Consider the following 57,586-nt stretch of genomic DNA (forward strand, 5'->3'; position numbering starts at 1 on the left):
CACTGCTATTAGTTATGTGGCTGTGTTAAATGATATTTGTAGGCCACCACACCTTCAGGCAGACACTTGAGGCGCACATACTTTTCTCAAGGAAACCATACACACAGTCCTCTCGATGCAATGTGTGCTGCTCTTTTCACCATGACCGATTTGGCCATAGGGTAGGATTTCCAGAAACAGAACCATCTCCTATGGATGTAGAGGTTTTCTTTCATGTAAATCTGTTTCCTTAGGTGGATCAGGATGACACCTGGCCATTTCTTATCACTGAGACTCACATGACTGCTTTCCAGTTCTCTCCACTTTATTAATTCCCTCCTGGCCTTGGTAAGGTACTATGGATATAGCACTAGCTGATACAATGTTAGCTGCCCCACATGGTAATTTCTCTCTACTCTTTTTGTTACAGCAATCATATTTCTGCTCCCAAAACCTGCTAAAGCCACTGTCCTACTTCCCCTCAGTAACTCAGCCCAACACTTCCCCTTCTCCTCACTAGGATCTGACCCACTAGTTTCTTATAATATAGAAAGCGTAGCTTCATGATCCATGTAAGTGAAGAATAAACATAAGGCAAGAATCTCAGCTTTAAATCATTACTGCGCTTATTCACATTCATTACCGTGTTCATTCATAAGTTTATGTACTGAGGATATAAGAAAATATGACTCATTCATGGATGCGTAGATACCTTGGAAGAAGTGAAGCTCAAGTTGAAAAACAAACCAATAAAAATAAAGGTCAGAATCTACTTTGTTAATACACAAACTGAGTTCAGCTTTACCAGAAATTATTAAATACAAGAAATAAAAATAATTACTAGGAAACTATTTTTACTTATTCCAGCTCTTAGAATGCTTGATTGTATTATATTGATTTTCCCACCTGAGACACTGAGCTCTCTGATGGAAAGAAATCCATTTCCTTCCAGCAAATTCCAACAGGATTCTATTCAATTGTTTTGAAAACCAACAGAAAGATTCCTGCTGGATGAAATATTAGATAGAGTGCTTACATGGAGGTAATTAGAGTAATAACATTTTGATAAACAAGATAAAGGATTTAAATAATTTGGATGGTCCATTCTGAGTGACAGGAAGATACAGGATGCAACAGAGAAAAAAGATGCAAATCAAATAATTTTGGACTACTACAAAAAAAAAAAAGTGGTGGGAGAGACCTCAGATACAGACTGAAGTACAACTGGAATCATCCAACTAGACTTAGGTACTGTTTGACATGTAGAGCTTGACTTAGTCCTACATTACATCTTGTCCTACACCTAAGTATTATAGTTTAACTTGGTAGAAAACTGGAGTAGCCTAGCAGCAAATGACATAAGCATAGCTGCCATACAGAAATGCAGTAAGGAGTATTTCCATGGTAAGGGAATTTTTAAATGAGAACCTTAATTCTCATTAAGGTAGGTTCTCAGACAACTGTTACAGAAAATGACAAATATCCACTGATGTGCAATTACACCACTCTGCCAGAGTTTCAAAGTCAGGCCTTTAGAAACGTTACAAAGCTGCAGGTTGTTTCACACAACTTTCACACACTGCTCTTTGTCATGGCAATTCTTTCGACCTGCATTATCTCTCTAAAAATCCATCACTTCTTATAGCTCCTCTGGGTTGGGAGCCTACCTCCCACAAAAACCAGCAGCAGTGTGTAGGTTATATATAGAACAGCTTGTAACACTGAGAGCCTGATCCAATTCCTGCAAAATGCCACAGGGGTCTTTTCATTTGTTTGAATAGAAAACAAGCTGGATCTCAGAAAAATGTCCTAAAGATGTCCCAAATCCCAGATTACAAAGCCCACTTTGCTCACCATGATGCCAATGGTAGATCTCTCTTTTGTGTCATTGTAGCAGAATCAGGTCTTGCTTTTTGCTAAAAGTAAAATTAGTATTTTCCTGATATTTCAGTTAAAATCTACTGGAAATACTTTTAAAACTAAAATGCACTGTGGTTTAGGTTGTGTTTTTTTGGGGTTTTTTTTTGTTAAATTTGTATGGTTCATGAAGTAGCTGGAAATGCAGTCACCTCACTATTGTTCTACAGGAAACCATTTGCTATCCAGAAGCACAGAGTTGTTATGCATGATAAATGAAATACATAAATAAACATATCAAAGCTTAAAAAAAACCCCTTAATTGTTTTCATTTTTATGATATAAGTTGCAGTTGTTCTCAAATGTAGAACAAGACATTCAAAATTAACATTAATAGAACTGTTGAGTATATTAAAGCTTGTTATGTTACCATGGTTGAATATTTTTTTTCTGGCAAACTAAAAGTGTAACTCATATTCTATTCTCCTCGATACTTATGAAAAAATGTTTTAGTCTCTAACCATTACATAATGATAGAACACAAATTACTTCTGAAGAAACAGAATCTTCTACCAAACACAAAGAACCATTTGGCTATATTTTTAAAATCAGACTTATCTGAAGTGCCACTTCTGGTCAATAACTTCTTTCTCACCTACATATTCCCTCCAGCATGCATTACTCCTTATATTCAAATGTATAACTCTACTATATATTCTTATTTTTGTGCATTACAAACTGCACTTAACAATGTGTGAAAGTGTCCTAAACACCTTCCAAAAGGGTGATTTTTGAAGATGAAAGATTTGAAAAACAGGCTTTGTCTTCCACTGCAGTAAAGGCACTGGTGTCATTTAGTTCTGAGAATTAGTTCTTGATTTATTGGCTAGATTTTGAGGAAGATCTATCTGTGGTCTGAGACTGACAAACCATTATTTGGTAACATATAAAGCCATAATTTTTGAAGTAGCTAGTTGTAAAGTGAGATCATCTTAAACTAATGTAGGATGGACTCTTGAACAGTAACTACAAGGTGAATGCATGAACAACATTCCATTTACACTGTGTGTACACTCAGGTATATTCAGGCATGTACCTGAAAAAATAATCTTTCCACACAAGTTTTTTTGTCTTGGTAAAATGATAGTAAGTTTTAAGAACAGAATCTAACTGTTGGCTAGGGAAAAGAGCAACAAAAGCTGTAAAGAGATAATCTTTAGAGAAAACCCATTCTACAAGGGCTTCTGGAGATGAAGGTGCTGTGAGAGAGACGGTGAAGAAGCGAAACAAAGGAAGGCACCAGATTTGGCTGCAAATTACTGCTGAATATTCCCTTTGTCTCATTTCCCATTTCATTATGTGAAATGTCTTTCCTGTAATCTTTCTCCTTCTGTACATTTTCAAATGCAACGCCCTTCCTTCCCTCTTTCCCCACCTTGCATCTGCTATCACCCATCATATTTAATCCAGTCATTTCCATTTACTGTTTCATCACTCATACTAACAGGAGCAAAATAAAACCTCCTATTCAATTAAGCTGTGATTTTGGTAAGGACAAGGAACCTCTTTAACAGGAGGCCTGAAACTCTATCATTTCTGTTATGAGAAAATGGTTTGTGAAACACCTGCTAATCATTGACAAAGAATGGAGAAATACTGCTCACATGAGACTTGATCTGAGTGTGCTGACTTAACCAAATATCCTAAAACTACAAACTTGCCTGTGGACTACAGTGGGACTATTGGTATGCTTAAATATTTTGGTGTCTCAGAGTACAGTTGCTTAGAGCCCTCAATTCTTTCTATTAACTTTTCTCACTTTTTTCCTCAACCACTAAATGGGATTAAAAAGACAAACTGTTACACGCTGTCATAATGGCATTCTGATCTCAGAGAAGTTACTGAAACTCTCCGGAGCAGACGTGTCCTAGTTGTGACTAAAATCATAGAATCATAGAATGGTAGGGGTTGGAAGGGACCTCCAGAGTCCAACCCCCCTGCAGAAGCAGGTTCATCTAGATCAGGTTGCATAGGAACATGTCCAGGCGGGTCTAGAAGACCTCCAAGGAAGGAGACTCCACAACCCCTCTGGGCAGCCTGTGCCACTGCTCCATCACCCTCACAGTAAATAGTTTTTTCTTATGTTTAAGTGGAACTTTTTGTGTTCCAGCTTCATCCCATTACCCCTTGTCCTGTTGATAGCTACTACAGAAAAGATGGATGTCCCAACCTCCTGACACCCACCATTCAGATATTTATACATGTTAATAAGATGAATGCTGCTGAATGGCAGCACAGCCTTCTGGGGAATCAGCCAGTTCTTCCAGTTTGGTGTCATCAGTGAACTTGCTGAGGGTACACTCTGTCCCCTCATCCAGGTCGTTGATGAAGATGTTGAACAAGACTGGCCCCAAAACCAATCCCTGTGGAACTCCACTGGCCACAGGCCTCCAACTCGATTCTGTGCCATTGATCACCACCCTCTGGGCTCTGTCATTCAGCCAGCTCTCGATCCACCTCACTGTTCACTCATCCAAGTCACACTGTCTGAGCTTTCTGAATGCAGACAGAGTTGCTCTTACTAGGGGTAAGATGTAAAAGACAGAGTCTAAACAATTAAAAAACAAAACAAAACAAGTTTAAGGATATCCTGACTGCTGTAATATAAGCAGGGATGACGGTGGAATAAATGACTGCTACAAGCAATGGTTGTATGCATATGAACAGGTAAAAATGACACAACAGTAATTCATCACTCATGTCAGCTTTTTTGCCTTATGTGGCCAAAAAAGCTTTTTTTCTTTTCTTAAGCTGCTGTAACAAGTAAGTAAAAGGTCACTTTTTATTTAATCTACAAATGTCAGCAACTTGTTGAGCACTCAGGCACCAGTGCAAGCAGGGACTGGTGCCCCTACGTCCACGGCTCACTACTACATGCAGAACCACAAATGTTCTGAGACTTCACTGGAGCCTTGCCTAGAACCCTATATCCTTCCAGACCTGTAGTTTATCCCCGGCACTCTGTATCCTAATCTGCTGGAGACTTTAAAAAAGGCATTTCTTGCCTAACTCTAAGCAGGCTGCCTCTCTCACACACAATTGCTGCTAGACATGATCTGTCAGCTGAAGAGCAGAGCGCCACTGATTTACATATGGCACTAGGTAACATGCTTTCAAATTAATTTCTCCCCACCAAAAACATTAACAAAATTAAGCAGCTGCTCTCATCATGCCCTCACCTGACCCTGATGGGAAAAATAATACTGACATTTGTGGTAAGAAGGCAAAATGAAAGTAAATGAGGTGGCAGGTTTCCTGTGGCCTGGAGGCCCTGGTTTAACTACCAGCAAGCTATGGTTCAAGGACCACACACAGAGACTGCACCACTACAGTGTGTAACCCCACACAGTCAGAACAGAAACAAATCTCACTGGGTACAGCTGTGGAAAGTGCAAGTCAATTTTACAGCTTGACTGTAATCTTCTTTGTGTAGAGTACAAAGGATTAGATAATATTAAAGGTAAACAGTGAGTCCCTTCTGATTGTGAGATGACAATGAAAAACGGAAACACAATGGAAAATGGTACCTAAAGGGAAAATTTTGTGTTTTTAAACAAGTGCTCTTTAATCAGAAGTACCTATTCTGGGTCTGAAATAGAAAAGCATTACTTATCAATTCATTTCCCCTTTTCAAGCAAAGATTTTTCTGCCACCTAAGAAGCCAGCCTTTTGGATAAGGCCTAATTTTATAACAGGATGTACAGTTTTTACGGTTTAAATAGTCTATTTAGTTTAAAATTAATATTTGATGACATATGATAGATTCAGTCTCCACCTCTTACTGCGACCAGGGCTGTCTGCTGTTGGAAACGAGAACCCCCTCAACTAAAAAAAATCTCTTGTTGTATGACCAGCAAAGATCACGGGAACACAAAAACATTCTGTTAGAGCAAATGCTGACATTACCCTCACAAACTAAGCAACTAAGATGCCAGATAAAGAACTCAGGAAAGCAGGGAAATGACCTATTAGCTGAAGTGCAGGCTATGTGTTTGTGACAGATGTTATGCTAATACAGCAAGGTAATTATTCTTACAACATTAGATGCAAATAGACGGCCTCTTCAGAAAACTGCTGCAGCTGAAACATGGTTGCACTGAAGGATGCCTGTTTCGCATCCATGTATTCTGAGTCCCGAAAAGTGTTCAAAAATTGATTCAGAATTTCTGACATGACAATAACATCATCAAAATGGGTAGGCATGAAATCTGACCCACCTTTCTTTCTTTTTACATATGTACAACATAGTTACAATACCCGCGTAATTCTGTGTTTGTGTCTTCCTCTGCGAGCTGCTTTCTTTAAAATCAATGTGTTATGCAGGGATAGATTTTTCTTACATGACAATTAGATAAAATCTAGGTGTGCAGCCAAAATGAAACTAATACCACGTGGAGCAAAGCCAGATTTTAACAAAAGTCTCACCAACAGATTGGCAGATGAAAAAGTAATTGGTAGACAAATAAAAGTACAGTAAAACAAAGAAATGATGTGGATAACAATAAATCAACTCACATTCATGAAACCTAAAACCGTATTTCCAGTGTAGTTCTCCCTTCTTTGCCCTTTTTCATTTTGCAAGTTGTTTTAAGGTGAGACTGTGACCCTGTTTTAGCACATACTATGCCTCAATGACATCTGGGACCTCTGGGCAATGGTGTGACTCAAGTAAATAATAATACATGATCAAGCCAACTTCAGTGAGCAGCAATATGAATCACAAGAGCATCAGGTGCTGAAGCTGCTGAACTGAAACACACACCCAGCCTGCTGGACACATTTTGGTTTTGCAATTCTCCACTTTCATTAAAAAGAAAAAAACAAAAGAAAAAACAGGCCTCCTCTGGGCAGGCTCATCATTTTGAATATTTAAGGGTGCGGCAACAGACGTATGAAGCGCAAAACACCCCGAACGTGGAGTTTCTTTTGCAACACTCCGGTCACGCGGTGTTAATGCCGAGGCAACCACTCAGACCACGGTTATGAACAGCTGCACGGCACTTTGCGGCCTGATAGTCACCGCGGCCCCGCGCCGGAGGCAGCGGGTGGGAGCCAAGCCACCACGGCAGGCAGCCGGGATGCGTCACCCCAGCCACGACCTCGCTGCGCTTGCGACAGGCTCTGTGGCGCTGGGCAAGGAGGGAGAGGAGGACGAGCCTGAAAAGCAAACGCGGGAGAGGCCACCCGCGCCCCGCCGCGGGTGACAGCCTCAGCAAGGCTGCGGCCCCTGATCCTCCGTCCCGCTCCGCCGCCGCCTCCAGCCCCGCAGGGCGCAGGTTCGGCGGGACGTGCTCCCGATGCCCATGAGGCGGCCCAGACCATTGCAGCGCTTACGTGCGCCCCGGCGCGGCCGCCCGGCTCGCGCACGCGCGGGGGCCACGCGCGTTCCCAAGGTCACGTGTGGCCCGCAGCGAGGCGGCACCGTGTCGGTGAGGCGGCGCGCCCCCGCAGCTCGCCGGCAGCCAGCGCGGACGAGCACGCGCTGCGCCAACCGCCGGCGCTTGGCGCAGCTCGCACCCAGCCGAGCGCGCCGTCCCTGGCTCTCCTTCCCTCCACCCGCCGCCGTCCCTGGCTCTCCTTCCCTCCACCCGCCGCCGTCCCTGGCTCTCCTTCCCTCCACCCGCCGCCGTCCCTGGCTCTCCTTCCCGCCACCCGCCGCCGTCCCTGGCTGCTCCTCGCCATCCATCTATCCATCCATCCATCCATCCGACCCTCCTCGCCTGACACTAGCCCCACTGGGCCTCGCTCGGGGTAAGCGAGAAGGGGCCGCTGCCGTCAAGTGGGCTCGGGGAGGGGGCGCGCACGGGGGCGCGGTGACTCAGTGTGTGGGAGAGAAGCGGGGGCGGCAGCGAGGGAGCTCGGACGGCTGCCGGGGAAGGTGGGTGGCCGAGGGCCTGTTCCTGCTGCCCGCCCGGCCTCGCTCCTCTCCCCGAAACGACCGTTGAGCTCCCCGCCTTCAGCGTCATTAGGAAGTGGGGCCGGTTGGCGTGCTCCCAGCTACTGCCCCGACTGCCCGCCGAGAGCCGGGCCGTCCTAGCATCGCCTTCTCTCCCTTCCCCTGGCTGCCAGGTGTGCCCGGCTAGCACAGGAGTGAGGGGCGGCCACTCAGCCTGCCCTGCTGGCCGCCGCTTGTGACCCTTGGAGCCGCCTCCTGCCCAGAGGTGACATGAGGGCGGCGAGGCGTTTTGAAACGTCGCGTTTACTGGCTTTTAAGCCTTAAAAATCGCGACTGGTGCTCCTTCCGTTTTACAGCTATGCGTTTCCTCAACTCGGGCTGTTAACTTGCGTACCTGCGGGGCACTCCTCCTTTGTATTCTCTGTTTATCCTCACTGGTGTAGAGAGTGTGGAGTGTTGATCACTGAAAGTACACTGTCTGCTTTTACTTTTTTTAATGTATTTATTTGAATTTTTGCCAAGTGCACGTCTAAATTTGTGTGAACTGCTGTTTTTCCTCTTCTTAAGTGATTACTGAGTACATGTACCAGACATCAATGATTTTTAGTAGAGTAAGACAATATGCTGTTTAAACATGTGCATTTCCATCCAACAAAATGCTGTCATAAATACACCTGTATTTTGCCTGCACGTCACCTAATTACCTTTTTTTCCCCCAAAAAACAAAATTCCATTGTCATGAGAGAATGTTAGTCATATCCCATAATGGTATATAGTGTTGCTTATGATTAGAGGAGAAGATACAGTCTCACAGAACTCAGTTGTTTGGGGTGTGGGTGTTTTTTGTTTGGTTTTGATTGTTTTGGTACTTTATAATAGCGTTTCTCAGGACCGTTTTGGATACTGATATCTTAATGTCTGCAAGAGATATTGGAAGGTGCAAAAAATGTGTAGTGTTATACATATTTTAAAAATGTACAGATACTCATTAGAGTGAAAAATCGTAAGTCACAAAATGCCTTTGCTTTGCACTATTAAAGGTGTGGGCATGTCACTTATTGTAGGCTTATTAGGCAGCTAGCTGCAGCCAGGGCTATCAGTTGTGCCTTCTCTCCTAGACCCTGCTATAGCTCTTTTGCATCCCAGAACAATACAGGCATGTAAGCAGTTTCACCCTCTCGTAGAAAAATCAAGGAAGACCTCATTACTTGAGTGAGGTGCTCTGTAAAAGCATGCTATTTAGTAGACTATTAAGCTGATAATCCACAGTTTAAAAGTTTCTAAATGAACTCAGGATGTCAGGAACTTCGAAATACTATATTATCTACTATTCTTCTTAATTATAGTAGGAATAACTAGGTAGTGCCGGAAGGCTCTCTTAAGCAATTACAGTATTAATTTTTAAGCTCATAGCCTAAGTTTTCAGTTAAGCATTTAAAAATGTTTAGGTTTTTAGTGGCCTGTAAAGAGGTGGTGTTTGAAGTTGTCTTATTAGTTGAGATTATTGGGTTTTTAAGTTTGCTAAACAAAATTAAGTTTAGCTGTTTGTTATTATTTGCTTGAAAGATATACATGTAACATGTTCCAGTTTTGTAGTGCAGAGAACTTTTTGTCCTTACTTCTAGCATTTCTTTCCACTAGTGTAAAGTCCTGATAATTATGGAGAAATACAAACTGCACTTACAGCACTCAACACCTCCTTATGTAACCTGAAGCCCAGGATAGTTGTTCTTTGCACTGCGTGCTTTATGACTTGGTCTCTGCCCCAGAGAACTTGCAATCTAGATGAGATAAAGCTGAAAGGATTTTGTTCAAAGCCACATTGGGAACCTCTGTCAAAGCTAGAGGTTAAAGCGGTTGGGTTTGTTTCTGTCATCTGGAGTACTAACCATGTGACCGACTTCCAGGAACACAGTATTGTTATTTTCCAATCTTACTTTACATCTGAAGTGCAAGATCCCAGTATATAAGAAAACAGATAGTTCTTCATGGTCTGTGTGTGATCATAGAATATCTGTGCTGAATTAGAATACTAGTTTAGGGGTTTTTTCTTAAATAGCTTTGGCTTACATATAAAATAATATCATTGTTGATATAAATTGCAAATATGCTGTAAATAACTGTCTGAAAAGAAATGAAAGGACACCTTCTGATGTGAGATGAAGCACTGTGTGTTACATATATATCCACAGTGAAAAAGTTTCAGACTTATACTAAATGGTAAGAGACTTGTCGATAATTCAGGTCTAAAACATATGCATTAGGTTTCTACATCACATAATAGGCAAATTCTGAGAACATAATGTGGTTGCATACTGTATCCTGATCATTTTTGAATCTGGCAGTGCTGATCAGGAGTACTTCATGAACCTCTGATGTCACTGAAGTTGAATGTTAAGGTTCTGCAGTAACACAAAGATATCATCTCTGTAAATACCTCACTGTTACATAGGTGAGCAGAGATGTCCAAAATTTGAAATAACAATGTCTGTAGTAAAAATGTTGCTGTTTTTGCAAAGAATATTTTACTTTAAAATGAGCTTTTATTCCACCTAGCTGTTTCTTCGTTTTGGCGGTGACGAACACTCTGGTGTGTAGTAACGTTAACGCTAACATTTCAGTTTGTCCAGGCAGATTGAATTAATATGAAACTGTCTTGCCAAGTTAAGCCAGATTGTCTTTGAGGATGGAGCTTAAGTACACTTTTGTGGGATTTTTAAAAAATTTCAATAGAATTTTTTTTTTTCTTCTGTTTATATTTTAGGGGAATTTCCAAGGAGAGGATACTAGCTTCCCCTTCCTAGTTAAATGTTTTGTTGTTATGAGTTCCTTTCAGTTTAGCAGTAAAGTGTTTTGCCATTAACCACCCCGAGTTGTCCTGAGTCAGTCTTTTTCCAAAACTAAGCGACACTTCCTCATTGCAGCTCTGTCTCCTGAGTGAATGGGTAAGATTTTTGACGGAGGAACTGGCTTGTTTCTTAATCCAAAGTGCTTAAGGTCAATACCAGAAAAGTAAATATGCAAAATAATAAAAGAAAAGTCTCCATTGTACTGTGTGACATATTTGTGTTGGTTGATGTGGCTGAAGCTAACATATGCTAAGCCAGTCTTAGGCCACGTCTTCAGGTTTACCAGTCTTTTTTTAGACTGCATAACTGTCTGCTCAGGAAATGTACTTCTTCTGGATTGATGGTTACGAAAGGCTTTTTGAAGGAAACGTGTAAAGGATTGTTTGCAAAACTCTTTCAAAGAAGTGCTTCCAATAATGAATTGTATCTGAGATTCTATTACAAATGGAAGTAGTCGTCTCTCGCTTGACTAAGAGTATCATTTAGTTTGTGATGTGAACTGAAATACAACAATTTTTTTTAAAAACTACTTAATGGTACCTTAAAGCCATTTGTTCCCCAAATGTATAGTGTGCGTGTTAACACAAACAGAAATGATCTTTACAGATTTGTCATATCCCTGTAGACAGTGCAGGCATGCAGTTGTGTTCCAAGGGTGAATAGATGTATCCTTCAGGCAGATGCCATCCTTGTGTTCATTAAACGTTAATAATTCAAATAGACTGTGTTTGGTGAATAAGTAAGCTTATGCTGCTTTGCTCAGCTGTATCTGTTTTTCTCCTTCCCAACATCTCATCCTGTGAATTCTTTTGTGGAGGAATTGTGTCTAATACTATCATTTTTACTCAATTTTCTGATAAAATAGAGAAGTCTTACATGCAAATTAAATTTATGGATGTTATGTTTTGGTACATGTTCATCAGTTCAACAATAAGGAAAGTTTATGAAATAAAATAACTTTCTTGTTTATATACACTATATTTAGAACTTTGGGGATATTCTGTCTATTACTCAGAATAAGTGTATTTCTCTTGTTTCTTGTCAGCTTGAAGATGGGTACTAGTCTTAGATCTTTACATTCATACATCAGTTCTAAAGATAACTATTGTTATTCACCACAGATAATTCAGGATGCATTTCATGGTGAAATACATTACTTTGTTCTTTAACTTTTAAAACCTGGAAGACTGTAAGAAAATACAGAGACCTGAGGCAGATCAGTGCCTGGAAAGAAGCTTTTTTTAAGTGGAGAAAATAGAAAGGCAAAGGATTGCTTATTAGGGAAGCTCTTAGTGCTTTCGAGAAATATACAGGAAAAGCTTAATCTGACTTCTCTCATCTCAGTGTGAAAATGAGATAGGTGGAATTTCTATTCAGAAACTTTGGTTTCTGTGGTAAGTGTCTAGGAGTAAGTTCAGCTAAGGGTGATGTGGCAGTGAAGAGTCTGTGCTCTCCTGGAAATAGATCCGTAGTGTGGCAGGCACTTGTGTGGGATACGCCTGTGCAGATTCCAAAGGGTTATATGCTTGGATTAGCCAGTTATTTCTTTTCAGTACCTTAAAAGAAATTCACAGAATCTCAAGGGCTGGAAGGGACCTCAGAAGATCATCTAGTCTCCTACCAGAGCAGGATCACCTAGGGTAGGTCACGCAGGAACTCATTAAGGTCTTTGCATACATAAGAACATTTTGTGTGCACATAAAAAGTTTTTGTTTGACAATTTTAAAAGTAAAGTTCACTGTGTGGACTCTAAGGTATTCTTTGTTCTCACTAAAGTTCCTTTATAAACAGAAAGGTAACATTATTTGAGCATTTTCTGTTTTTTTTTAAATACAAGGGAAGGTGCCATAATACTAGAATCAGATGATTCATAGTAGATCATACAGATACAGAATTGAAACACTCTACTAGAGGAAAGACTAACTATTTTCTCTTGGAAAAATTCTCATGTTCTTTTCAGAAGGGATCTGAGGCAGATGGCCTTCATTCTGTATGTTCTCTGTTACTCGTGTCTAAATTTATTTTATTTTGGCAAAGTAATTAGCCTTTGAATTAGTTTTTAAAGTATTGAGAATTGATAGACTTTAGCAGTTAAAAATGCTGTACAGAGATGCTGTGTTACAAGCTGGAATGAATGAGCAGATCTTCATTTCCAGTTTTAGTAAGAACTTGGTCACAGGAAAGTGTTTTCAGTCCCAGTCTCATTTTTGCAATCTCTGTAGGAGAGTTAGAAACTCTTCCACTTTCTTTGTGCCAAATAGACCAAATTTTAAAAGTGCCACACAGTAAGACTGGGCAGTGGAAATTAGAAATCGGAGTTGTGGCCTGGGTAGAAGGGATCTATTCCTGTTTCAAGATGGGATGTAAGGCCAAGAACTGTCATGCAAAGGTCTTAGTTGACAGTAAGTGAAATGACTTGGTGAAGAATGGGGTGAAGGAGACATACCAGACATGAATAAAGGTGGTCCTATACTTTCTGTATACATTAGGATACGTCAGTTGGAGAACTGTCTTATTAATTTATCTTAGCGTGGTTATCCTGATCTCTGAGTGAATTGTGATTGTGTACACGAAATTCACGTCGTTAGAATTCCTGCTTCCTTCCTTCCAGAAGTTAGAATGGCATGTAATGGTACTGATTAATACTGGGGAAACTTCCTGTAGCTGTATTCTGGCCGCACTTATTCTACAGTTCTTATAAAGTACAATCAAATCACTTAAATGTAATTTTCATAGACAATCAGGCTGGGTGTTTTTTTTGTAATAGCCATCTGGGATATAGAAATCTGATTAGCAGCTAGAAATGTAGCCTATGGGAGCAGTGCTTTGAATATACAAGAGGTAAAAAATGGAGGGGAAATTGCAAAGTCAAGTTTTATTTGTGCTAAATTTTTTATTCCAAATCTCCTAGCCTGAGTTTTGCATTGTATACATGAAAAAAATAATACTGTATCTCTGGGATTCTGTTAAATGAAACAAATGCAATCGAATATATTAAGAAAGTTACTATAGAAGAGTACCATTTAAAGATGGAATCATACTCTTCATCAGGGATTTTGACTACTAAGCGACGGGATAAAGTGTTTAGGTGCATAAAGAGCAGATGAAAAAACAATGTAGGATAATGACAGTAGTACTTTGGCAGTGGTATTATCGTGCATGAGGCTAGTGAAAAAACTCCTCTGTTTTCTGAGGCTAAACCATGGTAAAATCTACCCACGTCAGAGACCTGGGTTAGGGTTGTATGAAAAACATTGCTTCTAATACTTCCAAATTTGGGTATTTGCTTTTCAAAATTTTAAACTTTCTGTGTAAATTTTAAATAATAAAATAGAATTCCCTCTGAGTAGATTTAAGTACTATGTTATTCACCTTTTTAATATTGAGGAAAAGAAGACAAGGAAGCTTGCTAAATGTGTAAAGCTTATTGCTATTCTGAATCTTACCTTACTGCAGTGACTGCAAATTTATCTGTGTTCTAGAAAGGCTGTTTTCTAAAACACTTTTAGAAGCTTTGAAGAAAATGTCAGTCTGAAACACTAAACAATACTGAAATAGAATAGATATAACCAAAATATTGTACACACAAAACCCAACATAAAGCCAAGTCGAAAGTGTTTGGAAAGAAACACTGTCTTAAAAAGATGGCTTCCATTCTGCCTTTAACTATATTTTAGCCATATTTTAATGGAATACACACGGTAAAGGAATGATGAATAAGCAGAGTAAAATTGTATATTCTTAATATCCTGTGAAAATACTTGTAATGTATTTACTGTGAACTTGCTGCACGTGTAGCACTCCCAATATTCAGTTTAGGAGTTTGTCATTTTGCTGAGTTTTGGCTGGGGTAGATATTTTCTTCACAGTAGCTAGTATGAGGCCATACTTTAGATTTGCTGAAAACAAATGTTGATGACAGAGGGATGTTTTTGTTGCTACTGAGCAGTGCTTGCATGGAGTCAAGGCCTTTTCTGCTCCTCACCTCACCCCACCAGTGAGCAGACTGGAGGTGCACAGGGAGCTGGGAGGGAACACAGCTGGGACAGCTGACCCCAGCTGACCCAAGGGATATTCCATGCCGTATGATGGGTATATAATTTCCTGTGCTATACTCAGCATATAGAGATAGGTAAAGGAGGAGGAAGGGGAGGACATTTAGAGTGATGGCATTTGTCTTCCAAAGTAACTGTTACACATGAGAGAGCTCTGCTGTCCCGGAGATGGCTGAACACCTGCTGCTCGTGGGAAGTAGTGAATGAATGCAGTCTTCTGCTTTTTCTTGCACACATGACTTGATTTATCTATTAAACTATCGGCATCTCAACTCACAGGTTTCTTTTTTATTCCCTCCCCCATCCCAGCAGGGGAGAGATCGATGTAGTTCAGGCCTTGAGCATAGTTTGTTATTTTGGAAACATTCAAGCCGTTTGGCTGCATCCAGTAATGTGATTCGTTGTCCTTGCATCAGAGCCTGATGCATAAATTTACAAAACTTAGAAGACAGAGTGGAGATGGTAGTAGGATCACATCTTATCTTTTAGCTTGTAATTCAAGAAGTGGTCCACTGCAGTCTTCTGTGGCAGACAAAGTACATCATGGGGTGGGGAACAAATGCATGGGTTTAAGATAATGAAAACCTGTCTATGTTGTGGGAATATTAGTGGTTCTCGGAGAATGTCTGGGACAGAGTTGTTTCCTTATACTGCTGCATTTCCTCAAGTATTTTACTTAGCTATGATACTATTCAGAGAAATAATGACATTTCAGAATTCCTCAGATGAAAATTTTATTCTTACTCTCAGTCATGGAGCTAGGTATAGAAGAAACTTGTATGCATTGTCCACACACCCAAATTGCACTGCTTTAATACTTCAGTTCAAAGAAGGCAGGACTTTTCTACAGGGGAAAAAAAAAATGTTTACTTTGGCGTGCTTTGTTTTCATATGGTTCAATATAGACTTTACAGCAGATCTCTGTACAAATGTAATGCAATTTCAAAAAGGAGGGAAAGGACCTACAAATATCAGACCCTGAGATGTCATCAGATTTGTCCTGTACAATGGGACTAGCTAACCCAGTGAAACTGTCAACAGAAGGAGCAGGCACGTGGAATGGCAGCAGACATTCTTGACTTAGGTGTGCAAGAGGGTGAGTGAGGACTTTGAATGCTGCTATAAGTTATAAAGTTGCAACAGTAGGCAAAAAGTGTCCAAGTGAGCTAATGTAGACTTTGCTTAAGAATCATTAACTAAATCCCTGTTTCTTTTTGTGGGAGCTTCGGCCAAAGTCACGTGACCTGGTGTAAAACAAGATCATTGCCTATCAGTGCAAACATATGGCAAAGTCAGCCCATGTTATTACTTATCTCAAAGAGTGCAAGGAGGCTGTGACATTTCAAGCAAAGCCTATTGGTAAGGGAGTTTCTAGATGAGCTTTCTTAAAGAAGCACTTCCTTTTTAGACATAATACTGTGTAGGAAAGTATACCAAACATTTTTCTCTAAGCGACTAGAAGATTTACATAATTCTTCTGCTTCAATGGAAAGAGAAGAAATGTTAATACAACATTCTGTTACGGCTGTAAGCTTTGCATTTACCCGAACAGTGAAAAGTTAGTTTCCTGTTTTCTGAGATGCATTTCTCAGAAAAGGATGGCTTTGAAGATGTCTTCAGTAGAAGTGTTGTTGCTGCCCGTGAAAAGGTTCCTCCTGGAATCTTGGTAAGTTTGACAGATTTATTACTAGGTATGGGTGTATAATTTCCTATAGCATAGTTAAAATACATAAAAATTTACTGTCTCTATGTACTATTGTGTGTGAAAGACTTTAATTGGGCATTCAACGTACTTTGTTTACCATTTTTGGTAACAGCGATAGTTAATAATCATGCCTTGTAAAGCCATGTGTCTCTAGAGCAATCTGATAGCTTGCCTTTGAGTAGCTTACACTCATCTTTCTGTGTTGTTCAACTGGGCATTTGCAGTGCTCGTGTTCATACAGGTGCACGTATATAAAAGGTGTTGACTTTAGGAACACAAAAAATGCAGTTTACCTTTACTAAAGCAGTACTCCAAGCATAGATGGAGACAAAAAATTTTATTTTCAATTCTTGAACTTGCAAAGTAGATATTTTCTTATTTTGTATTTACTGTTTTCCCTCTTTAATAAAGGGGGGAAAAAACACGACAGTTTCAGCCTTCTGCAGTGTAATGGTTTCTTGCCAGAAACAGAATCTCTTTAATGATATAGAACAGAGATCTTTTTCCCCTTTCCAATACAGTCACACTTAGCTTAGTAGTGTTAATATATTCAGCTATAAGAATTTCTGAAAACTAGGATTGCCTAAATAATCAAAAATCAGTGTTTCTGGAACCTCAGAAATTAAAATACATGTGTTTCTGCTGTGAGACCTTAGGTATTGATAGCCTTTTAATTTGTTGTCCTAGAAAAATAATTAGTAGTGAGCTACATTAGCTTTTATGCAGAATTCTGGAATTTGACAGCTTCAAGTAATGTATATAGTTTGGATGTCAACATAAATAAAATTTTAAAGCTAAACAGTGTTGTGAAATATTGCTGCATTGCCCTTTCTTAGCTTGTCTCCTCCATCAGACTTTTGTCTTGAATCACAGAACTGGAAACTGGCATGACTTTTAGGCTCCTATGGCAGATTATGAAGGCATGCTGCTCACTGCTTTGCTGTGCTTTCAGAACAATGTTGTGTGTTTTCTAAACACAAAATAAGAGTATTATCAACTAAATACTTTGTCTTAACAGTTACTCTGGGATCAGGCTATTTCTATTGCATTTGCAAGAAGTAACTCTAACATTTACACTGTTCCTCTCTGTAGTCAGTTTCAGTAGTGCTCGCTGCAAGTTTTCCAACAAAAGACAATAATACTTGAAGGAAAAAAAAAACAAAAAAAAACCCCAACCAAACCACCCCCAGAATTTAACATCTCCCAGCTCAGGTTGTGTTGATATTTGAGATAAAGGTCCAATGTTTCCTAGGTATATAGGGACACTTGTATTGATTATTTGCTTTCTACAGTTTGAACCTTATTAAATAATATGTTTATCTTACAAAGTGAAGGGTTATGTTAAAAGCTGAAATACAACCTGATAAGCAATAATAAAAATTAGTTTCTAATCTACAGTTTTGTTTTCTTACAGTCTACAAAACAATGTTTAAGACTTGGATCATTAAAAAAAAAAATCTTGCTTTATAAAATGTTGCTTTTAATAATAGGTTCAAAGGTTTGTAAGTTTTCACAAGTAGGAGCTTTTTCTGTTTATATGTGATCATAAAAGTGACTGTGCTGTGAACTACAGAAATGTAACAGATCTAAGAAGATAACTTTCACTACAGGTAAACAAGTAAAATAGGTGAATGCTTGAATCTTGTGTGGGTTTTCTATGATTTTTTGTGGTTAGACAAGGTCAGTTAGCATGTAAATAAGGGGAAAGCTAGGTTGTTCATCAGCTGAACTCATTTCTTAGCAATTGGTGTGAAATGCTGATCTTTTAAACAGTCACTACCTAAGTAATAGAGACTTCTTTGCCGATGTCCACTTCTCATTCCTTTTCACTGAAATGAAATATATGGAATGGAATCTCTATCCTGATTGTGACAAACATTTCTTTTAACAAATTCATTCTCCTTGATGACACAAAATCAACTTTTCTTTTTAAGCTAATTCCATAGATTGTTCTGGGAACAGCCATGGTATAGCCACAAATGTTAATGGCTATGTGTTAAGAGAGTTTTTTCTGAGATAAAAGTAAGGAGTAAAGATTGTCTGTTATTGTAAGGGGAGACCAATTGCTTAAACAGGAAAGCAGATCTATTGCTACCTTTCTGTTTTGAATTGCAGTTCCATGCAATGCAGCAAATATCTCACTCTTCAAAAAGAAGATGCTCAGTTACCTGCCCTAAGTATTTTTTCCTGTCTCTGGTGCTCCTGTGCACCTCATGACTCTCTGACCTTTGTCATGTTCTTCATTAGCTATTCTAACTTACTAAGTCATTGAAACAAACAACGATAAAATGAGTAGACTTCTGCCAGTTGTCAGTGAGCTGAAGTTAGCTCATTAAGAGGGTCAGATGAGGAAGGGGTGAAGTGAGACCTCCCATTTTTAGCAAGAGTGAGCTAATATTTCATTAGCAAGCAGTCAGTTTTATAACTGTACATGAAACTACTTAGAGATTAAGCTGGTTTTTTTTAATCAGTAACGTTGATAGGGAGTTCATTCTGCTAATTTCATTAGTCACTGACTCAATGTTCTTTTTGTCCTCGTCAACTATGTTGTACAAAAGCTACAGAAAAAAATTATCTAGCCTGTTACCTGGCATAGAAATTCTGTGAATAACATCAAACCAGTTTTAAATCTAGGTTGGAAAACCCTCATCTTCCTTTTAAAGTCTTGTGGAATGGAAGGAACTTACTTTCAGAAAATCTAAATATGATTAGGTAATGTATGCTAAGCTTGAGAAGGCTGAGATGGAGGAAAGAATACTTCTGTAGCTGCTCTAAGTCTGTGAAGGTAGTTTTAGACTTCCTGCATGCTTACAATTGTATTGGTACTGTTAGATGCTACAAGTAGCTTGTTTTTGAATGAATTCAATATACCCTGTGTTACTCTAAGACTTCGAAGGCTCAAAACAGAAATAATTGGTTAATTACGTAGATACTGAAAGCAGTATCAAGTGGAACAACTCTGGCAGTACAATATGGTTTTGTTAGAGACATGAAGAATAATCCTAAACCACCTTCAGAGGCTGATAAAAATAGATTAGCAAGTAGACAAAGAAATGAACTGTAGAATTTTTGTAGAAATATCCCCAATTTGAATTTTTACAATTTAAACCCCATTAGGTGTTCAGTATTGTGTGTTTTGCTTGTTTGCATCTTTGGTCTCCCAAACACTACCCTTAACTTCAGAGGCATGCAATTGCTTGGATGTATTTGAAACACGCATGTGGTTGGTGGGAGAGGACAGAAGGAAGAAGGGTTGCACTTAGGCTTCCATTTAGAATACATTCAGTTTCCCTTCCTCTTTCAGTTAAAGTTCATATGTTCTGAGAGATCATTGGACTTGCACTCATTAAAAATGTATTTGTTCACTGAGTGTTTTTAATGGATTAGAATGTTTGGGAAGTGATTGTGCATCATCTTTATTTATCTATCTTTCTAGTTTCACTGTAGTGTAATCTTCCTACTGTGTGCATCTTCTTTGCCTTGTAATTGTCTTGAACTCCCCACTTTCATCTAATAAAATTCCTTCACCTTAGACCACATATTGTTCTTTTTCAATTTTCTGACATCAGGAGTATGAACAACCACAAAAAAAATTGTAAAAGATTTATTTTCTCATGACTGAAACTTGTGCAGGGCCACCAAGATGATCAGGGGACTGGAACATCTTTTGTACGAGGAAAGGCTGCAAGAACTGAGGCTGTTTAGTCTAGAAAAGAGGAGACTGAGGGGGGATCTTATTAACATTTACAAATATCTAAATGGTGGATGTCAGGAGGTTGGGGCATCCCTTTTTCCTATTGTAGTTAGCAACAGGACAAAGAGTAATGGGACGAAGCTGGAAGACAAAAAGTTCCACTTAAATATAAGAAAAAACTATTTCACTGTGGGGATGATAGAGCCCTGGCACAGGCTGCCCAGGGGGGTTGTGGAGTCTCCTTCCTTGGAGGTCTTCAAGACTCGCCTGGACATGTTCCTATGTGACCTGATCTAGGTGAACCTGCTTCTGCAAGGACATTTGACTATGTGATCTCTGGAGGTCCCTTCCAACCCCTACCATTCTATGATTCTATGAAAGCAGTTAGTGGGCAAGATCACTGTATGTACTCGATATGTTGCATGAGTCCATAAACTTTGTTTAATACTGTTTTTCACACGTGAAAATGTCGTATCTGGGATTTAGTGTTTATTCTTTAGGTGTAACTTCTGTGGAAATAATGGATATTAGCTGTTAAGTCATCTGCTTCTCATGGACAAGAAGTATGTTCCGGGCAAGGTCATGTTTCTAGGTTCACTGTATTTTTGCAGAGCAAACTTTATTTCAGAAGCTTTTCTAAATATAGATACTTACTTATAGCTATTTAGAGAAGTATACATTGTAACTGTAGGTAAGACTTATCTAATAAAAAGTTAATGGAAGATTCTTATAACTTTGAGTATCTGGCATCACCTACCACAGGTAAAAGTCTTGCTCAGATGAGCTTTACCTTCTGGAGGTTGATGACATTGCTTTTCAAGGGAGGTTTTTACAAGCTCACAATTTTTGTGTTGCAAGAAGCTTTAGTACTTGTTTCATGGCAAATAAATTCACTGGTTTTGTGCTTTCCTTATATAGGAAAAAAACTAGATTTTTTCCATATTTGTATTCTCTACATGTTCTCAAACTCCTCTGTCTCCCATTAAATCTTTTGATAATTCCTTTAAGGTGAACCAACCAGTTTCAAAATAAAGGATTGTAATTTTTCCTGACTTTAAAGATTTTTCTTTTAATCCTTGTGTACAGTTACCTCCATTTTCACTAGAGGATCAGATAATTTGTCTTTATAGCTTAACTGACTAATTGAGCATCACTTTAATTTAGGCTTTGGAATTTAAAGCTTCACAAAATATTTTAAAATATTTAAATAATCATAGATTCAAGTTGACAAACTATTAAGAATGGCTTTTACAACTCTGGAGATTCTTAGTGATATCAGAACTGGCCCAAAATTCTGTTGACTCTCGAAGGCCTTTTTGTAAAGCTTGTTACAATAATCAGAACAATTGATAAATGACACTACACATCTATTTAAGTGGGGTTTTTTTTCATTGGTTTAAAAAAACTTCTTATGTTTTTATGTCTCTTAGTCTCAGACTATGAACTACGTAGGACAACTTGCAGGACAAGTCCTGGTTACTGTGAAGGAGCTGTACAAAGGCATTAATCAAGCAACCCTTTCAGGATGCATCGATGTCATTGTGGTCCGGCAACAGGACGGTACATACCAATGCTCTCCTTTTCATGTCAGATTTGGGAAGCTTGGTGTGCTGCGCTCTAAAGAAAAAGTGGTAAGTTCAGAAAGTGGGCCAAAATGAGGTTTTGAATACTGATGCATTCCCTTTTTTCGCCTCTTCTTTCCTTCCCCAGCCCCCCACATACTCAATTAACCAGCTGATTCAGTACCAAGCAGTTTCTCATATATTCTGTACAGAGTGATAGTTTTGGAATGCAAAACAGAACTGCCCATGGTAATCTAAAGCCTCTGCAAAAATACACTGTAAAGGTAAAGCTTTGGCAGCTCTTGAGCTATGCAGAAGAATAATACAAACATACAGACTTAACAATCTTAAAATGTTTGTGTGGTTATTTATTCAGTATGATGGGAAAGAGATGATTAATACCATTTAACCAATCCTTGATGTTGCACACAACTATTTTTGGAATGTCTGGAGGACAAATGGAGCATGTCTTAAGGGTTGATGACCTATCATAAATATTACTCTGTACTAGCTCTGTTCAAGGCTGATATAAAGTTAGTAATAACCACAAGCAAACAAAAAAAGGAACTGAAGTTTCATTCCTGTGTGGGTGTGGTACGATTTGCTGTCCAATCAGTCTGAGCAGATTGTCCTTCCATCCACTTTTCATAGTCTTTTGCAATCATGACTATGGACTGAGTTGGGTTGGGTCGAAATTTGACTGAGAAATGAACCTATTGTGGGGGAAATTTTACACAGTGCTCCCTACTGACAGTGGTGTATGGTGCTTTTGCCTGTGAGTATGCTACCAAAGGATGGATGGTTTGAACAGATCATAAAATATATCTGCTTTTCTAAAAAGTTAAAGCACATTGCAGGTGACTACCATCCATCTTTATATTTTGGTTGTAAAAGGAGAAAGTTAAAGTGCAACTAAAAGAACAGTTCTGTTAGGGCATTCTTCTGTTAACAGTCCAGAAGTTAAATTAATCTAAGTTGTAAGTTTATCATAGTTACACAGGCTAGCGGCAGTTTTCCTGTTTCGTTTTTTGGTGTTTTAAACAAGTGAACTTTAAGCAAGATGAACATGAACAATCTCAGTTTTCCAGGAAATAAAAGACTAGATTAATTATTATTATTGTTATTATTTCTATCTCTAGCTCTCCAAATCAATTGAACAAGGTTCAGTCCTCAGATGTGTTTTAGTTCTTTCCAATTTTTGCTGTGTTAGGCTCTCTGCTAGGAGCATGATGTATTTTGCAGGTTAACAAAGTGAAGACCATTATTGTAACGGATTTCTTTCAAAAAGCAGTGACAGGGCAAAGAGACATGGTTATGCAATGGAATAAAGTTTACTTTCAGAGTAAGTAGGACTTGAAGACTGTGCTTTTCCCTGTGATGAATTATTTACATTCAGTTGTCTTTTTCTGCAGATTGATATAGAAATCAATGGCGATGCTGTCGATCTTCATATGAAACTGGGTGACAATGGAGAAGCTTTCTTTGTACAAGAAACAGAGGAGGAAAATGTAAGGGCTTTGTGGTAGTTACAATGTGATATTAACAGAATGCTGTGTTAAAAATGCTTAATACAGGGTTGTCAGTATTGTAAGCTTTATGAAAGCTAGATTTTCTGTGATAGAATCTTAACATCACTTTCATATGCTAACCAGATGCTTGGTTCTTTGTACAGTTCTGCTCCAGTGATGATAAAGTAACTAATTTTTCTTAGGATATTATTTGTAAGGTTTGTTGAATTATTTTTTCACTTTGTTTTAGGATTAATAATTATTGTTGATTACAGTTACACAGTTTTCAATGCGTTACATTTCTATTTTATTATTTTTATCTGAAGTTCTTATAGCTTGTGTTACTGACCTCTTTACCAATAAGAATTGTCTGTTTTGGCATGTTTATAATTTGTCTTAAAATTTTTAGCACAGTTTTTCCATAATTTTCTTACACAACTTTCACCAGTTACCAGTAACTTCTGCAACTTGTGAATTCTTCTTGTGTTTTAATACACGGATTAGTTTTTGAAGAACTTATTGCAGCTAATGAGTCTCTGAAAAACAGGAATAATGGGGTGTTTTTTGTCTGATTTCTTAAGGATATGGGACCAGTGTAATCACAATATTTGTCAGTCCTGAGCTTTGATTTTGTTCACTTTTGAGTCTCTTGGCATTTTTCAGTGATACAGAAGAAGTTCTAAATACAGAGTTTCAAATGGTTTCATGAAAACAGTTAGGGAAAAAGAAAATTGTCTCAGTGAGGTAATAGATGAAGTGTTAATTTCCTATTGTTGTTAGGAATTGGTAGTCTTTCAAGAAAAGGAACTTGATCAATTTTTTTCATGTAAGATGCTAGTCACCTACTGTGACAGATTAGAGGAAGCTGTCATTTTGAAAGGAGTTAAATATAATTTAAAGTAGAAGGAGAAAATGAGCATTAAGCCCCTAAATGGTAACTTGAGGTAGGAATTCACAACATTTAAGAGAAAGGATGGTTGGATTCTGTTTTAGCATACATTGTGATTAAAATCAAAACTGAAAATAGGTTTTTATAGATGTACACTGTGTCAGCTGTTGATGGGAACTAATCAGTCTTAAGACTTTCAGGAAGCAAGGATGATAGCCACTACTTTTGTAGCCAGTACAGCATTTTAAGCCCTTGCACTTAGTATATTTTAATTTAATATAAAGAGTGCCTTATCTATATATAATGTGTTCTGGGAAGCTGCTAATTTGTGCCTAAACTGTAGATCAAGTTATCTACAGAGGACTGAGTTGGTTTTACTGCTTTTAGACATTGTTTTTTTTCTTCAGTATTTCTGCTACTGGTATGTCCTTGTGGTCACCTCTTAACTGTGCTTAAGTTATAAACAATAAAGCTCTCATCAGGTTCTCAGATTCAGAAAGGTTCTTTCAAGCAATCAGTCTTTGCTGTTTTCATGTGTTGGTGTTCAGAAGTAACTGCACACACCTCAATTCACATAAATCAGGACTATTACAGTGTAACTTTCAGGCATCGTTTTTCATCTGGTTTTCTTTTAACTTTTCGATTTTTATTTTGTTTTGTTATTTTGGATTATATATCACCAATTATATACAGCATTAACTTTATTTTGGACGCTATAAATTTATTTGGAGATTTTTCATAATGCAAAATCTGTGTCTCATTAGTGTTCTTTAAAGCTATATTTTGTTCTCTTTTCTACACTTCTCCCTGCTTTACAACCAGCAGAACAAAACTAGATCTATGACTCTTAACTCAAGGCAAAATGGAATTTAATATTAAATAGTAGCAGTTTAGACTTTGAACACATCAAAAATAGTATTAGTGCTTTTTCTGATCACAGTGTAGTTCCAGACTAATCTTCTGAGTAAGATTCTTGTAAAATAACAGGCATTTTGTAATTAATTCTGTTCTTACCATGAAATTGAGCACAATAACTTTTTGTTTTTCTCCTCACTATACAAATTCCATTCTCCTCTATTTTCTTCCACTTTGTTCATCACAGTTTATTTCTTCCAGTCTAGATGTCAGTCTTTTCAAGTTTCTTGTTATGGTAAATAAAGCACAGACAGTCCATTGGTAAAGCATTTCTTTGATTTGAATTGTTCCTTCAAAGGGCAATGAATTGTAATTAATTAAGAGTTGGTTGTGTATTAGTTTTAATGTAAATTATAGCAGGGAGAGGTTGAAAGGTACCTTATGTAAATAGTGTCTGACATGGATGACAAGACTGAATGTACCTTCACCAGTTTTGTGGGTAACACTGAACTGGGAGGAGACATTGACAGGCCAAAAAGAGCCACCACTTGGCAGGCTGGGAGAGTGGACCAGTAAGATTTGCACAAGGTTCGACCAAGATACATATGAAGTCTGGCATCTGGATTGGAAGAATCCCACACAGCAGTACATTCTGGACTCTGACTGAAATGCGTCTCTGCTGTAAAGGCCTGCAGTGTGCCCTGGCAGCAAGGAATGCAAATGTGTTCTAGGCTGCATCAGCAGGAGTACAGCCAGCAGATGAAAGGATGTGAGATTGGCTTAGCATGTAGGAGACGAAGTGAGACAAACACAGAAACAAGTTCTAGTGTCCTCAGTTCAGGAGAGACATGGAAAATTGGAGGTAGTTCAGTGGAGAAACAAGATGATCAGAGTATTGGAGAAGATGACATAGGAAGAAAGGTTGCTGGGATTGGCTGTGTTCAGCCCAGAGGAGACCCAGTGTCATTTAACAACAATCTTGCAATATCCACAGGGTAGTTAAAGGTAGAGGCATTTTATTTACAAGGATTCCTGATGATAAGACAAGAGACAAAGAAAAGGACAGAAGAAGGGAATTCCATCTGGATAGAAGAAAAATCCTTCACTATGAGAGCAATGTAACACAGGAATAAGTTGCTCAGAGAAGTGGTAATCTCTCCCTCACTGGAAATGCCCAACCTTTGGCTTGACAAGGCCTTGAATAACCTAATCAGAGGTTCTGCTTTCAACAGAAGTTTGGATCAGATATCTCCAGATTACCCTGCCAACCTATGACTTTATGTGAATCTGTTTCAAAATAAATAGGCAGCACTGGATTAAATTAGCCTATTTTTATGAACATGTTTAGGAAGTGTGACTGGAACTGGTGTGCTCAAGGACAGATAATTTAAAAACATTCCACTGACTGGGTACTTGTTTTGCTAGAAGAATCAACTGTTTATGTCTGAAACTGAGAATACTAACATTAATTTTTCTGAACTTTTGTTATCTAGTGAACTTTTTTTGTTTCTGAATATCAGCTTCGTACTACTGGGCTATTCTATGGTTTCAAGTTTAAATATAGATGCAAGGATTAATCTGTATCCAACAACTATCTTGTATGTACAAAACAATGTAGAAAAACCAGTCTATTCTTTATTTTCTTTTTTTCTTAGGAAAAAGTTCCTGCATATTTGGCAACATCTCCGATACCCACTGAAGACCAATTTTTTAAAGACAGTGACAATCACTTGAAATCAGATGAAAATGAGAGGACATGTGCAAGCTCAGAGATTCCACACTCAGTGGAAGCAGAGACTGTGTTCACCCCAGGTTCTGTGAAAAAGAAAAAAAGAAGAAGAAAGAAATACAAACAAGACAGCAGGAAGGAAGATCAGATCTCTTCTACTGGGACAGAAGAGATTTTTGAAATGGAAATAAGCTCAGATGATGAAAAAAGTGTCCAGCCCCTAAGGTAAACTGTCAGATACTTGCTGACTGCTTTCACTGTTCTCACTGAGCATTTAAAGTGTGACTTTTAACTTTTATGTATGCAAGTAATGCATAACTTTCAGTAGGCTCTGGGTAGGCTCTTTTGCTCATTTGAGGAAAACTCCAAACTATTATCTTCTACACCTTTACGTAATTTTTCCAGTTTGACCATTTTGTTAAGAACATGGAATCCAAATAAGCCCATTCTGGTAAAAAAGTGTTGTCATGATCTATTGTGTGTGTGGGAAGAAATTTCAGTGTTGTTTCTGTGGTGAGGCAGAGTAGTGTTTCTGTGATGAGGCTGAATGGTATTCTGGTGTGTTTGGTAACCTCTGCATAACCTCTATATATCTCTACAGTGTGGAGTGCCTGTAGTACGTAAATGAATGTTCCTCATGAAGTCATAAAGGAGGAGAAGAAAACCCAGAACACTCCTGTATTTTGAAGTGAATAAACTGTTAGTGAAGTGGAGCTTGAGGTATAGTGGTAGAAAGATCAGAGTAAGAGAAGAAAGCTATCAAGCATATAAATGCTTAAAATCCACGAGAGGCCTACTCCTCAGTTTTATGTGGAAGTTTCTTAGGCAACTTAACAAAATAAGTGGATTTAGTTTTTAGACAAAGCTTGCAGCTTTATTGGACAGTGTTACCATTAAATGTAGTACTCTCTGAATAAATTCAAGATCCAGTTTACAAACTGAAAGAATTTTTTGGTATAAGATAAAAAAGCCTAACTGCAAAAACTCTTTCAGTGTATCCATCTTCAAGGGTGTCTCAGGTTTAAAGAGTGGCATTCCAGTTAGTGTGAAAAAAACCCATGAATCTAACTTATCACATCTGCAACCAATAAAACACAACAAAATAGTAATTCTAAATTATATAAAACAACAAACCTAATAATTATTATAAATATATTGAGAATTTTGTGATTTTATTCAGTATTAAAAATTCGAATTGCTATTCTAGCAATTTTTCTAATTTGACTAGAGAGGAATAAACAAATGTAAAACAAATGTGAACCATCAACTGTTTAGTCATAGCTGAAGAGACCATGGTGTTTTATATAAAGGTTACTCTGGTTTTATGGTTTTTTTACCTTTGGAATGAAAGACTGAAAAGACAAATTTTTATTAAAAACAGTAGTTTGCAAAACATATATATTAAAATGAAAACAGCAGTAGAAATGCATTCTTGGCATGTTACAATGTGAAAGGAAGATTTTGTGAAAGAAAGCAGTTTTCTTGTAAATAGCAAGTAAATGCAGGACACAAAAAATAATAACACAGTAAATGAAAACCCAGAGGCAGTAAGTTTGTGGTTATGTATCTTGTCAGTGGAGTTCATACACAGTCATTCCAGTGGACTACCAAGGCAGGATATAAAATAAATACCTTTCAGTAGGCATTTCTTCCTAGATAAAGATACGGTTGTGAAAAAATATTCATTAGCTTGCTTTTACTGTCCTGTGGGGATGTAAGGTGATACCAGCATTTTGGGCTGGTTTTTCTTTTTGTTGTAAACGTTTCACTCTGCAAAAACACTCAACCAACAAAAAGCCCTGTTTAATATGAGACATAGCTTCAGATTTCAAAGTGAAACTGGGAAAGGAAAAGGGACACTGATGTTCCAACAGGAAGGTCAAAAATTCAGCTACAGATACCAGTCTGTAGTGTCTTATCTAGTTCTATTTTTATAAAGTGGGAAACAAGCTGTTTCCTGCTCCTTGGGACTCTCCATTTCCAAGTGTTTATGCAGCTTTTTTAAAATTTGATTTGTCATTTCTAGTTATGATTTAGATACATTAGTAGTGCTTGACTTATCTAAAATAATACTGGATGACTGAGATTACAGGGTGGACAGCTTAGAAATAAGCGGCATTATTGCCCCACTGCTAAGAGTGTTCATGTAGTTACCTGTCTCTAAAGTCTTACCTATTCATTTATATCATGTATAAAGTGGATAAGGATGAGAAAATCTGGTAGTTTTTGGAATGGATAGTGTAACTCGAAGTTATAAGTTGATGCATACTGATTTTTCCCACACTAATTTTTCAATAATCTTTGACTGCTTTTGGATTTTTAACTTTCAAAATTATCCAGTTATGGATGAAATTTGGGGATTTTTTTGGTGCTTCTTATGGACTCATTTGGTCACTAATTCCCAGGGAACAAAACCTGTTCATTATGACCCATGTGTTGTCTTGCCCCTCTCTGAAGTCGTAACATTGAAGATCTTTCTGTAATAGTTTTTTAACGTGTTTACTTAGTTGTTCAATTATATCTTTTCCATCTTTTGGAGACATTTGGCACTGCATACTGACAAAAACAGTATGAAACGCTTCTATCACAATTAACCTGGTTTATGAATACAAAGGATGTACAGTCTCTGCAGCTCTCACCTGAAGTCAGACTGTCGTCATCAAATTTCATAGCAGTAGTACTATTGAATAAGAAGTGGAGATATTAAGACATTTTTAGAGTTCAGCAGTTAACATAGTCTGAACTGTCCTCCAAATGAAAGACTTGCACAAATGAAGTACATAACTGTAACTGCTTATATTCTAATGAACTGTATTGAGTAAGCATTCATGTTCAAAGTACTTATGTATTTTAACAGATAGTGTTAATTTCTCTTACAGATAAAGATTTTAGTTTTATAATTTCAAAACAAGTCCAGTGCAAAGACATTTGTAATGGAAGAAAAATACTTTCTCTATCATAATAATAGCTTAAAATATTTTGTATTGCATTTTACACACAAATTCCAGGCTTATCTTCCTTGTATTCTAAGCCATAGTGGACTTGATATCAAAACAAGTTAGTTGTATCCTCAGAATAGCCATTTATTCTGTTACATTCAGAAAGCTGTAAAAAGACCAGAAGTACTTGTGTTGGTAATATTTAAAAGGAGCTTCTGTGTAAAATACAATGCATGCCAGTTCAGTGGGTCTTACTGTTGATTGTTGTGGGACTTCTTACAATTTCTAGATATTGAGTAGGCTTCCCAGGGCAAAACAAACTCCACTGTTCAGAGAAGTCCAGTACTAATAGCTGCTTGTTGTAGTGTATGTTAATTTGTAAACTCTTGAGTGAACTGTGAGGCTAGTACCTATCCCATGTTCTGTTAGTGGTTTTCATTTGTGAGATATGCAGTTGTGAAGTGCGTTGTCAAAACTACCTTTTCTATTTAACTTTTTCAGTAATTCTAAGGCTTATATAATAAAGGTTATGTGTAAATATTTGTGTTCATCTTTGAGTTTTGGTAGTATTAGCTGGCTATATAAAGTGTATATATGATTTATGCTATTGTATTAACTTATGTGTCAAGAGTGGTAGATTTTTAAGCTTGAGTATTTTCAAGTATTAATAATAGTTTCTTATACATTTTAAGTGCAGCGATACATTCTTTTAGCAGTTCATGCCTTTCTTTTGGTCTTGAAGTTCTAGTAACATATAAATAACTTTTCTAACTGAATTAGTATTGTTTGTTTCATACAGCTGACCTAATGTCTCATGCATTTCCACAGAGGATCCTCAAATTCATCACCAAAGGGTGAAGAACAAAAAGAATCTTTGATTTATCATTCAAAGGATCATTACCCTTTGTCTGATGGAGACTGGTCCCCTCTGGAGAAGTAAGTCACTTTGTAATGTCATCATATGTATAATGATGAATAATTATTTTAAAAATTAATGTGCCTTTGTACTCATTTTTCACCCTGCTCTATAAAACTGTCAAATATGCCTAACTTCTCTAATCTCAAGTACAGAATGTGGTGCTTACTTGGAACTTTCCTGTCTATATATTAACCAAAATTTGTGTTGTCTTTTTCCTTTTTCTCCTCTCCCTTAAGTGAAAAAAAACCCACCTTATTTTAAAAATTCACTATTAAAGAAAGAAAATACAATTAATAACATTTCCTTAGATTGGGAAGGTTGTGGAAACTAAGTATGATTCACTCTAGCATAAGCAACACTTGATACGCTGTAAAGCAGAATTGTTAAGTGTTTAGGTAGATTTTGCCAGGTGAAGTAATGGCTCGAGGTAAAACTTGGTCTTAAACTTGACTCATATTCCCCTTCAGAGCAGAGGATTTGTTAGTCACTGAAGTTCTAGTCTCTGGTAATCAGAGATACCAGGAAGAGTATCAATTGACTGTGGATTCTTATACATGATATAGAACAGCTTGCTAGTCAGTTTTCAGTTACAGTGACTAGGACACTCCTGTTCATTTATTCAAGTGCTTTGACTTCTGATGTTCATGCTATTATATTCCTCTTGCATTCAGTTTCTACGTTTTTTTAAGGCTTATCCTTTGTATTTCACCATTCAACATCAATGTCTTTGCATAAGAAGGCATCCTGTTCGTATGTGGTAGTACTTGAGGTAAATTTCCTACTTTTCAGGAATACTATGGACATAAGAAAGGGTGTATATAATATAGCACACAGGATGCTGAGCAGTGTCCTGATTCATTGTAACTCTTTGACCATGTAGTTTTACTTCTTTTCAGTTTGACTGAGGACTCTGCCTCCTAGCTGGTATATTCACAGTGAGGGTTCCTACTCAGCATTGTTGCATGTTAGCTGCTGGTGCACAGGTGCCTGTTCTTCTGTATTAATTGATCTTAATGCAGAATAGAAGAGATTAAGCTTCAGAAAAGACTTTTTGAAATATGTATAATCTCTTTGTTTCAGAATTTTCAGGGCTGTGGCCTCAGTAGAGTCTGAAGTACCACACCATGTTTGGTGCCTTCTAATTCCCTCAGTGCATAGCTTGCTGATGAATAGAAGCAATGGGGCTGGAAGTCCTATTATAGTTTGTTTCTATGTTTTGGATTGAGAACCACATCCTCAAATGTACTTAATGAGATGTAGTCTTCAAGTGTTCCTCAAAGATTTGTGGTTTGTGATTGAAAAGCAGTCAGAGTGTTTTATCCTGATGACTGTTGTAGTGTGGTGTGGGGATTATATCATCAAGATAGGATGGTACTCCTTTGCAGTTGATAAAACTCCAGCTAATATTGACTAGCAGGTTAGATCTGGGAGATGTGATTCATCCCTTTCAGTGCTATCTCCTCTCTTCCTGTTTATGTATTTAGGGAATAGTCTGCTCTAACAACTTATCTGTGTATCATGTGAGATACTTAGTCTCTTTATGTTTGTTTTTTGGCAGGTTTTTTTGTTTTGCTTTGTTTTGCTGTTTTTTTTTTAAACAAGAAGCTATCCAGTACAGGTTGTAGTGTGACAGAGAAATTGACAATTTTACTTCCCCTCTTTGAAGGGGCTGGATTGATTAGTTAGAGGATTCTCCTCTCTAGAAGAGGAGAAATTTTGTATGAAATTATTTCTCTTAAACCACCAAAGAGAGATACTATGATATAGTCAGCATATGGTGAAAGAGAAATGGAAGGTTTTAGTTGGAAATCTGGAAAAGCTAAGTGACTTCTAGTTAAGAGGAGTTGTCTTACTTTTCAGAACCCTTGCAGGAAGTGAAAGGAATAGTGAAAGTCTTTTCAATGAGGAAATTTCTCTTTGTCCTACTCACTATAATAAAAAAAATTCCATAATAATTGGCTATTTCATACCTGTGCTGTCAATGCTGTTGCTGTTTTAACAAGCAATGTTAGCATGATTAGATCACTATTATAAGCATGGATCTTTTGACTAAAGACTTCTCCCCGAGAATGATAATGGAAAACTTAATGCTTTGGAGGAAGTGAACAGACATGGGTTTTCAAAGGGCTGAAGTAGCCATCATTCTTATGCAGGTACTGCTGAATATTAAGAATTAGGCATGGAAACAGGTTAATATGTCTGCATGCCTTCCACTTGACTTGAAATATAGGCAGAATAAATTATTTGGCTCATAGAGAAAGTTCATAGTCTTCCTGAAAACTAATATGTACATGTATTTTCACCCATATGTTATTTTAAATAAGCCCTTCTAATAGTACAAAAAGTATAATTTCTGTAGGAAATTGTTAAAGGAGAACTGAGGGGGCAAATCTCTATATGGTTTCCTTTTTGTGTCCCTGGGTGATAAAGGCTGGAAGTTGACAGATGATGATCACCACTGTGTACTGTCTGTTTTTACATTCTGAATTGTGATCATTTTAGTCCTGTGTGATGTTGCAAAACCTCTGGAAAGTGCTAGATATGATACTTGCATTAGATAATGAATTCCTACAGAAATGTTGTAAGGAAAAAGAATAATCCATAAATTAAATAACTAAAGGGATTACTGTAAAACTTTCAGTATTAAATCGTAGGACAACCCAAGTTGGGGGGGGGAACTCAGAAGATTACCTGTCCCCTCTTTCCCATAAAATTTTGGGCCTAGATTAGATTATCCGTCACCCTGAGCAGTCGCAGTTTAAAAACTTCCTGTGATGGGGACCACTTTCCTGAGAAGGTTGCTCCAGTGAATGATTATTCTGACTGTAAAAAGTTTCTTTCTTACATCAAGATGAAACATCTTCCAGTTTAACAGGAGGACGTGGGTCTTTGTCATTGGAGAGTGGCCTTGCTGAAAGGGATCTGGGATTTCTAATGGACGAGAAACTGAACATGAGTCAGCACAGCACTGCTGCAGCAACAAAGGCTGAGGCTGCATACTAGCAGAGATGATGTGATTATCCATCTCCACCTATTGCTAGTCAAGCTGTACCTGGAGTGCTGTGTCAAGTTCTGATCCCTACAATTCAAATTCAGATGTTGATATTTATCTATATTTTTTTAAAACCAACCAACCAAAAATACCCCAGACCAAACCAAAATGCGCTGTGAACGTCGAAGTATGGAAAGAGCAACATTTCTATAATATGCAATATAATTACCCTGTTCAAGAAAGGATAGACTTCGATTGTCCCAACACTAAATGCTACTTCAAAACAACCTCTTCTTTCCTTTCCTTCCTACGATTACAAGAGCAGAATGATTTTTAAATCGTACCTTTCTAGCATTTTGTTCAGTGAGCTCTTGTATCTCAAAAGTTGCCACGTCTAAAGTAAATTTCAGGTGTCTTTTTCTGATCTATGGATGATAACCACTCTAGGAAAAACCAGATGTAGTCTAAACATATCTGAAGGAAGTTTTCAAGTAATCTTCTTTCCCTCTCCTAAATTATCCTGTTTATATTGCTTTCCTTGCATTGGAAATTGGTGGCATTTCATGCATTTATTTGTGAGTTAGATTTGTAGGACTTCTATTATTCAAATCTTAGTACGGCAAGCTTAAATGTTATATACATTTTCTTGCTCTGACAGGGGGTTGGACTACATGATCTTTCAGGGTCCCTTCCAACCCTTAAGATTCTGTGATTTTTACCGAAGAAAGGAACTTAAAGCTAATTTCTGGCTTTTAGATAGACTTTATTTGTTTTATTCTGTTTGAAAAATGGAATGTGGACTGAGGGGAGACCTACACCTACACTGCAGACACAGTGGACAAATCTGTTCAGGGTGATCACTATGCAAGTCCTCTAATGTGATTTTGGTTTTAACCTAATTTCTCACTGTCTGAAACCCTGCTGGGCTTCTTGCCATGTTACTGAATAATTGAAGCTCTGTTAAGCTGTAGAAAACTACCAACAGTAGCTGCACAACAAATGCATTTTAAACACTAGCTTTCTTTTTTCTGATTTTGTTCTTGTTGATTTGCTAGCCCTTTCTCAGAGCCAGGCTGCCCTAAAAGTGATTCAGAACTAGAAGTTAAACCTGCTGAGAGCTTGCTGAGATCTGAGTCTCACATGGAATGGACATGGGGAGGATTCCCAGAATCAACCAAGGTAAATTTATTTCTCTCTCGCTTTGAGCTGAGTTTTGTCAGGTCCGAAGTTGGGTCCCAGGAGAGGGCTGGAAATGCGCTGTTCGTCATAGCAGTTCAGCTGGCATGGGAGAGCAGCACCCCCGTGTGGCGGGCAGGCAGCCCAGGTCGTGGAGTTCAAAAGCTGCTCAGCAAAGTCGGTCCAGAAAACCCGTCAGTAAAAGTACGAAACTTTTGCATTTTTAGTTAGAAACTGAAGAAAACAACTTTAGAAGTACTATTTCCTTTAGGGTAAATCCTAGTTCATTTCAGAAGAATTATAGCCTTGATAGGACTAATTTAGTATCTGACAGGCAGTTGGTGACAGAAGCCCTGGTACGTCTCCATTTATGCTTTTTTCTTGCTGTGATTTGGTCAAGTTAGTGCTTTCTGTATGTCAGTTTCTTTACTGAACCTGTAAATGAGCTACTGTGAGCCTTCTGCTCCAAGGAGCTTTACTAATAAGGTGAGATATGTTTTATGTTGCTGAAATACATATTTAAATTTTTACTGTGTTTACTTGTGTCCAGGACTTGTACTATTAACGTTTAAAAAAAAATAAACCAAAAGTTTAAGGATTGACTAGAGTTTTGTTTTCCAGATAAGCAAGAAAGAGAAAGTGGAACATCCCAGAACAGCTACCATTATTCCATCAGAAAAAACTCATTTTAGGGTCATCGTCAGCTCCGATGAAGTTGAAGATGATGACGATGTGAAAGATTCTGTCTGTATAGTACTGAAACCTGAGCCAAGAACTCATCCTCTGCTTAAGCAGATGGATGCTAAAGATTCTCTTGCTTCTGCGATCACAGAACCACAAGATCCATTACCATTAGATGCTGATCATCATTCCAGGCTGATGATGGATCCTTTGCCAGAAACAAAGCCAACAGCAAAAATTGATTCGCCTTCAAAAAAGAAAGGTAAATAATAAAGCTGTTGATTCTTTCCTTCAGCAATTTTTTTTAAAAGCATAAATGGGCCTGTTCATTTTTTTCTATTTCAATGTAGTCTTACCTGACTAAAAACTATAATTCAACTCTTGTATTGATAAATACTGTAAATAAGCCTGAATTTTCCACAATTACGTTTGTATTTAGTCTATCTGGATAGCTTCATCTTAGTGATCTTAACTGTTAAAATTAATAGGGGTGCACAAGCGAAGTCATCATCAGGGGCCTGATGATATTTACTTGGAGGACCTAAAGGCTTTGGAACCTGAAGTTGCAGCACTCTACTTTCCCAAAAGGTAATTTTGAATTAAGGTTCTGTGGATCTAGGGTTACTGTATAAGCAGTTGCACTATGTAAGTTCTATTGCATGTGTAAGATTTAGATGGTTAATGCGCCAGTTCTGGAAAGAGATTTGGACTTCAGGTTTTCAGGCTTTTGTGCATCAGTGAGCATTGATCTCATTGAGAAAGCCAGTTTCCAATTTGACAAGAAATGTATTGAAAGATCATGTAGGAATGATCTTTCTCATTACTGAGAGAACCTCTGTGTTCTGCAAATACAAAAAAGGGAAGATGAGTTTAAATTGCACACACCTTTTACACATTTTGCCACATTGCTGGCTCTAGATAAATTCACAGCCGTTTACTTCTTGCATATTCTATACGTTCCTTTTAACTCTTTTTGTTATCTTTTTTGATGTTAAAAAAAATCCCACAAGATCTTCCTGCAAGGTCTTTAATTTTCTAATGTACTTTGTCAAAACACAGTGTTATGAAAACATCGAGGAATGTCTTTTTTACTTCTGTTCTTATTCGACAGCTTTCTAGTGAAGTTTGAAGAGCACAGTATTTTTCTGCAAAAATAGAACGTGGAGGATCTTTACCTCATTTAAATGCAATTTCATAGTAGGCAAGTGAAATGTAATGGTTTCCCAATGTAGGTGAATATAAGAACTGGAAACTGTCAATCTGCTGATATTATGAAGGGTTCAGGGTCTGTGTTTGTGTCTGGTTTTTTGGTTGGTTTTAAATCCATTGTAAAGTGATGTACTTCAATAGCAAGGTGATTTTTGTGAGTGTTTTTTGGGTGAGTAATAATACACTGCATTCAGTAACCTAAAATCTATACCTTTTTTTTGCAAGTGAAATACTTAAGGAAAACGTGGTGGTCTTTTCTTTAGTGATTCTGATCCGGGCTTCAGGCAGTGGACAGAGTCGGATACTCTTTCTGGTTCCCAGTCACCCCAATCAGTAGGAAGTGCTGCTGCTGATAGTGGTACAGAGTGCATGTCCGATTCTGCTATGGACTTACCTGACGTTACACTTTCACTTTGTGGAGGTCTCAATGAAAATGGAGAAATTTCTAAAGGTATGTGAACAACTGAAACAAAGAGTAATAGAGCTCAATTAAACAAATTAAGTGGCTTGAATGCTCTGATTTCCACCTTGTAAAGCTTTGAGTTACTGTTACACTTGTGGTGAGAAAAGGAAATAGCTAGTATTTCATTTTCTAAAATTCTCAAGCATTTGCCAAGCAGAGATAGCAGAATTTAACCTCAAATTACTCAAGAGCACCTAATGTCTTGAGAAGGTTTCTGTCTCTGTTTTTGCACTAGGTGTTGTGTGTCTGAGCAGGCACTCTTATGGCTGTAATTACTTGCATAGTCCTATATAAATCTTAACAATTATATTCTTTTCAATTGCCTGGTTTTTTTTTTTTATTGTTTTTTATTAAGTGATTAGAAAAATCTCTTGACTGTTGTGTTGGACTATCTTTTCTCTTGCTCTGTCCTAAATGTTTATTAACTTTTTAGATTTTTACTAGCTGATTCTTCTCTCTTAATGCTGTGGTTAATTTTAGTACTGAAGTTGTGTGCATTTTTGAGGGAGCTTCTAGGAGCACAGAATTTTCATGAACATGTACTGCATTGTTTGTAGTATTACCTTTTTTGTAGTCAACTAGTCTCTAATGCATCAAGTGAAATATAAATGCTTATTGATAAAGGCTCAGAAGATCTCTCCTGGTACTGTGGTAGTAATACCAGATTTTATTTGAAAATATGTCTTCCTTGCAGGGATCTTACACTAAATTATGAATTTCTGTAAACTTGCATAGCCCTAGTAATGAGAATGCTATTAGTAGTCAATGATTAGACAAACCCAAGAAGCTGGTAACATACTTCCCCCTCCACTACAATAGGGTATTATGTAGGCCCCTTAACTGCCACAATAAATTTTTAAAGAAAACTTGCTTAGACAAGCATGACTCTCTTTTTTTCCAGCCAGCAAACTGAATTAGTTCCTACCTCCTCCTTATCCTCCCTCTTCTAATTTCTTAATTCTCATTACTGTGACTACTAAAGTGGTGTAAGGTTTTCACTGTTTTTGAGGAGGCAGTCACAGGCAGGACTCTTGTCAGGTAGGCCATATTAGTGTATCTTGAGTGATGTCAAGATCAGCAAAGACTCTGAAATGACAGGAAGCATTTCCCTAGATAAAAAACTGATCAGATATCTTGGATTTTTTTTTCTGTAATTTAAATCTGCTTCTATTGCAGAAAAATTTATGGAACATATTATTACTTATCATGAATTTGCTGAGAACCCTGGGCTCATAGACAATCCGAATTTGGTAATAAGGATTTATAACAGGTAAATCTCTATGTATGTATATTCTCTATATATGTGTATCATAGATAGAAGATCTCATTTAAAATCTGCCCTTTAAAATGAGTGCATTTCTCAGCTTCCGTTGCAATTTGTGGTTTTGACTGATGTGTTTCCAAATCTCAAAGACAAGGATTCTGAACTGAATATTTGCATTAAATTCAGCTTTAAATGAAGTGATTTTTATAGTGGTAAATTAAGTGCACTATATATATTAAAATACCTCTACTTGTAGAAAACTTTGTTATTAGTTGTTGGCAGCAAATGTATTTTTTCATTAGCAAAAGGGCAGGTTGCACACTGATAGTCAGGTTTTGTAATATCAATGTCATGTTTTTAAACAGGTATTATAACTGGGCGTTGGCTGCTCCAATGATTCTGAGTTTGCAAGTGTTTCAGAAGAGTTTGCCTAAGGTAAATAGATAGAATTATACTTTTAAAAAAAAATATTTTGTATGTAGTACGTGTGATTATCTCTTTATTTTTCTAAACAAATATTAAATGCCTAATTTTTCAGGCAACGGTTGAGTCTTGGGTCAAAGAAAAGATGCCAAAGAAGTCTGGAAGGTGGTGGTTCTGGCGGAAGAGAGAAAGCATGACTAAGCAGGTAACTGAGACCTATTTTGATTTTTTTCTTCTTTCCTTAGCTGTTAAAAGATGAAAAATTGTAGTTTGTCAGAAGTGCCTCAGAGTGCTACTCCCACAGCTCTGTGTCACTGCTTGCCAGCTGAGAGTTAATCAGTGTTGTAGTAGCTGTAGCTCCTTCTGTATATTTAGTCTTAGATATCACATCTTTGTTTGCTGTTAATAGTTGCTTCAACAAAAATTGCTGTATTCAGCTGTTGCACAATATTCTCAAAATTCTTTCTTCTAAGCCATAAGCAGTTGGCAGCACTACTTTTCAGTCACTGCAGTATGTTTTAGGAATGTATACACAAATATCTAAGTAGATGTTGTGCTGCATAGTAGATGTTAGCTGAGACACCATATTTTAGACTAAATTAAGTTTTCTGAACCTCAAATATGTGCCTTAAATTTACTTCCTCACAAAAAAGGGAATTTTATAAGCCTAGAGATCGGCAGCCCCTTTATTGCTAAGTTCATCATGTTAAACTAGCAGTTGTCAACTTTTGGCATGCAGTGTTTTGCTTCCTGAAATTAAAAAAGAAAACTAATAGACTGTTCCTTCTTGTTAAATAATTTACAGAATGAATGATTCTGAAACTTAATGTCGTTTATGTACTACAATGCTAGCTATTTAAGTGTGAATTGTGTGAATTCACTTGGACCAGTTTGAAATGCTTAAAATGTCTCTGTGTTTTTTATCGTGTTGCTTTAGATACCAGAGGCGAAAGAGGGGAAAACTGAGACACAAAGAACAAATGAACTGTCAGCAGCTATAAAAGAGCAAGTTAATAGTAGGTGTGTTCCTGTCTGAAGACTATTTTGTGGACTGAACAGTTTCTTTTTTTCTTTTTTGATGAAGAATTCATTAGGAATTTACTATGGGAAGAAACGTTTTCCTTTTAAGCTACTAAAGAGGGACTAGATGCATTTAGCAACTAATTCAGCAAAATAATGTGGCAGCAAACATTGTAGGAACTACAGATACTGTACAGCTATTTCCTAAATCCTGTTGTATTTACTTCTTAACTTGTAACATAACCACAAAGACATACATAGTAACCTTTAGCAGTGGGCCACTACTCTCTGGTATTGTTTCTGAGATGGTGTTTGTCATTATTATTGGGGTATTTTAAAACTCAATATTGTATAAATAATTTAAGCCATGTGCAATCTTTTTTGTAACATTACATAAATGAAACAATAAAATAGTATTAATTACAGTGCACAAATGTCCCAAGATTGTGGTTGACATCTAGCAGTTTTGAGCACAAAATTGTGCCAGTCTAGATAACTTATTATGTGTAATCATATTCTCCCATGATTTTGTGAAGATAGTTGTGAATGTTGACATGTTCAAGATTTAAAAACCTAAATATATTGCGATTGACTACTTCAGAGAAATTAAATGCTGCTTTTAATCTTGAAATCTCAAATTGGCAGAAAAATAAGTCTGAATAACCTTAAAAGGTGAGCTACCCCACTAACTTATCACCCACAGTTTAAATTACATAGTAACTGGCAGCTTTTCTAAAAAACAAAACTCTGTTACTCATTCAGCATCCCCTTTCATCTGCAGCGTACCTAATTCATCAACACAGCATTAGTGTCTGCTTGCCACTCTGTCTTTACTAAACCCATTGTTTGTGGAGGCAGCTAGTAATAGCAATGGTTAGAGCTCCACCAATACTAGTGTGCATTACAAGTCTTCCTTGCTTATTGGCATATACTAGCTTTATCTAGGCATTCACTAGACCATGGACTTGGTCAATCTGTGCTATAAAGCTAGTAGCAAATCCTCAACATAAGCAGAAATTAGTCTGGCATAAGAATCTTAAACCATTAAAGAGGAATTGTCTGTAGCTTACATTTGTTCTGGTTCATCTCATCTCATGTCAGACCTCCAGAAGATGATTCTTCTAGTGATGAAGCCTCACAGGAGTTGAAGGAATCCCTGAAAATAGATCCTGCCCCCGTAGAGCATCCAACCCATGGGAACACTACATCATATAAGAAGTCACTGAGACTGTCTTCAGACCAAATAGTAAGTGGCACGCCTTTCTTGTACATAGGATGCTTCCCAATTCCACTCTAAGAGCTGGACTTCTGCCACTTTTTAGAAGCGATATATGAGTACATCTCATGAAGTAAGTAAAATGGTCTCTAGGTTACTTCTCTAGCAGTAGAAAAAAGGAGTTGGGAAAATTTAAAATTTAAAAATCCATTAGTTATTACTGAAATTAAAGAAACAAATCGTATTAGTAATTTTAAAAGTGAAAGTATTTTCCTTCCTACTGTGGGTAACTGCAAGGGAATCTTTTATGTTGTTATTTTAAGAATATGTGTTTGGATTAAAATATAATGTCTTACAAAGATCTGCAGTCAAACTTCTATATTAAGATGTTGCCAAAAAAGTGACATTGTTGGCGTGTGCAATTTGGATATCCCAGGAACTGAACAGTTTAATAATGTATATTTAAATTGGTATGCAGTTTATTCATTGCCATCAAACTTACAAGTTAGTTCTACTGCTGTCTAAATGTGTGATCTTCCTCAGGGAAGATTTTCAAAAGCGTCCACTAAGTAGAAAATAGTGTTGCATACTCTAGCACACAGAGTTCCATTTGCTTGTACTGTAAGTCTGCTGTAACAGCAAGAACTCAAGTAGCAGAGAGTCAGATATCTGCTGCTGTAAGCAGATACAGAAGTTACGGACAAACACACGTTCCCAGACTACAAAACAGACTGTCATAAAAGCTGTGCCAGTGTTAAACCATGGTTTGTTTTTTGATGAGTTAATCAAAATAGATGAAGAAAAGTATATGAGCTGTTTTCTGAAGCTCACTTCTTATAAAAATTTTGTAGTGAGGGTAACTTATGTTTTCAATTATTTTCATTTTTTTCTAAAGGCAAAGCTGAAGCTCAGAGATGGCCCTAATGATGTTGTATTTAGTATTACAACCCAGTATCAAGGGACTTGCCGTTGTGCAGGAACAATATATCTCTGGAACTGGAATGATAAGATCATCATATCAGACATTGATGGTACAATAACCAAGTAAGTATCATCGAATTGTTTTCTTTTATTTGTTGTTTGGGGTTTTTTTAATCTGACTTTATTGATTCTATCCTGCTTTTCAAAATAAGATTTAAGAACACTATTAAAGGATGTTCATTAACAGTCGTGAAAGGAAACTTGCTTTGATTTTAATTTGTGCTGGCATTTACAACAAACTAGAAAATGTCTTTTAACAGAATAATGCAAAAGTGGTAATGTTTAGTGTGTGGCTGTTGCCTTTTCCGTTAGGCGCCTTTTCCATTAGACTTTTCCAGGTTTGGGAGCCATAGGTTAGCTAGGCAACTGACTTGTGCTGTATAGCCCCATCAGTTCTCTGTCTAGAGTAGTTACTGATTCTCTTTTGAGACCTTCTGCAGAGATATTTATGTAAATACTTACTATAAATTGTATATTCATTACTGATCATCTTTAACAAACTCATACACTTACGATCAGCTATCTCTGATTCTGCTTTTTAGGTCCGATGCTTTAGGACACATCCTCCCCCAGCTCGGGAAGGACTGGACTCATCAGGGCATTGCAAAACTCTATCATTCCATAAATGAGTGAGTATGTAACCTATGAAGTGATTAGGGTTTTCTGGAATTTGGGGATTAATGAGCAGGTAACTGGATTATTGTTAATAACTGTGCAATTTATTGCAATTTGTTGGGAAGTGAGCTACTTCTGTCATTCACAAACAAAGGGAAGTTCTTTGCCCAGAATGCTTACTTTCACATCACTGTTACTAGTTCCCTTCTCAAATGTTTGAGTCTACATTTTAGTTCTTAAAAACTGTATAATATTGATGTGACCACCAAAGAGAACCCTAACAGCAATGATATCTCATTCATGCGTATGTGTGTCTCCAGACTGATCACAAAGCCTATTACAAACATGATACAGTATAAATTCAAACCTAATTTGTGTCTTTCCAATGCATAAATACTGTGTGTTTTAATGTATTTGCTAACAAACTCCAGGGAATGCTCCTTAGGATAGATTTCATATTCTGAAAATAATCCTAGAAACAACTTGCCACTGGTACAAAGGAAAGGCTGGTGGCCCTGCTCGAGTTTTCTGTCACTTTGTTGCACTTCTGACCTAAGCTGATGTGGTTTAGTAAAACGGTAAAAGAGCAATTCAGCCCAAGGGCCATTTGCCCTCCCCCTCTCCAGGTCGGTCAGGCAGATGTGCTCACCCTGTGGTCTGCAACAAGCCACAGAGGCAGCTATGTGCCTCTACTCCTGTGCCACAAAGGGCAGGTGTCTACGAGTTTAGTCCAGAGAGTTGTGAACCATACCTATACAAATGTAGTGTTCATCAAAGAGGTGTATAGCCGCAGAATTTGTGTGTCTCATAACTTGGGGCAGAACAAACCTACATATTTCCTCCCCTTTCAGATTAGGTCCTTTGTTTCACAGACTTTTTTCCAGAAATACACTGATGCTAGAGATAATACTTGCTACTGATGAGGATCACAGGATGGAGTGACCAGCTGTCAGACACTTCCTGATCCACTTAAAATAATCGACTTTTATCTTTGTTTTCAAGTTTAATAGTCTTTTTCCCCAAAAAAAGGCTGTTGTTGACCTTTGTTCTTGTGGCCTTCATTGGTGTCCCTTGCAGTCCATGGGAGATAACTGGAGGGGTTTTTATTCCGTGCATAATAATAGTATTGGAATTATTTGCCAAACTGAATCAAGTGTTTGCAAATGTACATAAACACTCAGGCCTCTTGTACATGCAGCAAATGTTTACAAATCTGTATAACAGATGAACCTACAAAATCTACAGGAAAGATTTAGGGGCTCGGTGAATGCTTCTTGTTGTCAGCCCTTCACTCTGCACTGCAAATTTTGACAGCAACCTGAAAAAAAAAACCAACCACCAATACAGGAGATCTGGGAGCCAGTGTCATGTAATGCAGATGATTTTAAACAATTGCTGTCACCCTACAGCTGGATTGAAAGAAGTTGAATAAAATCAATGTGGCACCTACTTAATCTAGTCTATCCTATACTATAATCTGAGAATTACCATCCAAGTTATTTTGGCACTTCCTGTTTCTCAGATTTGATTGAGTCATGGATTTACATTATTACATGCTTGAAAACTTTACAGTGGAAAACTCTTTTATTTGTACATGCAGAGCACTGGAATGAGTCAATACCTAAACTGATGCCTTTGGACATTGCTATAACCACATACTTCTGTTTGCAAAGACTGTGAACAGAAGGAATATGAAATAAGTTGATAATTCTTTCCTAGAAATGGCTACAAGTTTCTGTACTGTTCTGCTCGTGCCATTGGGATGGCAGATATGACCAGAGGATACCTACACTGGGTAAATGACAAAGGGACAATTCTCCCCAGGGGCCCTCTCATGTTGTCCCCCAGCAGCTTGTTTTCTGCCTTACATAGGTAAGCGTGTGGGATTTCTTACATCCATTCCCTACCCATCTCAGAGAAAGCAGCAGATCAAAATGATTTGTCATGCTGAACATTACATCTGTAAAAAAAAAAAAACCACCCTGTGCTAGATTTGCTCCTGAGACTTGATTTCCCTCAATTATTTGTTCATAAGCTGTTTGTTTTGCCTGAATTTCACTTGTATACTTGGGTTTCTGTGGGCATGTTAGAAGTGGCCACAAACCACAAAATACCAGTCGCAGAGCAGATCATTTTCCCTTTTCTTCATTCCTCTAGTCCCCATGACTGCTTGCTAGTAGATTTTCTTTATATTGATACAATTTAATCAAGTAAAGCTGCAAGGATTAATGCAATGCTGTTACACAAGAGGGAGGGAAAAGAGAACTAGGTGGGGGATATTGGCTGTCACACTAAAGCGAACTCTGATACTGCAAGTGCTCCATGTGCGACTGCTTAAAAAGCAACGTGGGCTTTTGCTATGCTTCCACTCAGTCCATCTTTTGAACCTGCCACAGTCTACCTGTTCTTGACTGGAAGAGCTAATAGTGGAAAATGCTTTTTTGATTTTCCTTGTTTTTTACTAAAAACAACTAGTTGCTGGCGAGCAATGGCAGCAGCTGCCAGAACGGTCACTAACAGCCTTTGCACACCCTTTTGTCAGAGGCAGGAGCTGTAACAAGTTTATGCCTACTTGATTAGACCTTCTGATTTAGATGGTCATCTACAATAACAGCAGTTCACAGCCTGCGTTCACAACTAGGAATTTTCATCCCGCTTACTCAGCCTACACACTAGTTATTCATCATTTTATTTCTTCTTTACTACAGATGTTGGAAAATGGCAAATGTTTTCATGTTTTGTTGTCACTTGTTTCATTCTTGGAATACTACTGACTGTCTATATAACTGCCAATGCTAGCAATGGGAAGCAATGAGAGTATAAATATCAGATAAATGGGGAAGGAGGATATCTTCTATCAAATTATGATTTAGAATTTGACTGTTGAAATTTTATTTTAGGGAAGTAATAGAAAAGAAGCCTGAAAAGTTCAAAATCGAATGTTTGAATGATATCAAGAATTTGTTTGCTCCCAGTAAACAGCCTTTCTATGCTGCTTTTGGAAACAGACCTAATGTAAGTCTGCCCCTTTCTAATTGAAGGCTTAAAATGCATGAAGTACTTGGGAGGCAGAAGAAATACATTTCTTTTTGTATCTACTTAATTTTAATAAGGAAAGAGCACATTGGTACTTCTGTGGGTTTGGTCAGGAAAATCCATATGCAGATGCCCTAACTAAAAGCTACTAGAGCTGCTTATATGAGAGAGGTTATAGGCACATTGGTATTCTCAGGATTCTACAAATTTTTGCCACCTTTCCATACTCTTTTTCAGCATTTCTGACGGCTTTGTAACCTAAAGGTATTAATTCAGTGCTCCAAAATCTTTAATCCTGTTTCCTATTGTACAGTTCCTGCAGTCTCTCGGCAGCTCAGTGCTGTCATAATTGAGCTTGAGAAATAGAGAGGATATTGTAAGAGGAATATTGTCCCAAGGAATGGTATTGTGTGATACAGATGTGTGCATTTGTGACCCCAGACTTGGGAGCAGGAACAGGGCACTTGGGGAAAGGAGGAATGTTTTGTTATGGTGTGCATGTGGCGAGGGGTGGGCTGTTGTTTAGGAAGCTTGTTTTTTAAGGGATGGTTTTACTATATGCTTTTTGAATCAGCTTTTCTCATTCCCTTAAGAAATTGTTCACTATGTCACATTCAGTAAGGAAATGTTCAAGTATGCTCTTTTGTTCGTGCTTTTTGCAGGATGTGTATGCCTACATGCAAGTGGGAGTCCCAGACTGCAGAATATTTACTGTGAATCCAAAGGGTGAACTGATCCAAGAACGAACTAAGGGAAACAAATCTTCGTAAGATCATTTTCGTTATTTCAACTAAAAGAAAGTATTTAGGAATGAGATCACAAAATAATGGGATTTGTGACCATGATGATTTGATCTCCTGTTATATACAGCACATGAAAAACTTACTTGCCAGAGGCTTAAAACATTGGATACTTGACTGAAACTTTTTGAAAAGAAAAGTAAGCTGGCAAAATGAAATTGCAAACTGCTTATGCAGTAGTAGTGCCTTATTTAAAGACTGTACTTTCTGGTCTAGACTTCTAAAGCTACTTTTTTGGCTACCATGGAAGAGTGACTAGACTGTTCAGTAATGGTCTGTCTTCTTTGTTATTATAGATATTACAGACTAAGCGAACTCGTGGACCATGTGTTCCCATTACTTAATAAAGAACAGAGTTCTGCATTTCCGTGCCCAGAATTCAGCTCCTTTTGCTATTGGAGAGAGCCTCTTCCTGATTTCAACATGGATGATCTGCTCTGAAAAATACTTGTCACCTAGAGATGGAATTTCATATTCAGCTACTCAACTTCAGTTTAAATGTGAAGAACTTTCTTAACGAAGTTGCTAATTTATATAGTGGTACCATAAGTCTTACTGAAGAAATCACTTTAACTCTGTTGGTTTAAAACAAAGAAAATGCAAAGCTACTCTCTGTTTCTTTTGTGTGGAGTTTGAGTTTTTTGGTTTTTTGTTAGTTTCTTTATTGCTCATCTTTATATACCTGTTCTAGGGCACTTGAGATCGGCCTGTCATTGATGGCCATGGTACCCAAGTGCTTCAGGGCAGCCAAATGCTATAAGGTAGACTGTGACTTTGCATTTTCATCAATACAGACCTTATTGCAAACAGAGATTTTTTTTTTTTCTTTTATTATTAGTCTTAATAGTGTATTTTCTAAAATGAAGCCAAAAAGTGTTTGGAAACTGCCAAATAGAATGTCAGACCTGTTAATAAAAAAATGTGGTCTCGTGTTCAGATGGGCAATTACACCATTTTTTGAAAAGATCCAGAACTTAAGACCAGTGGGCTCTTTTTCAGCTGAAAATACAGAAAATGTGTAGGCACTACTGGCCTGACAGACTCTGAAGACATAAAATTCCTCTTTAAATGTAAATATGCCTTTTGTCACATGTACAAGACTATACTTGTACAATTCACACTCAAACTAACTCTGCTTATTACTTTTTTTATGTGCAATGTTTAAGCTATTTCATGAGCTCGTTACCAAGAAAACTGTCTTCAGATACTTGTATGGCTTTTGTTGTTTTCAGGCTGCACTATATCATGTTAAAATTTCATCAAGAGCGTTTCTGTAAGAGTTAGGCAGCTGCCATTTCTGTTTTCTTTTTTACCACAGAGATGATGCATATGTGTGTGTATGATGTGTAGGCCAGTAAAACATATGTACAGATTGTATTCAGGGAATTGTAATACTAAAAAAATTGTGTATTTAATTTTTTAATTGTCTACTGCAGGTCTTTCCAGAATTCTGTATTGCAGGTTTTCAATAGCTGGAAGGAAGTGCAGCTCAATAGTGAGATTCCAGGTATGATAATGGTTAAATGCTGCAGAGCAGAATAAAACTTTTCTTTTTTTTTCTTTTTTTTTTTTCCTTTTTTTTTTTTTCTTAAGTTTTGGGTTATTCCTAAATGTCATGCTGGTCATTCCTCAGGTTCAGATCAGAGCCTGTGAACAAACTGCATTCCAAGTCTAGTGTTTATCAGCTGTGAAAGCAGCTAGTATTTCTCTCTCCAAAAATACTTGAAGGCAAAAGTAGTTCTGCTTTTAAGTTGAGTCAGTGCATTTAACCACCTTCAGACAAATCTACAGTGAGGTTCCACCAGCCTAGAGGGCTTAAGGACTACAGTCATTTAAACATCATTAAACATCAGTCATTGAAACATCAGTCCTTGCCTTTCTGGCCAAATGGCCTTTTCTGTCACTCCCTAAGCAAGTTCCTGGGGCCAACTTTAAAAGATCTTTCCAGGATCAACATCCAGGATTTCCAGCAGGCAGGCCTGGTGGTGAGCTCTCCTCCCACCTCCACCCGTCCTCCAGCAGGAGCAGGGCCATGTGGAGGGAGCTCAGTGATCTTGAAGGTATTTGTGTGGCTCCCGAAACACCATGGGAGGGAGGCCCTTCCGCACTCCCTCAGACCAAATGCAGGAAAGGAAGGAGCTCTCCTTTCGTTTCACTACCTGCAGAAGAGTATATTTAAAGGATTTTGAACTCTCACACAGAATATTTGTCTTTATCAGGCTGAATAGTCTTAACCCACAGTTCTGATGTGACACCAGCTAATGCTAGACAGTTAGAAACTGCATGGGGGGGTAATTTTTAGTTCACTGCTCAAATGAAATTACTTCCCCTCTCAAAGCTGTAGTGTATTTCTGTGTTTATAAAACATTAAATAAAGAATGAGGACAAGGAAAATCAATATGGACCCTCTCTTTTAAAGCAGGAGTATGAGAGTGGGAAACAAAACAACCTATCTGTCATGGTGTGCCATGCATGTAAGTGAACTGAAAGGCACTCGTGTTCATGTACAGTCAGGACAGTGCTTCATGGGGCTGTTTCAGCCTGTGACCAATCTCGGTGTTTAAGTGGGTTTCACAGGACTCAGCTGAAAGGATGTTTTGCTCTTACTGCTTCTGGTTTAATTTTTTTTTTACTGTCAGAAACTTAAAAACATCATTCCACTTTTTCTTGTTACTCTTTTTCCAGTTTTCATTAGAAAATTAAATTTTCATGTTCACCAAGTGCTTTGAACGTCAATAGGATTTGAGCTTTTAAGTCACTTAAGTACTTTAAAATAGAGTCCAACATTTAAAAGTATTTTCATTACGAGATTAAATAGTCTATCTAGAAATTCTATTTTACATAAAGGAAGTGAAGCGGCCTCTCCCAAAACACTCTTTTGTGGACATTACCATTTTCTTTACTGTGTAACTTACTCTTAGTGGCCCTGGTATTACACAGGTTTTCTGAAAATAAAAGCATTTCATGAAACTGGGATGGGCTTCCAAATGGGGCAGACTGTTACCAAGGTTTGTCTGTATCTTCCTTGGTTGAATTTTGCTTTTTTAACTTGGTTAACTTTTTTTCTCTTCAGTTCCATTTATCTTTTCAGATTGTCATAAAGATAAGCTGTGGATTTTAAGGTGGTGACTTGAGTAAAGGAGCAGTGTGGAAAAATGGTATCAGATATATCTCCAAAGGTATATCGTTTAAGAGGGTATTAATATGGGGGTGTTGTGTTTGTAGAGAGCTCCTCATTCTGTTAACCTATTATTGTGCATCATAGGGATGTCCAAAAAGTTGCTTAGTTAAAAATTTTGCTTTTTTTGTTTTGGACCAGAAACAGATTTGATACTTGATTTTTGATAAAATGTAAAAGTGTTCTTGAATACCTCTGATACGAGTAGGGTGGGAGTTGGTTTTGTTTTTCTCCATCTGGCTTGTGTTTGAAGCTTTTCAGATTGTTAACCCTGTTTAGGGACAGAATATGAGGGCGCTGTACTGTCATTGCATACCTGTGTAATTTGGACTGCTGGGCACTTTACTGACTCTAGTGAAGACATCTCACTGCTATCAACCTGTAGGCTTGTGCTGCAATATTAATATGAAGTGGGGTAAATAACAGTTATGCATTAGCCCATCCTTTACCTTAGTTGAGAGAAGCGGCCTGAAACTAGTGTTTGAGAACAAGTTATGCTATTCTTATTTAAAACGAGTGCAAGCGAAATCATTCTTTCTGTGAAAGAGGAACTTCTAGGTGCGTGTGTCTGTCGGCACATGCACTCCCCTGTTGAGACTGTGTTGTTGAAGATGCAGATCCTCTTAGCATTGGAATCATGTCAAAGGCTGAGTCAATGATACCTGTCTGGGAATAAATAAGGAACATTGCAATTCAGAACTTGTTAGTGACTTGGACATTACCCATTTCTATAATGATTTAAAGTTCAGTAACTTAAGTGGTAGACATTTCTGGGTTTGTGTTTTAGGTTTGGTTTTTTTTTTCCTGTACCAAGCATGTTTGTGCTTCAAGAAGTTGGGCTCCCATCCCTAACAGTACTCAATTGCATGTGCAGTCTTGGCTCACATATCCGTAGCTTTCTGTCATCAGTGTGCACCTTCCAAACCTTTTTTTCCTTCAACTGGAAAAGTTTTAACACTTGTGTTGTAACTCTGTTACGGAACTTCTGAAGCAAACTCTGAATCTGCTTGTGGTAAAGACAAAAGATATGAGATTTCATGTTAATATTTCATACAAGTCTTCTAGAAAATACTGTCAGTCATATGAGTGAGAGTTGTTTAAATGACTGTAATGCAAATTCATAACGAAACATCAGAAATACATCGGGAATTTGAGATGCCATTAAAGCATCAATTTTTTGCCTGAAGAAGTTTTAATTTCCAAAGTTAAATTCTGCAGAGGAGAATGAAATTGGTTTGGACTTTTTTTACAGTGTTAATTACTTCCAGATGAAAGTTAAAATGTTGGTTTATTTTGAGGGTGGGAAAACTCTCTTCAATTATTTGTTTCATTTTTATATTGAAGATGTGGAATACTTGATTGTTAAGCAACCCAATCAATAATAAGGTAGCGTGCTTCAAATTGTCAAATCTGTGATCATACCAGTACAGTGGTTTTTGTTAAGACTGAACTATTGTGGGTACAGTAACCCATACCAGTGCAATGTTTATTGATGTTCAGAACAATGTTATCACAATAAACAAACTTCAAGTAATTGTTTTCTTCGGTTTGTACTTGGGAATTCCATTCTGGGATTTGCTAGTTCAGTAAGTGTGGGTTTATTTAAATTGTGTTCCTATTTTACATGGAATTCAAGTTGCTCTTCTAAGGACTACAATACATGTGCTTTCTCTCACATTGGGTTTATTTTCTTTCCAGAGTACAACTGATAAATAATTGCTGTCATCAAGCTTATATTATGTGCTAGTACCAATATTAGGTTATAAATACAACAAGAAGCAAATATGCCTCAATATTATAGTGTCAGGTAACAGATGCATGACCTAGGAATACACAGGCTGCCTTGAAAAAAATCTTGTGACTGCATGGTTGGAGCTATTGTAAATCTGTCCTAACTTGGGCAGATTGTTTTTTTCCTAATTCCATTTGAGTTAACTTTTTCTTTCAAGCCAAACAGTATTGTCTTCCATGACAGCTGCTAAATTACTTGAGGCAATTATTGTGACACCAACTTGAAAAGCAGGCCTCAAGCTTTCAGTAGAAACTTACTCTTCTTAGTGTCTTGGTGCTGCTGGTAAATGCAACTAACTAGCAGCTTACCCCAGCGCATCAGTGTGAGTGATCTGCATGAAGGTGTGATGTTGTGCAGGGGGAGGTGTCTGCAGCCCCAAGCTGGCCTGTGCTTCCCCCTGCTGCACCAAAAGGGCTTCTGGGCAGACTTCTTGCATGTTGCAAGAGAGAGTGGGACAGAGCTCCCAGAGGTTTTGCTGCAGGGTCTTCTGTCTGGCAGGGGCTGCCATGTGTGCTTTCTAGGTGTGATGATACACACTGACTTTTCCTACACTCTTTCCTCCACACTTCAGCCAAATCCATCAAACCCATAGTGGTGTATCTGCCCCATACCAGAGATGCCCAAGACCCCTCTAATTGTGCAGGTGGCTGTAGCCAAGAATAGTGGAAAGACTCCAGTGCCATAACCCTGTGTGGTGGTGTTCTTCATGGCCAAAGTGGTGTGGCAACGGAGTGGCCCAGGGGAGCCGATGTTGAGCTGCGTGAGAACAAGGATTTGTGTTAATGGGTTTCACGTGTAGTGCTCTGAACAGGACACAATTAACTGTATGTTGGGATAATTACAAGTGATGGTAAGCCACCTCCTCAGGAGTGCCACAAAAGCCTTTGCTCATAAGGATTTGTGCCAGATAGATGCAGTTCTGACTGAATATTCATCTTTAGTCCAAATTAATCTGAACTCTCTTTTAAAGACTGGGTGGCTGCCACTCTCGCTTGCGCCAGTAATGACAACTGGTGTACCTCCTGCTTTCTTCCTAGACATTCCCTTTGTTCCTATTTTTCCCTGCCTCTCTTTTTGTTTCTCCTGCCCACCTTGCTGTTCTCTTGTTTTCCACTACTGATTGTGCTTTATCTGTACATGTTTTGATGAGAATTAACAACATAGCCCAAATCCTTCAGCCTACAGCGGGCTGAAGGGCAGGGCTCAAAGAGTTGTGGTGAACTGGGCTACAATCTGGCTGGTAGCCAGTTACTAGTGGTGTCCTCAGGCCTCAGTTCTTGATGCAGCAGTTGAAAGCACCATGAGCAAGTTTGCTGATGATACCACACTTTTCTCTAAAGGAAAAGGAGGCCTTGCAGAGGGACCTAAAGAGATTGGAGCATTGAGCAATGATTAATGGGATGAAATTTGATAAGCCCAAATGCTCTATTCTGCACCTGGGACAGGCTAATTCTGGGCACAAGAATAGACTGGAAGAGGCATGGCTAGAGATCAGTCCTGCAGAAAGGGATCTGTGGGTGCTGGTGGGCAGCAGGCTCAGTGGGAGCAAGCATTGTGCCCCAGCAGCTGAGGGGACAAACTGCAGCCTGGGGTGCACCAAACACAGAAGAGTCAGTCAGGAGAGATGATTATCCACTGTACGCAGCATTGGGGTGGTCTCACCTCGAGTGCTGTGGGCAGTTCTGGGCCCCACAATTTAAGAAGGATGTGAAGGTCCTTGACTGCATCCAGAAGAAGGCAGCAAAGCTGGTGACAGGGCTGGAAGGCACATCCTGCAAGGAGTGGCTGAGGACTTTGGGCTTGTCTACTTTGGAGAGAAGGAGGCTGAGGAGTGACTGCATTGCTCTCTACAGCTTCCTGAAGAGAGAACACCCTGGAGAGAGAGGTGCTGAGCTCTTCTCCCTGGGATCCAGTGACAGGATACATGGGAATGGTCCAAAGCTGTGCCAGTGGAGCTTCAGACTGGACATTAGGAAGCATTTTTTTACCAAGAAGGTGATCAAACAGTGAAACACGCTTCCTAGGGAGGTGGTTAATGCTCCAAGCCCGTCAGTGTTTGAGGCACATGGACATTGTCCTTAATAACATGTTTTAGCTTGTGGTCATGCCTGAACTGGTCAGGCAACTGGATGAGATGATCATTGTAGGTCCCTTCCAATTGAAATGGTCTAGTCTATTTCACTCCACCAGGAATCGAGGCACTGAAATGACCAAGATCAGTAAGAACTAAGGTGTCAGAACTGTGTACTACAAAACACTAACAGAGCTTGACATTGAACAAACACTTAAAATACACATGAAAGCTTGACTTGGGAGCCAGAAACTGCAGTTTTAAAGGTGGTGGAGAAGAGAAAAATAATTTTGGCTTATAGTGCTGCTGTGTTCACTGGAAAGCAAAAGAGCATCAAGACTTCACACAACAGGTTTTATTTTGGACATATTTGCGGTTGTTTTCCATCACAATTTTCTTAATATTCTTGGATATTACTCTCTCTCTATCCATGAATATATGTACACATATGCACAGATAAAGCATATTCTCAAGTGTGCTGTCTTTTGCTGAAAAATTATAGTAATGTTCCTCTTTTCACAATCAAGCTAGCACAATGGCTAAATGCCAAAACCTGCTTATGCAGTAACACATTACAAGATGGTTTTCAAAGTCTCTGATGTACAAAGAACTGGCAGAGCATCTTGCCTCAAGCCTGCAGGGTAGGTTGCAGGAGGGCTGGTGCTGGCTGGAGTGCCAGTCTGTCTTGTGCTGGCAGAACACAGCCCCCAGGCATTCCTGGAAAGCTGACTGTGAACTCTGTGCTGCTACCCGAGAGCAGCTCACAGCCAAAGCGTACCTGCTCATCAGGTCTCAGTGGGGTCCATATTCTTCCTCTCTCCAAGCTGAGACTGTGCAAATGCATTTGGAGTGAAACAGATCTGTATCCACTGCTGGGCCATAACATAAGGACTTACTCAGCAAATACAACTCTTCCAAATGCACAATGTATCCTCAGAAAACAATTCAATCCTGATTTGAATCTCCTGGCTGCAGTGGGGAGCCCTTTGCCCTGCATTCCCAGTGCATTTTAAAGATGCATTGGGTGGTGATGGGCATTTTGTTTGAAGCTTCCTTCTGTGTGTTCCACTGGTGGCTCACTCTGTGTCCTGGACTCTTGTTCCCTTCCTTGCCCAGCTGGTTGGTGTCACCAGCTGACCAGAGGCTCCTGGCAACGCTGCACAAAGCTGCTGCCAGTCACCTGGCACATACTGAAAGGTTAAGTGGTGCAATACCACAGCAAACCCTCAGTGCTCTCAGTGGCCAGTACAGAAATGTTTCTACCGTCTCTCAAGTCTTCATAGCAAATTAAAATAATGAGGTAGGTTTTTTATAGGTTTGGTGGCGAAAACTGGCATTTCTGCTTTGCTCCAAGCTTTCCTGGGGCTACCACTGACTTGTTATGTTGCTTTGTTGCCTTTCCCCATAGCTGCTCTGGGATACACTTGCCATGTTTGGCCAGAGCAGAGCCTCCGTGGTTGTCAGCACATTGGCTTGTCTGCAGATGTTCTGCTCCTAAAGACCTGGCTGTGGGATTTTACCTCTCACAAGTGAGGCTATCTTGGGGACAGTCCCTGAGAAACCACCATGCCTGGTGCCTGGCTGAGGGGCTGTCTGACAGCTTCACCTGGCACCCTTTGGTTTTCTTCCTGAAGTCAAATGGGAGCACCTGGCATAACAGATATTGTTTCACCTAAGAATCTTGCAATCCTCCAACCATGCCTTACGAAGTTACCCACAGAGCAGATCTAAAAGTAGCACTACCACTTATTAAACAGGCAGCACAACTGCCTTACAGCCCCCACCTACAGGTTTGTTTCTTTTTCAGGCTTTCTTGGCTAACAAACAGATGTGTCCTGTTTGAGCTTGTGGATGCTCTTGGATGTGGTAGTCAGAATCAGCATGAAATGTTCCGTTCAGTGACGGTGTTTCCTTGTTCTGTGGCTGATTCTCACTAAAGATGTAAATGATCTGTCAGTGGGTTCAGCGCACTCTGGAGCAGGGCTCTTGCTCCTTCCTTTGAAGCTGAGCTGTTCTGTAGGGAACAAACCCTCAATAAGCCCCTGGATGCATCTGTGCTTGAGTGTCTTCCAGCTGCTGCTTTTAATGAATGTTTTATCCAAGTACTCGCTGGAGAAGAGACTGGAACTAGTGTTTCCCTGTCCCTTTGCTATTCAGGGGCTACAGCTTTGTGGTCTTCCCAGCTGGGTGAATGTTACACCTCATAAGCTCCAGGAAAATAACCTCAGGGTGGGGGGGCAGAATCTAAGACAGAGGGTCCTTGCCCAAGGCCATAGCTTTAGCCACCACTGGTAGAAACAGTGGATGGGAACCTATCCCTAAAAAGCTGAAACATGTCGTTAGAACAGGCCCTGAGCTTGGGTCCCACCATGAGCTGGGAATGGTTTGTACCTGTCAGAGACAGCGGTTTGCGCTGCAGCGTGGGGGGCTCCAGTGTTCCGTCTGCCAGCAGCCTTGGGGAGGAGCAGGCCCCAGCCCATTAGCAGCACTGGCCGCCTGAAGCTGGGGGGAAGGATTTAGAGGTCTTCTGGAGCAGTTAGGTAAGAATCAGCTGACGTAACTTTTGCAACTCTGCACTAAACCTGCACCGCCCATTCTTAAAAAACATCTCACTTGTGCGAAGTGGGGGGGCAGGAGGGAAGGTTGCGTTTGCCAGCTTAGGTCTCCCTAAGCACTCATCTCACTGTTTGTTTCCATGAGTCATTTTTAGAACAGGCAACAATCTAACAATATTTGAGTCACACATTGTCTGGGGCCAACTTCTTAGAGAACACAGCCTTCTTCAGGCAAGTGAAAAATATCCTAAAAGGAAAAATGCCTCTCTGTCTTCTGTATGTGACAACAAGTTAGTTATGTTTTAAAAAAAATACTTGTTAATGTAACTGTCTTTTTGAAAACACAGAAAATAATCTCTCCTGCCTGTGCCTTTCACTGTGAGACCTAGAAAAGCAGGGGACAGAAAGGAGCTGTTGATTTAGGACAAAAGAAAACTAAGCCCCCCTTGAACAAGCATGTGGTTGCTATCTGCATGCTAATGCCTCAGGCTCCAGCACAGGTCAAGACAAATGTGCAGGGAAAGGAGATGGGAGTGGCTCCCTTTATGAAGCTGTGAAGTACAAGTTCACTGTACATCTTTGGCTACACCAACAGCTGCCCCTACACAGCAACAGCCATCCTCTTGCAAAATGCATCCAGTCCTGGCTTCTGCTTAGCAGTAACACCGTCATTTCTGAAAATCAGGTGCTGAGAAATCTTCCTAAACCAGGTTGTTTAGAACTCAAGTTTCCTTCCTGTGCGCACAACCCCCCAGCGCAACACTAGCTGCACAGGGGCTGACTCAGCTCCTCTATGGAGAGAAAGCTTTTTCCGCCTGCTCTCCTACAAAGCGGCTCAAGTTCCAGGCTGTGACAGTTTGTTGTGGGGAGGCCCCATCTCACCGCCTGGAAACAGAGTTACGAGGGAGTATCTATTTCAAAACTAAGCAACAAAGGCATAAGACTTCATCTGACCTCCTCCGAGGGGAAGGGCTTCAGCTAAGCCGTACTGTGCTGCTTACAGCACAGGGAGTTCTCCACCTAAAGGAATTACTTGTTCTGAGGCTATAAACAGCTGTTCCGGATTTGTAAGAAGGAAAATACACGACACAAACCACTACGATAAATACAACTCTATGCAGCACGAACAGGCTATTAAAGAGATTGGTTTCTAGAAGGATCTATAGGTGACAGCTGAATAGTCCTGCTCTCAGGAAAGCACAGCTGGATTTATTTTTCAGCCATGAAAGAGTCCAAAATGCTAACCTGAAAGAGCCAAAGCATCGTTTTTGTTAACTCCACTAAGAAGTGGCTCATACAAGAAATAAAATGCTGCCCCACATGGGTTTATCTGTCAAAGCTAAGAAAGTTGCTTTGTCAAGACAACCAGATGCTGAGTACCCGGTTGACTGGAAAACCAGAACCGAACCCTCAGAACCGGACCCTCCCTCAGCAGCGCCACTGCAGGAGGCTGCTACGCCAGACTTGTTGCAGATGGTGGTTTGTGCACGTGACAGGGATGGGCCAATAGGGCTGTTTTCCTAAATCAACAATTCTTCCTCCAGTTTTTCTACAATGCAGCAAAGACAAACCTTTTTAATGCAAATACTGTAGAAGCACCAGAAACTGTAAATTCCAG

The 57,586-nt window shown here is 38.6% G+C and overlaps 1 protein-coding gene across 4 annotated transcripts; it reads left to right on the top strand.

The window, feature by feature from the left end:
• The first annotated feature begins 7,332 nt into the window (after positions 1-7,332).
• On the top strand, positions 7,333-51,084 carry LPIN2 (lipin 2). Of its 4 annotated transcripts, none has more exons than XM_061994484.1 (20): positions 7,333-7,647; positions 21,526-21,726; positions 23,070-23,165; positions 26,565-26,863; positions 30,406-30,513; positions 34,544-34,667; positions 35,286-35,607; positions 35,834-35,933; positions 36,818-37,005; positions 38,194-38,287; positions 38,647-38,716; positions 38,820-38,909; positions 39,642-39,724; positions 40,826-40,970; positions 41,836-41,984; positions 42,464-42,550; positions 44,256-44,408; positions 45,437-45,551; positions 46,235-46,338; positions 46,669-51,084. In XM_061994484.1, the coding sequence occupies exons 2-20, from the start codon at positions 21,535-21,537 to the stop codon at positions 46,811-46,813; spliced, it is 2,664 nt and encodes an 887-aa protein (XP_061850468.1). In that variant the 5' UTR covers positions 7,333-7,647; positions 21,526-21,534; the 3' UTR covers positions 46,814-51,084. The 4 variants fall into 4 exon arrangements, with proteins under 4 accessions (XP_061850468.1, XP_061850470.1, XP_061850471.1 ...); XM_010207276.2 differs by lacking the exon at positions 7,333-7,647 and adding an exon at positions 16,007-16,362; XM_061994486.1 differs by lacking the exons at positions 7,333-7,647; positions 44,256-44,408 and adding an exon at positions 16,006-16,362.
• Positions 51,085-57,586: the final 6,502 nt, after the last annotated feature.

Source organism: Colius striatus, chromosome 4, assembly GCF_028858725.1.
Source record: "Colius striatus isolate bColStr4 chromosome 4, bColStr4.1.hap1, whole genome shotgun sequence".
Lineage (NCBI taxonomy): Eukaryota > Metazoa > Chordata > Aves > Coliiformes > Coliidae > Colius > Colius striatus.

What these genes read in the sequence shown, in the direction of transcription:
- LPIN2 (XM_010207276.2), top strand. Translation starts at nt 16,276, where the DNA reads ATGCATTTCTCAGAAAAGGATGGCTTTGAAGATGTCTTCAGTAGAAGT. An exon ending in CTTTTGGAAACAGACCTAAT is followed by an intron (nt 45,552 to 46,234) that starts GTAAGTCTGCCC and finishes TGCTTTTTGCAG; the next exon opens with GATGTGTATGCCTACATGCA. An exon ending in ACTAAGGGAAACAAATCTTC is followed by an intron (nt 46,339 to 46,668) that starts GTAAGATCATTT and finishes TTGTTATTATAG; the next exon opens with ATATTACAGACTAAGCGAAC.